Here is a 71,393-nt window from a genome sequence, read left to right on the forward strand (position 1 = left end):
TACTTAGAACAAGAAATTCATGCTTCTTTCTAAATACTTGAGTTAATATTTCATGGTGTGAACCTCACACTTTTGGAATATTTGGCATGTTCTGAATCATGGTGATGCTAGTTGCTAATTAATACTTGATAGTGTGCTTGTAATATCACATATCTATAACTATTTTGCTTGTATTGACGTGTCTGGAATGTTGATGGTTCACATAAAATACACAGTAATTAAGTACCACAAGATACTTGATTTTGATTTTGACATTTTCTGAGTAAATCAGTGGATCCATGACAAATTGAACAGTGAGACTTCATTTTCATCCGTTATCCATCTGTTTCATATAAAAGGTATTAATTTGTATTTTTTTCATTATTTTAACTAAGAGATACACAAGCTCCTACAATGTGGTTGAGATATTCGTGGCGGAACCATTGTAGATTCATCAGCTTGACTGAGGAACATCCGATATATTTTATTCATGATTGAAATTTTCAGCCTTTTCTCTATTATTTTGAATGTGATTGTGGAACTTTTCTTGTCCTATGTAATGAATTGAGATAATTCTTTGAAGCAATTCTCGAGCTCTATCATTATCATGAATAAAACTTTCATTTATATTAGTCAAGGGTGCATAACCTGGTTTAATAATGATTAATGTTTTAATATTAAATTAAGTTTAAGGTTTATTTTTTCATCATTTCTTAAAGAGGTACATGATGAATCACTTTCGTTTGGAGGTTGTCTTGTTAGCAATCCGTGCAAGATGGTTGAGATATTCATCGGGACATGATAGTTAGCCTACCAGTTTTATTGGGGAACATCAGCTATTTTTTATGATTGACATATACAACCATTTATCAATTATGTGACATGTTTGATGTCCTCATGGACATTTTTGTGTCCAATGCAGTGAGTTGAAACAAACCTTTGAATCAAATATCTAGCTCTGTCCTCCACATCTATAAAAAATCATAGCTATTTTTTAATGCGTAAGATAGGGAAATTTGTTGTATTTGATCCATTTTCATAATAGCGCTCTGAATCTGCATTGCTCCTCTGAATACGAGTGCGGCTTAGTTATTTTGAATCATAGGCCAGGGACCATGCACACAAGTTGAGACACAAAAACTTACTTTACCTTGGGAGATACTGTTTCTAGACTTAAGTCAAGAGTAAGAAAACCTTATGATTGAAATAATTTTCTATAGAATTGTCAATAAGCCAAACCCGTCAAGTTTTATAAAGGAATGTGTAAGTTTCTTATCTCAAATACTTTCATTTAGATGTAATCTAGTTTTTAACTCTAACCAAGAAGGATAGCACCAGAAGCGGTTATTAAAATGAGTTCAAGTCATAAAATCTCCATTCAATCATAAAACAGTAATTTTTTATCTTAATCAAGGTACATATGGAGATGAAAGAATAACGTATTGATTTCAAACCTAGAAGTCATTGCATGCCTTAAATAGTCTAACATAAAATATTGTAAATAATGGTATGATAAACCTTCAAGTTTGCTTAAGGAATCAAATAAAAAATAATTATAATTTTGATGTGAAATTCTTGTACAAGAGATTTACATGAGTATTAATTTTTGAAGTCTTGATGTGTTAAAATATTAGTGTTTATGAGAAAATAAATATAACTATTAAGTATATACAATTTCACTAGAGGTTGTGCGAAAGAATTGATCATACCTTTACAATCTGTAAGGATAGAAAAGTTAATTAACAATTATTAAAAAAAGATGTGGATAAGTTTCTAATATAAGTACTAGTTTAAGTTGGTTAAATATCATGTTGAGGATTTGAGCATAATGATGAGAAATTATGATACCAGTGTAAAAATATGAGATATGCACCAAATTGCTCATGTATCATTATAGATATTGATTTTTAGTTTAAAATAAGTTGTTTTTGAATTAATTGATGTATTAATTTATTTATAAAACATAATTTTAAATTTACTTGGATAAAAAATCATTTTCTTCAAGAATGAATCACATTTTATCAAGACATTGACGTCTGTGTCCGAGAGAATCATTGGATTTATAGGGGCCGTGATCTTAAATATATATGGTTGAACAATGATTTTTAGAGTCTGATACCTTCAAATTTATACATCCTTTGTATTTCCTCTATTTATTGAGCTGCCCTTCACATTTGAATGAATATGTAACTTTCAATTAACTATTGAAGATTTATTTGATTTTCAATTTAAAGATAAATTTATTGCTTTTTTTGCTAGGTTTGCAAGAATGCATTGTGTTATACCTAATTATAGTGGATTTTAGTAACAAGAAGGTTCATAACTTCCCCTAAAACATGTCATAAGATATTTCTGTAATCAAATCCATGGGATGAGAACATAAGGAATAGTATATTTAAACTCTTTTCCCCCCTCATTGTTGTGGGTTCTTTGTGCTTGATTGGCAATATGAAATGATGAATGTTCCAAATTAATGAAAAAATCAAGGCAAACTTATTCTTTAAAACATATGATGATCGAATCCCTTTTGTGAAAAAAATTTGACTCAATTGATTTCTTGGAAGCGTAGCTTCACACTGTTCGCATGCTTGGCCACAGGAACTATGAATCTACTCTTAAATCTCTACAACTCTTCTCCATATGTAGTTGATGAACCAAGAATAAGGCATAGAACATATTTTAAGGCCTTTTTTTGTTATCATTTTTCTTATATTATATTCATTTTGGCATGTGTTCTCATTTCAAGTATTAAATGGGCTATTTGACCAAAAAATACTCCTTAACATAATATTTTGCATAATTTACCAGCCCATTAATTCTCATGGAAAGTATGTTTAATAAATACTTTCATTCTTCTCTCTAGTATTTTATTTTTCTCTACAGGGATGATGTCTATATTTTAAGAAATAAAAATAAGGGAGAGAGGAACAAGAAATAAAAAATGGAGTTGTGCCAACAACTGAGCTATGACAAACCATGAACGCACGGTCGTGTTGGTTACTAATTAAGGTTAGTGCACGCGCTCACGTGTCAAAAAAATTGTAATTCTGACTCACGGAAATTAAGATTTCAGTATAACGGTGAGTACAGGTCGAATCCTCAGGGAATTAGTGTCGAAATCGGAAAATCTCGGATATCAGTATCGAATTTCTATGAGATTAGAGAGAGCAAATAGGTGAGATGATATTGAGGAATGTATATATAAAGATAGAAAATAGAGGAAACGAACGTTCCGACGAGCCCAAGATCGCGTGAATCGGACTAGAATCGACGGAGAAATCGTGGAATGAAGAGAAGATGCGCGATCGATAATATTGATGAAGACTATGGTCCTAATCCTATCTAAAACAAGAAATCAAATCTATCTAACGTGCTCCCGTCGGGTTTCTCGTCGATAACCCTCTGTCCAACAGATTCTTGACCCTATTCAACGCCGGATCAAGGCTGTAATCAAAGAAATCGCAAGGAGAGAAGGCAAAGACAATTTGTCCAATGAAATACATGTACACGGGGTTTGTGTGACTCGTCGGAGGAGTTTTTGTTCTTCGATCACGTCACGAAGGCCCCGAGGATCACCGCCAAGAGATGGAATCACAGATCTCTCAAGAAGTCTCAAGATTCTCCAAGAACAAGCTCAAAAAACAGGATAGTCTCAACCAAAATGAGGAACATAGTGTTAAGGGAGGTCCCGAGGGTTATCAGCCGTCGGATCTTCCTTCTGAGGAGCGCGACGGCTCAGATGTCGCCACATCAACCCTATTTTTTAAGGTTTAGGGGAGAAGAGAAAAAACAAAGTAGAAAAGAGCGGGAGAGTCGCTGGATGCGCACGCCGTCGGATCTGCGATCAGCGCAGATCGGGAGAAGAGCTGGCCGTTGGGTGGGCCATATCAGACAGTCACGCGCGAGCGCCGTCCATTCTGGTGACTGGCGACTGCTATCAGCGCATCTCCTTGCACCACATCACCCTATGCGGCGCCACGCGTGCGCCACCTGCGCACCACGTCAGACGGGCTGCTTGTTGGCTCCTTTTTACGGTTATGCCCCCCTGGAATTTTGAATATATCAGAAAAAGCCCTAAACCTTTAAAATATCATATCTCCTCAAATAGAAATGCGTTTTGAGTCATACTTTTTTCATTGGTTTCGAAATTTAATTTTCTCTATTTCTATGGCATTTAAAATAAATTTTAACAAAATAAAATAAAAAAATATTTACTTAAGATGCTTCCTAAGTCCTTAGACGCATGAACTCATTAAAAATTAAGAAAAACAGCTCTTTTAATGAAGTTTTAGGAACTCAGGTCTAAATGCCATGATTTTCTTAAAATGACCACAAAACATGATAACGTGCATCGATTTCATGATAAGAATGCCTTAAAATGGTCATCTTAGGCCTGCATTTCGAAGTAAGAATGCAAGTTATCAAGCTACTACTTGGTGCTGTAGCAGCGCACTAGCCATAGTTGGGTAATCATAGAGTCTTCAAGCCCATTGTAGCTACCGAGTGCTGACGCACAAGCAGCGGCAGCATGCACAGGTGTACACATCAAGAAGTCCCACAACTATCAGAGGTCTATATCACTTAGAGAGTGACCCGTTAGCATGCGCAAGAGGGGGTGTTTATTTATTTCATTCAATGACATCAAACATGATTTATATATCATTACTTATTTTAGAATGTTTCAAGATGGGATTAATGATGGTCTTTTAAGTTTCAGAATGGCACAGGCTGTGAGGAGAATTTTAACGATGTGACGAGAATTACAAAGAAAGTATGACTTGGCTTTGAGCCAAAACAGCCCGAAGCCCATGTCATAACAGAGCCAATTTAAGTGCAGGGATATAACCTCAACTGTTCAATCTACTTAAGAAGATTAGACGATGATATTTTAAATACATACTGTCTTTCTTATTTCTTTCTTTTCTAGGCCCCAAATTGGCTGCGGCGAATGACGAGGACAGAGGGACCCCTCGACGGATGAATCACAAGGGCACACGTTGACAAGCTAGGCTGATGAGGACGTTGATGCGGCAACAAGGGGGTATACCAAATGGGTCTGCTGCTGTGATTTCATTTCAGCCGTTGAACCCATCTGAGAGGGATTGTACGACTGGGTGCAAACCTGTCCTTCACCACACCCCCCTCCCCCAGTCACTCTCGTCGCCCCGGTGGAGGCCGACGCTGAGGGGAGACCGCAGACTGGTCCCACAGCTCATAGAGGGTCATTGGATCAAGTCTAACCAATGGGAGGGTCGAGAGAACTTCCCCTCGACCCTTTAATAGGTATTTTGGAGGCCATAACCATATCTCTCCCCACAAGAAAGAAGGGACAATAAAGATAATTTAGAGTTTAAAGCAGTCATGACAGCTCTACAATGACTCAAAGGAGTTTCAGGGAGAGGAGGAGTTGCACCAATAGGGAGAAGGACGAGGAAGAACGCACACCAATAGGGTGATGGCATCGATCAACGCCCCTACTCTCAATATGGTTTCTCCCCTTTGCTCAATCTGGATGAGAATGAGTAGTAAAAAAGATAGAGTAGATTATGTTCAATTCGATCATGTATTAAGATTGATTTTTATGATTTCATTGTGACATTTTATCGAGCACCTACCTATAACTATATGAATTACCACTAACTTTAGTACTGTATAAACACTAATATGTTCATCTTCTTCATCCTATTGAAGTTCGTTAGCCTATCCCTATATATATAATTAAATACATTCTTATAATGAGATAATCTCTATTCTCCAACTTACCTCTCTTACTCTTAAATTCTAATCATCCATATATATATACAACTATTTCTCTCTCCTCTTATTAAATTCCCTTCTACCTAAGTTCTTCTAAAATCAAACAAAAATTTAATCTCTTTATCTCTCTAGTTAATTTGACTATCTTAAATATTCTTCCTATGTATCTGCTTAGTTACCTTATAAATTAGATAATCCCTATACTTCTAAAGATCTTTCTTATTCTTAAAATCTAGGCATACATACATATATATATATTCCTCTAATACAATCCATCACACATTTCATAATACTTTCTTTCCCTATTACAAGTATTACTTTCTTCTTCTTCATTCTTTGTCTTACTTTTCTAAACTAAATATTTCTATCAATTAACTTCTTACACCTTATTAACATAATATCTTATTCACTATCTAATTAAATCTTAATATCCATCCTTATTATATCCATATCATATCTTGCACACAACTTACTACTAATTGAATAATTTACCTTCCTATCTCTTATTTTTAGTATTTTATTTTGTATCTCACTTAGCTTCTATATTTCTTCCACTTCCTGCATTATCATCATCGATAATTATAATAAAATTAATTCATTTCAAATATCACACTTCTTTATTATCTCTAGTGTCCATAATTAGGTATAAATAGTAGTAAGTTGTATTGTCCATATTATATTATCTCTCTCTAGGTCTCTCTCACACCATTTACTATTAAATACTATATTAATTTTTTCATTAGGTACTACCTCCCAACTACGAATTACTTGTCTTCTACTATTCCACTATCTTCACTACCATTATACCTTCTATTACTAAACTATAATTAACTTTTTTAACTACCAATATTATTATATTAAATTCTCCATCACCCTAACTCAACTATTAAATTCACATTAAAAGGCCAGTCCTTGTGGAGACAACCTCGCTCCTACTATAGATCTGAGAGAGTTTTATATATTTTAACAAATTTATTTGGTTGATGCAAATTAAAGTAAAACAACACCAAAATTATCATTGTAACTTTCCCTTGTCAATTTGGTGGAAACTTGTGTCCCTTAGAGTGATTTGATTTTGAGTTATTCATATTCTCTATATACTTTGAAATTACTTGTTATTTCTTGAGCTTAGCATATAATAAGTAAGTGATATTACTCTTGTTATTTTATTATATTTGTCAAGCTAACTTGAACAGGGAAAGTTGATAGTGAGGGAACAGGAGAAATGGTTAAGATTTTATTGGGTATAGGTAAATCATTCAACCCCTTATTTACTTTGAGTCTTATTTTTGTCCAATTGAGATGATTTCCCGAACTCTTTTCCCGAACTCTCTAATGTAGAAGGTAAATGAAAAGCCAACTGAATCGAAATTTTTATTTCTTCTTTTTCTTATTTTTTTATGAACTAATTTTACTTTCATACCACTATCTAATCTTGCAGATATAAAAATTCAACTATGCTCTTGAGCTCTTTCTGTCAATTCAGAGTTTATATGTTGAGTATATAAATTGCCTCTATTGTGGATGTGATTAAAAATGACAATGTGCTAGACATCTTTATCAAAATCTTTAACAAAACCATAGGTATATATTCTTGGGAATTAGTAGGTTATACTTGTACTGCAAGGTAACCAAATCAAGATAGTACCTTACTCAATTGCTTGATGCGAGGAAAACTACTACATACGGGGGTTTGTATCATATGAACAGGTGGAGATCATTACAACATCCACTAGTAGAACAATTTGACTTACCTTCGGATGATGTAGAGCTTTCATCCCGCGAATCAAATTCATCAACTTCGGATAGACTCCTCATGGATACAGGCAATCAAGTGAATGAGAGGATGAGGTTGAAGATCATTCAACCCCTCTTTAGTATACACCCATCATCACAGTGTGTGCTCCAATTGGTGAACGGATAAACTTTACGATAGACTCTCGTGCTGTTAGCCTACCACCTGTTTTCTTCAGAAAGACAACAGAGGACCCTGCATGTTGATAGAAGATCTCTCTAGAGTATGTGAGATGAAAAACTATCAACATGTTCCACTAGAGATAGCTAAGATGCAACTATTTCCACTCACCTTAAGAGATAGAGCAAAAGAGTGGTTTAGGAATTTAGCTTTGGAGTTGAACTCTTGGGATGAATTAGAGTTGGCCTTTCTGAAGAAATCCTACCCTATTTACAGGACGAAGATGATCAAAAAAGCTATTAGGGAATTTCACCAGGAAATAGGGGATCAATTCAACGAAGCATGTGAACATTTGCGGGAGCACACTAGGACTTGCCCTCATCACGGTGTACTAGAGCATGGTATCGTGGAATCTTATATGAAGGACTAAGTCATCACATAGAATAACACTTGATGTGACAAGTGGAGGAGCCTTTATGAGCAAATATGATGATGAAAGCCTTGGATCTAATATAACTAATAGAAAAACGTAGTGAGCATCACACTGCACTTGTCCAGACAATAGGGGATTGTACATTCAATATCCGTCCAATATCGGGTATCGGACATTCAATATCCAATATCCAGAAAAAAACTGGACGGTGTCTGAGGTCGGATATCGGACGATATCTGTCCGATAGGTGAAAATGGATATCAGAGATGGATATCGAATGGGTGAGAACAAGACGGTTGATAACACCCTGATTTCGGTCTTTATTTCATGTTATTAGCATGATTTCATGCATTTAAAGAGCTTAAAATTGGGCTGTTATCATATATTTGCATGAAAATAATGTTTGCAAGTAATTTCTGATTTTTCCCTAATTTTCTGTTAATTATATGAATTTTTAAGGATTTATTGAAGCTCGAAATAATTATTTTTGAATTAAAATGACATATTTAATATTTTTTTTCGAAATTTATCAGCATGGGAATGAATCAGGGAATTTTCTAGAATTTTCTAGAACTTTTTACGAATTTTTAGGAATTTTCTGGGATTTATTTCAAGAAGAAATGCATTTATTCTATTAAAAAGGGCATATGTATAAGAGAAAAAAATGTATTTATGCAATTTCTAGACTTTTCGGGGCCTTTTTGCAACGTTTCGTTGCAAAAAAACCCTGAAAACAGCACTCGGTCGCCACGGCAGGCGTAAAGATCCTATTTAAAATCATTCAGGGTTTTATTGCAATTCCATTTTTAATTGTTTTAATATTTTAGAGAAAATCGGAGGAGAGAGAAGGCGAAAACGATATATGTATAAATACATTTAAGCGGCGTTTATTTGCAAAAGAATGATTTGTAAGGGGTTTCGCGCAAAAAAAAAAGTCGGAAAGAAGCTTGGCAGGGGCGACATGGCGCATCGGTGGCCGTCGGATGCGGGTCGAATGGATTTTGAAGAAAGAGAGGGTGCGGACGGTAAGATCACCGCCCGTGCGGCGCATGCGAAGCGCTCGCACAGGGGGTGACGTGGCGACTTCTCAGTGGGTCTTCTTGCGACCAGACGCACGCAAAGGCGCACAGCAATACGTATGCATTTTTCGCACATTCGATTTTTCTTATGTTGTCTTTTTTTTCGCAGGGGGTACGTGGCGCCACGAGAGAGCATCCGCCAAAAAAGATTTTAAACGTCGCAGCCAATGGGCTGTCGACACGTCATGGCGTGTATTATTAAATAAATCAAACTTTAATCCAATGGCTAAAATTGGTTTAAATTGATTTATTAATAACTTTTGATCCTGAAGTCCGATTGAGATGATTTTTTTATGGATTTGCTCATCCTGATCCCCTCTTTCTATCTGTATGGTTGGATCATTCAGATCTAGCCTACATTGATATATAAAAATTAATTACTAAACGGGGGGTAAAATGGTGATTTTCACCATGTAACCTAGGTATAAAAGCTGAATTTCGAGAGGAGGGGCTCATTCTGGAGGGTGCTTCATCACAGCTGCAAGACAGAGAGGAGTCCCAGCCTGTATCAACAGTTTTGGTATTTTTTTCTTTCATTGTATTCAAACTTTTGTGCATTTTGAATGAAATAGGTTGAGTTGTTTGTTTCTTCATCTCCATTCTAGTCTGAACTTCTAAATCGCTTGGCTTGAGCGGCATGTACAAGCCCGGATTAGGATTGAGAGGAGAAATTGAGAAATTTTACCTGGGCATTCAACTGCATTACAAAAGAAAATTATAAAAAAATTTAGTTTTAATTCTTAGAATTCTCAATTTCCCCATTTTAGTTCTGAATTATCAATCTGCAAAAATCAACCCAACTCATTTTAAGAACCCTCTTTCAACCTCTCTAAATGATTTCTTGGATCCTTTAATTAGGATCAAAGAAGGAAATTTAGAGCCCTGAATTCTTCTAGTCCTCTCATCTCTTCTATCCCCCTCTCTAAATTCTCACCTAATTAGGGTGACTTGATCGTCATTGAAGATCAAATTCACTCTAATTAGGATCTAAAACACCAAAAATAAAATCAAATTGAAATTCCTACTTGCCTCCCTTGGACGACACTCATACTTATCACTATACATATTAAGTAGAGTTTTATAAATTTTATTGCATAAGCCAAAAATTCACAATGACAAGGGCTAAAAAATTTGCGTAATTTTCACCCCTATTTTCGGCTTATCAACGGTTATCAAATACTGGATATTGGATTTCGAGATCCGGATATCAGAACTGGTTTCCGCATATCGATATCTGGTATCAACAAAAAAAATCAGTTTTGATCATCATTTTGGATGATTTATGTGAATAATGCCATGTGTTTTTGATATGTATCGTACCTCATTTAATATATACTGCTCAAAAAATTTGTTTTCTTCCATATGGGATAACAAGATTTGGAGTTTAACATTAAACTCCAATCCTATTGTCCCATATGGAAGAAAACAGAAATTTTGAGCTGTATATATTTAATGAGGTAGATATATACTAAATGATTTAATAATATATTTAATAAATAATTAGTATATTATAACCTCATCGAATATGTAATATATTTAATAAATATATATTTAGTATATTAGTACCTCGTTTAATGTATACAACTCAATATTTTTGTTTTCTTCCATATGGGATAACCGGATTCGTAATTTAACATTAAGCTGCAAATCCTAATATACCATATGGAAGAAAACAAAATATTGGGCTGTCTATATTAAACAAGCTACTTCATAAATTGAAAAGCTCTCTGCTTACATGCTGGCCCACGTAATTCCTCTCTAAACCATTGCACAATGATGACTACGATGATTAAATTTTATTTTTAACAACCCTTATATGTTGGATATCAAAATCCGATATCCAACTTTGATGCCCGATATCGTCATCCTCCCTGAGAGACGGGGCGGATGACGACATCAAGATGGATACCGATATTGGATGTTGGTACTGTAGCGATGGTATCCGATATAGTTATCCGATATCCGGATATCAGAAAAACAGATGCCGAAAATTTGATTTTTGGTATCCAGTATAGATTCTGTCCCGATACCGTAATCTGATGTCGGATAGGGACGGGCAATCCCTACCAGACAGACATGATGATGTACATAATTGATAAGTTAGTGGAGTCTCAAAATGCATTGGTGGAAAGATTTACACCATATAGCATTGTTCAAGGGCCAGTAGGGAAAATTAGTCGAGAGATAGCCCTCCCTTACACGGTCAATTCCAACACAACGCATGAGGAATGCGATGCTAAAGTTGGAGAATAAATGATGATGGTACAAGAACATAATATCACAACCAATGCAATAGAAAAAGACAAGCAACATAGGCCTTCTTACAGTAGGTACAAATACAACAATAATTACCAAGGTAGTAAACACAATGGCCACCCTAGCACTAGTTATTCACTTGGATATAGGAGGAGACCTGGCTAGACATATGATGGAGGCTATACAGTTAAGAGTAAGGTCTTCTCCACAAAGAATGGCCTTTAGAAATGTTTTTGATGATTGAGTTGTTAGTTAATGAGCAATAATAATAATACTGAAGATAATGAGTATAAGAAGAAATAAAAAATAGTAAGTAGATAGAATGTTAGGTTAGTAACGGAACTAGAGAAGAGAGAATATCAGATATTATATGTATATATATTTTATATATGCTAAGAATAATAAAGAAGTGATATACCAGATATTATAGTTATGGATGATATTAATATCTTTAGTGAAGAAGTAGAAAGTTACTTTATGTAGAGTAATTTTTTTAGTAAGAGTGAAGAAGCAGAATAAAAAGAATGATAGAAGTGGAAATTTCATAGATAGGCAGTACTTAGTTATACTAAGAATTTAAGAATTTGATAGCTCGGGAGATAGTAAGTGATTATCTAGTTATAATATACTAAGTAAGTAGCTAGATAGACATAGAGATATTAAGAGAATAGATTTTATATAATGTTATAGAGGTTCAATTAGTTATTATATAGCTAATATATGCATGTTATATGTTTTTATATGTCAAACTCATCAGAGGTGTTCGACAAAATGCCTGAAAGAGGGTCTTAATCAGAGGGATTTATCTATTGTGTTTGATTTTTATATTAAATTTTATAGTATAAAATTGAGTGAAAGAGGTAGTTCTGTCGAACGCCTCTTGGGTGTTAGACAGAATGCCCTATTAGAAAGTAGGTGGTATGCCTTATTAGGCCCACTAGCCCCTCAGCCCACTAAGTGTTACCTCTCTTACTCTTAGTCCCACATGGGATAAATCACCCATCCTCTCTCTCTCTCACCTCTATTTAAGGGCATGTATCCCTTCCTTTCTAATCAACTAAATCAATCCCTCTTCTCCTTTCCACATGCTCGACAGAGGTTGGTTGCATATATTTTTTATTTTGATTAGAAAATAGAGAGGAGTACATGTAATTCTGTTGATACCCCAGAGGTGTTTGACAGAATGTCTATGAGAGGTCAGGATATGTCTTTTAATATTTTTTAAGATTTGTATAAGGTTGAGAAAAGGTAACTTCTTTAATTCGAGTAATGTTCATCAAACACACGAGGTTCTCAATGAAAGGAGGCCCAAACCAAATCGTGGTACAAATTTCAATCGTAATGGATCAAACACAATCGCAACAAGAAAAAACTATGAACTCACCAAATCCCTCCTGATTTGAAGAACGAGAGTGGCGGTGCCGATTGTTGCCATCTAACGTCAGTTTATGGGTTTCTCACTCTTCTACTTCATCCTGCTGCAGATCTAAGCACTGCTAGCTCTTCCCTGAAGCCTTCCTGAGTTGTTCATATCTGCCGGCGCTGTCACGATGGTACAGTCTACTTCTAAACGCGGAAGGGTTGTCCGCAGCCACTAAGGGGTTAAGGTCAAAAGATCCTGAATTAGGGGCCTTTGTGTCCCCTTTAACGGCTAGGGAGGGACCTCCCAGGCCATCCGATGGAGGGGGACGGCCATGGGGGTCCTCCCTGGCCATCAAATGGCCTTGCGGTCCCCCCTCACTGGCCAAAAGTTTCCCCCACAATGACGTCAATGGCCAAGGGCGAGGTTGGACCAAACTGCCTCTAACCATTTGATCACCCTCATATGGGTCCAACGTTTGTGATTAAATTGCAGCCATTTGATGACTCTCAAATATGTCATCAAATAATTAAACTTTTTAGTTTTCATTCATCAAAATTATAATGTTAATTCATGCTAATATCATGCATATGCATCATTTTATAAAATCACTAACCCCACTTGATCCTTTGAATCAAGTGGAATATATTTAACATTTTATGGTTAGTAAGCATTCAGAGACAGGTTAAGAAGATCAAGGAAAGAGACGAGGATCAAGAGGAGCGGGCAAAAATTCAAAGAAGCAGAAATTACGAAAATGCCCCTGGGCATGACTTAAGAGAAACCTATAAATACTCTCTTGAGAGTTGATTTTAGGTTGTCCAGAATTTCTCTCAAAGAAGCTAGGGCTTGGAGAGAAAGGATTTCTGCAGACCCTCCAAGGCTGATGAGCATTGGAGCTGGGAGAGAAGCAAGCCGAGGAGTAGCTGGAGCACGACGATCGTCGCCTTGCCTGGAAGGAGTGGCACAAGGAGGCGTGAGCGTTTCGGTTTTGGTACAATCTTCTTCTCCCTTCTAAGACAATCAGGGTTGGGCTGAAGATCACAAGCTGTGTCTTCAGCATTTCCAATTTCTGTTGTTCCTTTGGTTACGTTTGATTTCGAATCCCATAGTTGATTGAATCGTTTTCCATTCTGTCTAGCAAAAATTTCATTGTCCTCGCACCCGACCGTGAACCCCTTCCCTGCAGAACTTCCAACTGCTAGCAACCCAGGCCTCAGCCTAGGTTGCCAGCAATCCAAGCAACGAGCAAGCGCGAATCAGCACCGCGAGCAGGCTCGCCGCACGCCGCAGCGCCGCGCGCCGCGTAGGCTCACCCGTGCGCAGCAACGCCGCCCACAGGCTTGCCCGCGCGCACCTGCGCCGCGAGCAGGCTCGCCCGCGCGCAGCAGCGCCGCGCGCAGGTTAGCCCGCGCGCAGCAGCGCCGCGAGCAGGCTCACCCGCGCGCAGGCGTTCGCGCGTGCACAAACACCCGCAGGGTGTTTGCTCAATTGCCTCACAGGGCATAAGCGAACCGTCAACAAAGAAAATTTCTCTGCTGACGGTTCTGCTCAATTGAGTTTGCCAAGATATGTCCGTAAAACTTAACTGAAGATAATTTGACTGAAGAATTAGCTGAATCCATACTTTTAAGGAATTCTCTGCAACTTATTCTGAAGAAAATTTCTACAGAGATTAACACTTGGAATTAGAGAACTGAATAGACTGATTTAATAGAAAAGAATTTTCCGCTGTTTTCTTTGCTTCCTGTGGATCGACCCTTGCTTGCCAAAGGCTGTGAGGTTATAAATTTCGTTGCATAAGCTCAATCCTCACACGAATTCAACTGATAAATAACCAGTAAAAAACACCCTAAAATTGAGCTCATCACCATGTACCTGGATTAAGTTTGTGTACCTTGTCGCACCACGTCAGCCTTCCCCGTCAGCAGCCACGTTAGCTGCCCTATCACTGATCCATCCTCTTATTCGTCCACTGATGGGTCCTGCGTCTTTGTCATCTATGAAAACCCATAGGAGCCTGGAAACTAATATAAAAATAGATTAAATGAGACGGGGGGATCCCACATTTAAGAAGATCGGACGGATGTGATCATATCCCTCCTTTGAAATTTCACAAGATCACGGCCCAATGTGTTGTGATCGCTTTGTTACTTATCGGCCTAGCCCGCTACAAAAGTAAAATGGACTGCAGCATCTGAACCCATATTGGAGATATTTAAAATGCCACGCTATAAATATTTTTATATTTATCTCTTATTGAATTCAATTGGTTACCTCTTTGAGTGTGCGCAATCTCGTTCGTCTCTTTGGGACTAAGTGATTGATAATAGCATAATAAATATCTATAAGTATATCAAAAATGCTATTATATGTTACAATAGTCTCATAAATATTCCTCTAAGCTCATCATCTTTGCACTTTGGTAATATTATGGTATATTTCCATGAAAAGATGAACTTCTCTACATGATTCTGGAATTATTTGTTTCAGTGAGAATCACAAACCAACAAGCAAGGCCTCTTGGGAGTACATAAGAGAAGCAGTCAAAGGACTTCAGTTGAATGAAGTAAACATGCTTGGAGATGAAGAAGAAAAGCCCTAAAAGGAGGAAGGAGAAGAGATTCTCCAAAACTATAAAAGCTGTCTCTTTGTCTGCCCCCCCTCTCTTTCTTCTGCATTTCTCTCTCCTGTTCTTTCTTCTTGTTTTCTCCCGCTCTTCTTTTTCTTCTGCGTTCTTTCTCCCTGCTTGCTCTCGCTCTTCTTTTTCTTCTGCCTCTTTTCTCTCTCGATCTGTCTTTTTCTTTGCTCTTCGCTATTCTCCCTTTCCAGCGATTTTCTCTCTTATCATCTTTACTCTCCTCGCCTGGCTTCATTTTGCTCTCTCTCTATTCTCCGTTTCCCTCTCTCCTTGTTTTCTGATTTTTCCTCATTCCTCTCCTATCTATCTCTTTCTCTAGAGTCTCGCCCAGTTCTCTCTTTCTCTCTTCCTCTCTGCAACTTTCGTCCAGCTCTTCCCCCTTTTCTTCCAGTTCTCTCATTCTATCTTTCTCTCCCATCTATTTTTCTCCCCCTTCTTAATATGTTTTTCTCTCTCACCCCTGCACTTTCTTCTCTGCAATTTCATCACTGATCTGGTCGTATCTCTTCTCATACTGTTTTTCTCCTCTTTCGTCTCCATTTATCTTCTGTTATTCCTGGCCTTCTCATCTGAAACACTATTATTATAATTTCTCTTAATCTTGTGTCTCTTCTCTGAAACCTCTCTTCTCGCCTGCTCTAATTACTCTATTTTCTGTATTATTGCTTCTCTCCCTTATAGCTCTGAATCTTATCACTCCTCTCCTTCTGAAATCTCTTCTTTCTGCTCTATTCCAATCTCTTCTCCTCCCTGTGGTTGTGAAATCCAGTGGCTGCTAGTTGCCCTCAGCAGGTCGGTGAACAAGCCCTCTATCCTTCGCTGGTCACCGGTGGACTCCCGTGCTCATCAAACCTGTAATGTCATGGAACTTCTTTCGTTTGACTGTTGAGTATTTTTGTTGAAGGATTGATTTTGAAAGGACAATGAGTAATCAAAGTACAATGTGCATCTTCCATTGTTTGTGAACTTATCTCTCGATCTCTATCCTCGTCCAATTCATCACTTCCTCTCTTTTTTGTCTCTTCTATCGTCTAATTCATCTATCTCCCCACAGTAGTTGATATTACCACACTCTGAAATCCTTGAGGATCGACCTAGAAACCTATACAACAATACCCCTCACAAGAACAACAGTTTTCTAGATACAAATAACAATTTGTGGGTTCAAGCACACGATGACATTGGGCCTATCAGTGATCCTCTTTGTCTCGGCTGGCTGGGCTTGCTGCTGGGCACCAGCCCTTGTTGGCTGTGGGGAGAATTTGAGCGCGTGAGTTTGTCTGCCTACTGCCGGCTTGGGCTCTATTGCGCTTGGCCCGTCCTAGCTGGCCCAATTAAACCCAGTTTTTTTAGTTTAATTTTTTTCTTCTTTCTTTTTTTCTTCTTCAATAATTATTTCTTTTATTTCTTTCTTCAACTTCGACTTCTTCTCAGCAATAGCACAGATGACATACTAAATATATTTCTTTTATTTCTTTCTTTAACTCTAATTAAGAATATTTAGTTAGTGATGAGTATGGATAGTCTCCACAGGGAAGATGATTAAGGATTTAATTTTCTTACAATAGTGATTATCAATACGAGAAGAGATAAATGTGAGAATAGAATAGGCGAGATAGTGATACCAATAGAATATAAGTAAAATTACGTGAAGTGTTACGAGAATAAGGTAGAGGGTGTGACGGATTTGGTAGTGATCAAATGCACGAACGTTATGATGGTAAAGATATAGAAGAGATAATGGGGATGTAAGGAAGTGAAATGATAAATGAAAATATGATAATAGCTATAATTATGATAACGATGATGTCGGGAGAGAAACAACGTAAGGTGAGGACACTAACCTTAGATCCTTACGTTCTACCAGGATCACGGATTTGCGAGTGCTAGTAAGCTCCCCCTTTTCTCTAATACTTCTTCCCACGCACCCAAGACACCAAGAACATACTTGATGGATCTCAAACCTCTCTATCTTTCAATAAGCCCACATAAGTAGGAAGCAAGTTCTAGATGAATTCCAAAGTGATACACGCCTCTATTCATAGATCAAAGGGTATGGATGGTAAGAGGAGGGGAAGATGAAATAGTGCTAAAAATTTCATCTCAATCAGATTTGTAGATGTTAGACATCGCTGCTTGAAGTTGGAGCAGTCGTAGCCCTTGATTTTTCTCTCTCATCATCATCTCTGACGATTAATCTTTTTCGTTTTCGTTTAACAGTCAAATTCTTGAATTTCCATGTCTTCTCGTCTTTCTCATTCGAGCTTCTTGTCTTTCGCTCTCGAGCTTCTCGTCTTTTGCCACGTGTACCTGCATTCAGAAAAGGACAAAAATAAGTAATAACACTTTATTATTATATTAAATAAGGTTCTAACCCATAGCTGATGTGACGACATGTCATTATGTGCCACATCAACTTCTTTTTTACTCCAATCAGAAAGTGACATACAAGTGCCACGTGTACAAGCGTAGGCCACATGTACACATGGCGGTGTGTCGTGCAGCCACGTCAACCGTTGTTATTTCAAAAAAAGAGAAAATGAAAAGTTCATTTTTGTCATTTTCTTCCTCAGCCCACACACGCATTTAGTGCAAAAATGCCTCCTTTTTTATTCGTTCACGTCGCCCTTCCCCTGAAAAATCCAGAAATCAATTTTTTAGTCAAAAATAAAATCATAGCTTCGCAAATCACGAAGCCATGATTGCTCAGTTAAATGATTGGATGTCATCAATCATTAACTAAGTTAATCATTGGTTGTCGCCATTTGACGAATTGAACGACGACATGTGGCAGCATGAGATAAAATAGACTCTAAAAAGCTTCTAAATTCATATTAAATAAAATACAAGCCTAAAGAATACAAATAAATGTATATTTTGACTTAGAAAAATCAACCAAATTCAAGGAAAAATTTTCTATAAAAATCATATTATGTCTCAAAATATTATATTCTTTTGGAATCTATTATAATAAGAATCCCCAAAAATACATAAAATTCAGACCATCATTTGAAAATTAGATTTTATCATATTAAGCTTGATAACATGAAATATAAGTAATTTAATGCAAAGAAACATGTAAATATGATCATATTAAGGTACTAAAAATGTATGTTACTAAACAGCATTTGAATGTCATTTCACAATTCATAAGTGGAAAGACTTGCAAGAGGTGAAGATGGTCAGAGTTGGAAAAGTTGTTGATGAAAGCAAGGACCCAGAACCTCAAATCTACACTCCACACATTCTTTTCTGAACAATGCTCAATAAGCCACAAGTATGAAGCTCAGAAGCAACACAGAAGCTTCTTCAGAGCATTAAATAAGCTACAATAATGATACCAGTAGTGGATGCTCTCCAACACATCACGACATATGCGAAATTAGTTAAGGGATTATGAACCCCTCAATGCATTACTAGGAAGATTCAACTAAGTGAGAGCATCAATTAAATCCTATTAGTTCAATTGCTGGACAAAAGAAGAGATGGAGCACCTTTGATCAGATGCGACATTGGAGGCATGAATTTCACACTGTCTTTACTTCACACGAGATCACTAGTAACATTATTCCTAAAGCAGTGTAGGACCAATTCAATTTAGGGAGCTCTCACCACTCTTCATAGAGCTACACCTGATAGTTAAATACTACAATGTTGATACCCCTAGTGGATGCCCTCCAACACGTCACGGCATATGCAAAATTAGTTGAAGGGATTATGAACCCCTCAATGCAGGACTACCAAGATTCAACTAAGTGAGAGCATCAATTAAATCCTAGTAGTTCAAATGCTGGACAAAAGGAGAGATCTTGGAGAACCTTTGATCAGATGCGACATTGGAGGCATGAATTTTACACGGTCGTTACTTCACACAAGATCATTAGTTAACATTATGCCTAAAGTAGCACAGGATCAATTGAATTTAGGGAAGCTGTGAACACTCTTCATAGATCTACAGCTAATAAATGTCTTGATGCGAAACCACATACAATTCTTGAAGATGTCATTGTGAAGGTGGATCACTGCCAGTTTCCAATTTCACAATGGCCAACATGAACGCAACCCATGAGTTAAGTCAAGCTTTAATCGTTTTGGGATTGCTGCATTCTGGTGCCTTGGTTCAATCATGGAAAAAATGTTTACCATGAAGCAAAAGCTATTTGGATTCTAAATCAATCATTAAAATCAACACATCATATCTGCCTTGTGGGGAACTTGTTCATAATTGTGAGATTGTTATGAAGCCTTTCACATGCTTGTCCTCTAGTAGTATCCATGTGATCATGATGCTCTTGGATCCCCACTTCTTCTACAAATCTTCTTGAAAATCTTAAAGATATTTTCACCATGAAGACTCTCTCCTTGGTTGAGTAGAGAAGTTATGAGAATGGAGAAAAGGGGGAAGCAACCCTGATCGATGTTTTATGCTCGTGACCCTCTACGTCCATATATCATTTTGGGTCATAACACGGGCCAATAACATTTATTGACCAACGTTGTTAATTAATTATATCAACATATAGATTAATTAACTAAGGGTCGATTTAACCCAATCGATAGGTTAAATTTCTAGCCTCTAGGGTGCCAAGCTACACTTCGTGGTCTAGAAGACATCGAGTAGTGTTCAAACTCTCTCATAAAAACATTACTGTCATTGGGTTACTGTATATGTAAAAATCCTTCCTCTGCATGAGACTTCCATATGACTTAGGGTATGGTTAATTATTAAACCCTAATTAGTCTTTTAATTTTTACCGATGTGTAACAAGGATCATTGAATGATGCCTTCTCCAATATTGCAACTATGCAGGCCAGGAGTTTGCTACATTGCTTCCTTGAGTAAATATCCGTTGAGGGTGGATGATCCCATCTTGACCACTCAGTCCTCTCTGTGAGCTTCTTACAACATCCCAGCTATGACTTTTTCAAATCCCGTGGTTAGAGACTTGTAAGTTGTATCAAAATATTATTGTCCATTTACGATACGTCCTTAGTGTCTCAGGTCAATTCATCACTTATACAATAGTGAAATGAATCAACCTGAGGCATTAAAGTATAATACCATTCAGGGATATTTCATATTAATTTAGTGAACTCTTTGTCTAAACAAAACCCACTATCTATCCTTAGTTTTGTCACACCAATAGCCACAAGGTCCGCTGTACTAATTGTACATGTAGGATCATTTAGTGTTATTATATCTAGATAATTTTATGTCCATCTCAACTATTAATCCAATAGAAATATTTATGATACATTTTTAAAGACTAGCAATCACTGTATTATGATCTCATCATAATTCACTAGGTCATTACAACTATTCAAGACCTTCATTATAAACATCACATTGGAATAATAATGAATGTAGTATTTTATTCAATGAACTTAAATAAAATATTATGGTGTAATTTGTCTTGAAGGCCACATAATATCCGTCAAGGATGACCCTTCTTAGAAACTACTAAAGTCACGACAAACTAGGAGGAAGGCGTTGTTGAATGGATTGTGGAAAAAGAGAAAGTAAAGTTAAACATCGCATGGCTCATAAGGGCCCATCTAGATCTACGAAGGATCTAAGTTTAAGAGAGAGAGAGAGAGAGAGAGAGAGAGAGAGAATGATGATGATAGAAATATATGTGGTCGGCAAGCTAATCACACATTCCACATCTCATTCCATGTTCATTAAATAACATATTTATTATAGTGCATGTGCGATGCTTATAATGAAGTCCAAGAATACATGATTGGACTTAGTGAATTATGATGATATCATAATACAGAGATCACTAGTCCTATTCGAAAGATGCTTATAAAGATGTGTTCTAAATATTCCTATTCAAAGGATACTTGATACGGACATTGAAGTATCTGGATATAATAGAACTATCTAATCTCACTCATATGATGAGTCTAGACCTTCCCATAGTTTGGAACACATTTTTTTATGTACCTTGGTAATAAAACAACATAGGGATTCTTCGTCTAAGGAAGCATCCATGACTGCAAGTGGTCGATCACTGCTATCCATCATGGTATCATCATCTTCTGCCACAAATGCCTAATGTCCTATGACTACATATGTTGGATCCACATGTCATTTATCAACCCACAACCCTCCAGCCTTCCTACTTCCTGAAAATTGGCTCTAATTACCTGTGCCCACCTAACCTAACCCATTTGCCCGCACCCCTAATATGCTAACCTTGTAATTCCTGGAATATCATAAAATACCCAATATTTTTTAGGTAATGAGTTAAAAACTCCATAATAATATTTTACTCCATTTTATGTGTTATATTTTATACTTGATTTTAACATAAATTAATAAAAACTAAATCCTTTTGAATTATTTCAATGAGTTTATGTCATACGATGTTGATAAATGACATGTTAGTACACCATATTAATGATTTTTCATTAGCATTGAGAGAAATAGAACACAAAAATAGGGCCACCAAGTATCACATGGGTTTCTGGGAGATTAGAAGAATATCCAACCAAGGCAAGTTCCAGGGTCTATGTGAAGGACACTAAAGTGTGCTTGGAGTTCATGGCATAGAGGCCTTCTCCTGAGTTTATACTTAGGTCTAATTTTTAAGGCTAAAAATGCATTTGATGCTCTAAATTATAGTTTTATAAGTGCACTCGGTGTATAAAAATAATGCGCCTTAACTATAGCACAATTAATTATCTGCCTTCCATTATTAATAATGATGTAGGGCATAGAAAAAGTTTCACAAATTGAAAATCTCATAATATTTAGATTTTTTATTAGTTAATTAGATTTTTTCATACACAATTTCTTTGTTCTCTATTATTATTTTTTTAAACTTGGGAAATTGATTAAAATACATAGAATTTATGACCTTTAATTGGGACTTATACACTCCCCAATGTTGCCTGATTAAATAAACAGATTTTTCCTTCACTAGTCTGCCTCTCCGATACTTCTTGAAGATCACCTAATGTTCCCTAAATATTGTATTGTGTTGTGAGAAATATCACCTTTTGATGCAATAGTTTAGTCATTTGACCTCTATAAATGGTGAAGATGATAAAGTCTTTGGTCTTCAATAGATGATGACTGAACACGTCTTGTTTGGGATCCCACATAGGCTCACATCTACATTCAGATGAAGAATCATGTTACAAATTCAATTGAGATGGAGACGCATGTTATGAAATCTATTCAAATTAAGATGCAAGTTAAAATGGCAATTCAGATTAAGATGAAGAAGTTCTGCAAGGCGCGAGTTTATGAGCTATAAAGAAAAGAAAGAAAAGAACTGAAAGAAAGAAATGATCTAAAATAAAGAAGCCCTTGGCATTTCTTCTTGGAAAGCTCATATTCCACTACCAATTCTTGTATCTTCGTATTCCTCTACTTTGACGCAGTCCTACTTGGTTTCTAGCGCTTGCCCCAATCTGCTTTTCCAAGAGCAGGCTGTGGGGTAGTGCTTGCCCTCTGATACCTTTCTGGATATCTGTTATCGGACAGATACTGGATATCTGTGAAAAACAAGACGGTGTCAAATGACGATATCAGATACTGGGACATATGTCGGAGCAATAGCAGCTATCAGATATCGAAACAGATATCGCCATCAATTAGACGGTGGGAGATATTGGTACCAGATATCAGATTCCATATCCGATGTGGAATCCTGGAAGGTAGGAGAAACATAAAATTTTAAAGAACTCATTTATTGCTACGGAGAAACAAAGCTGGAAACAGAGAGATACAATGTGAGAAAAGAGAAATGGCGAGAGATATATCATATATACATAGCAAGAAACAGAAAGAGATACAGCTAGATAGATAGATAGATAAATAGATAGATAGATAGATGATAGATAGATAGAGAGAGAGAGAGAGAGAGTTGCAGAAAAACAAATCGGGATATAGGGAGATAGAATGAGAGAGAAAGAGAAATAGCGAGAGAAATATAGATAGCGAGAAACAGAGAGATTCAGGGAGAAGATACAGAGAGAGAGAGAGAAAAACAGCGAGCGATAGCCACAGAGAAACAAAGCGGGAAACAAAGAGGTAGAATGTGAGTGAGTGAGAGAGAAAGAGAGAGAGAGAGAGAGAGAGAGAGAGAGAGAGAGAGAGAGAGAGAGAGAGAGAGACAGAGAGACAGAGAGACAGAGGAGAGAGAGAGAGAGTTGCAGAGAAACAAAGCGGGAAATAGCGAGATAAAATGAGAGAGAGAATAGCAGAGAAACAAAGCGGGAAACGGCGAGAGAGATATGCATACAGAGAAACAGATAGAGACACTGGGAGAAGATAGGTAGATCATTGGAGAGAGATAACCAAATGCATCGGCTGTGAGAAGCGGCAAAATTGACCTTTAGGTTGGAAAGTGAGTGTGACGTAGAGTGATATTGGGGACTTTGGAATAAATCTCTTAATAAAAATAAAAAATACGTGAAAATCTGATATCCGATACAAGGATATCAGTTACTATATTACTAATAACTGACATTAAAATTGGCCAACGTTTGGAGGTTTGACGCCTATATCAGATGTAACACATCGTCCGATATCAGATTTTCTGATATCTAAGATTAATGTTTTTATATTAGTATTAACCACCCTCTTTCTCTCACAAGTGTGAGATATCAACAAACGTAGAAACATAGAAAGCCAGTTGGCGGTAGAAGCAGAGAGCGCAGCCCTGAGCTGCTGTGGCCTTCGCCAGGTCTGACTCTACGTCCGCTGCTGTGGCCTTCGGCAGTCCAATTCCTTCACGGCGGCTGCAAGGCGAAATGGGCAGACGTCTGCGTTGGCGTCAGAACCTTCAATTTTCTTCTCCTTCACTGAGATATTTTTCTTAGGCTTAGTGGGCCATTGAATCGAACAAATAATTTATTCAATCTGATCGACGATCCATCATCGAATGTCCCAATAGATCAGATCGAACAGTAGGCCTCATCAGGCTCTGACCTTAGAGATCGATCGATTCTCTTAATCTGATCGCCAGTTAGATTGACGGACTGCTTTGATAATAACGATCGTACTTTATCCGATCCAATCCAATCGCCGAACCATGGTTTGTACACCAGATCGATAGTATGAAGCTAGCTACATACATACTAGAAATGTATATATAGAAATGATACATACGGATATCCAGGAAGAAATATTTTTGCGTAATACATATTACTTATGAACGGACGTATATAACTGAATAACATTAGTTGATTCACATATTGGTAGATGCAGCGGCAGTCTGATGGATAGATGCACTGAGATATAAGATGATATTTTGGAAGTTTATGACATGCATTGGAAGGTTCACTGAAGTAATCCCAACTTTATCTCTTGTTTTGAGGGAAATCAGTAAATACTTCACTTCTCTTCGAAAACTACGACATAAGTAGGGTTGTGCTGTTTTGACGCTGTTTCCAGCAAATTCGTGACTAACATCTTCAATGAAGGAGATCTAATAAATCAGAACCCTCATTTCCTTCTTTATTATCTCTTGTTGGATACCTGCTGCGTCTAGTTCAGACTTCCAGACGGGAAGCTCAAGAAATCAAGAAAATCCAAAATTTAATGCGCATCTGTATTCTGTACTGTCGAAAACGTCTTATGTTTTTGGGTAAAGCATGAGAAGAAATCTAAACTTTCATGAGCCCAACGCGGGACCTTATGTTTTCATACTGAAAATGAGTGGTGGTCAACACGCAGAGAAGCCCTTCCTGTTGGGGAACTAAAACATCGTCTGCTACGCGTTGACTCTAGAATTGGCGTGATGCTATCTAGGTCAACACTCGGTAATTTCCCGATTTAACTCACTCCCGATAGAAGGCTATCCTGCTAAGTCCTGGCCCACTTAAGCGATCGCGGACTTGACATTACAGAGAGTCGCTCTCGCCTTCTCTAGCCCGCTCTAGCTCTCCATCCACTTACCATTGTTTTCCCAATCCTGCACGCACTACCATTGTCTTATTATATCTTTCTCTCTCTGCAGATCTTGTCCTCACTTGCTATTATCTCTCTTCCCTTATTTGCCATCTACGTCTCTCTTTTCCTTCTTTCCTTCCTGCAGTTACCTCGGGCTATTCATTTCTTTGCATATAATGGGTATTGAAAGCTTAAGGAAGGCAGACACTGCACGCGTTCCCTACGACTACGGTAGAGACTAACACGATAACAATGGCAAGGTTGAGTTCATCCAAACTCACAAGCGATCCCCCCTGCTGACTTGTATTTATGGACAATTTACTCCATTTTTCAACGAAATTATTTCGTTCTTAATGCCGACCTCTCCGTCCAATCTAGGTTTCTGGATTGCCTTATTTAACGACAATGAATCCTCGACGGCAACTCACTTGACCCGCGGCTTCCACCGTGCCAAGTGGTTCAATCTACAGACGTTGACCTAGACGCATGATGAATTAATAAATAGATTCGTCGAAGTCATTGACCGAGGCCTCATTCTCATGCAAAAAGGAGTTCCTACGCTGGAATGGAAGGACCAGAAGAACAGAGCAAAACAGCGACAACTCGGCGACGATAGCGAACACATTCAAAGTGGTGAATGCGAGCCACCAAACTGAAGTAAATTTCATAGCTGGCTGCTAAGGGCTGAACGAGTCTACAAGGCATGCATTCCCCTCTTCGTTGGTATTCTACATCTTTCCGTTGAGACCGACCGACGTGTGACAGGTACCTGCAGGACGAGCACGCAGGCGGCCATTGAATGAAGCGGATAAGAACTGGAACAAAGGGCGGGAATAAACGGCAGAACCCATGAAAATAATTCCAAGTACGGCGCCTCTCGCTGACGCCGCATGCACAAGGAAGAACTTCAGTTTTCCAAGTGTCGATATGTTGACATGCGTCGCGCATGGGGAATCGCCAGAAGAGCTACATATATAAGAACAGTGCTGTGTTTTCTATAGTAAAAATGTATAAGGTGAATCTCCCCGTCTCTACCGCATCTGGCGCATTAATTGGAGTTGATGCTCAAAAGAAGGCCTTTTCCACTCCCTTGACCCGCCTGAAAGAAGTGTTTGTTCTGGAATTCTTTTTGTGACGATTTATTAATTACGACGAGGAAAATCTGACTGAGGGAGGCGTGGCTGGCAGCCACGGAGCCGCCAAGCTTAGCAGGTCCTTGTTCAAACGCGTTGAACGGTCGAGATCATGTACAACGCATTTCAGCGAGTTTACGATTCCTCTCATGCCGAAATCGCTTCGACCAACAGTTTCAAACCTCAAGTCTCTTAACATCTTTCTTTCATGCAAAAACCCTAATCATATTAATCCATATTTGCGCAGATTGCTGTTCTTGGGTAATGGACAAGAGTTAATATTATTCGTCCTTATACGGTTCTACCTCGTCTCCAGTGAAGAGCAGATGAAAGAAGGCCCTTTCTCCTGGCGTGGGACACAGTTGCGGAAAACGCTTTGTCCCAAGGAGAGGGCCTACGCGTTGGCGAATACCGCGAGCGTAATAACGCAAGAGATAAACGATGAAAGCCCGCTTATTCGCCGCGAGTAGACGGTATTATTGCAGGCGGCAGTAATCACTCCGAATAAAAGATCGCAATGCACCTGGACCCACGACATAAGGTGGAGGCTGGAAGGTGCGGCCGCATTCATTGCCTACCAACTCCTAACAGTCCATATAAATGCGATAGGGCCTAGACATCAAATACAGAGAGAAGATTTAAAAAGAGTTTAGCGTAATCAGTGTTTAAGGAATAATAGTCGCCCGCCGTGGTTAAAAAGCTCAGTAAATGGAGAATCTGTGATCAACCTCACGCCGACTGCAAGGCCCCCAAAAACAGCGTCTTTCTTCATCATGCATTCCTTCTTGTTTCCCCCTGTGCTGACCCGGTCAAAAACTTGAGAGAGAGATTAACCCACGACGAAGTCGTCCTTCTTTAAGCCCGTTCTTTTCCTCTTCTTCTTCATCCTTCTTTATATCTCTCCCTCTGCAACCTCTTCTTCCTCAGAGCGTCTCTCTCTTTCTCTCTCTAAACAAGGATGGAGGAAAAGATGAGGCATACAGCAGGGCAGGTCATGGCGGAGATAGAGGCTCACAAGCCGGCAGGAAACGGGATCGTGGTGGGCGGGCTGAGTCCTCTTAGCGAGGCCTTATGGAAGGACCGTGCCAACACGGAGTTCATCGGCGATACCTCGGCCAGGCTAACCTGGAAGGACCTCACCGTCACCGTAACGCTTCCCAAAGGCGAGACTCAGCGCGTTCTCGAAGGTCTCACTGGCTACGCCGAGCCGGGCTCGCTTATGGCCTTAATGGGTCCATCAGGTTCCGGCAAGTCCACCTTGCTCGACGCCCTCTCTGGCCGCCTCGCCGCGAACGCGTTCCAGTCCGGCTCTATTCTCCTCAACGGCCGCAAGGCCAAACTCTCCTTCGGCACCGCCGTGAGAATCACTAATTTTCTTCTGTATATCACTCTAGATCTGATGGGCTTCTTCAGAAGTTGACTTGTTTCTGTATTGTTTTGATTTCCCAGGCCTATGTCACTCAGGACGATACCCTAATTGGGACGTTGACGGTGAGGGAGACGATCTTGTACTCGGCGGCGCTTCGGCTGCCGGATAAGATGCCGTGGAAGAATAAGAGAGATCTGGTTGATAGCACTATCAACGAGATGGGTCTTCAGGACTGTGCCGACACGGTCATTGGTAACTGGCATTTGCGAGGGGTCAGCGGTGGTGAGAAACGACGGGTGAGCATCGCCATCGAGATCCTCATGAGGCCCAGGCTTCTCTTCCTCGACGAGCCCACCAGTGGTCTCGACAGGTGACCCCAACCCCCCTCACTCTCTCTAAATTTTCTCCATTTTCAACTCCCTCGTCGTCCTCTCGTCTGCATCATAGGGTGGTAGACGCAGATTTCCTATCTAAGTTTGGCCTGTTCGACAACAACATCTTACCTAACTTCTGAGCAGCATCCTCTCTCTCTCTCTCTCGCTAAATTTGATCCTTCGACTCTCAAACCGCCCTCTCTTCTGCATATTTTAGCCAAAGACGCTGATTTCTTTTGTGGGTTTGGTCCGCTGGAGAAGAACATCTTATCGAACTTCAGAACAACGTCCTCTCTCTCTAAATCTGCTCCTTTTTAGACTCTTACCCCCCGCTCTTCTACATTTTTGGGCTGTCGGAGAAGAACATATTTGCAAAGTTAAGAAATAACACACTTCTGGCCTATTAGCTAATAAGCGGGGGGAAGTACCCCCTTGCTATTATATATAGGCTTCAGCACGGTGGTAGGGGCTTGAATCTTAACAAAATAGCTTCTGACTGACGATACTTTTCGATCACGTCCCTTGTTCGTATTCCCGTTGATGACGCCAGGTCTTGCTGTACAGTGCTTCGGCGTTTTTCGTAACCCAGACTCTGAGGGGGCTCTCAAGAGACGGGAGGACCGTCATCGCCTCGATTCATCAGCCGAGCAGTGAAGTCTTCGAGCTGTTCGACAAGCTCTATCTTCTCTCTGGCGGGAAGACCGTCTACTTCGGGAAAACCTCCGACGCATGCGATGTAAGAACAATTAAACCAAGCCTGATTACTTGGTCTAAGAACACTCATAATATTGTCGACGCATGCAGTTCTTCGCTCAGAGTGGGTTCCCTTGCCCGGCTCTAAGGAACCCCTCCGATCACTACCTGAGATGCGTAAACTCTGATTTCGACAAGGTGAAGGCCACGCTGAAGGGATCCATGAAGCTTCGAGTAAGACCAATTCTCTTTTAAATGGACAGTAATAATCCCGTAACTTCGTTAATCAGTCCCTAATAATTACCCTATAATAACTAGTTCGAGAGCCACGGAGATCCTCTGGAGAAAGTTACTGCAGCTGAAGCGACTCGTGCTCTGATCGGATCGTACTCTACCTCCCCATACTTCAGCGAGGCTTCTTCGCGGATCGAATATATCAACCAAGTGGCAAGTTCTCTCTCCGTTTTCTTACCTCTTTCTGCGGCTGCGCTATGTGAAATCGGGGTAATTGACCGGAGTAATTTCGGAATTTCTCAGAAAGGAACGGTGCTCGAGTCGGGAGGAAGCGAAGCTAGCTTCCTGATGCAAACCTTCACCCTAACGAAGCGTTCCTTCGTCAACATGTCGAGGGACTTTGGATATTACTGGTTGAGGCTTCTCATATACGTTGTCGTCACCATATGCATCGGAACTATCTATTTCAACGTGGGCACCAAGTACAGCTCCATCTTGGTAAGCAGATTTTGAGAAAGCCGTTGCTCTTGGAATTGGTAGCATTCTAGGCTTTGTCGTATTAAGGGCAAACCTTAATCTGTCGTCCGTTATTGTGTTGTAATATGAATAATCTGTCGGAGGTCTCTGAAAATTATCGCTCTTTTTGCTGAACAGGCACGGGGCGCCTGCGCTTCCTTCGTCTTCGGTTTTGTCACCTTCATGTCGATCGGAGGGTTCCCCTCTTTCGTTGAGGATATGAAGGTAAGAGCGCGATGAGCAAAGTGTCGACCTAAGATAAATATGCTTGCTCTTGAAAGAAGAAGAAAGAATCTCTGCTTGGTCTTTCCAGAGATTAACTAACGGCTGTAAGATACATTCTCGTTGGTGCAGGTTTTCCAAAGAGAACGGCTGAATGGGCACTACGGCGTCCTGGCCTTCGTCATTAGTAACACAATCTCGGCCATGCCGTTCTTGATTTTTATCTCTCTCGTCTCTGGTACCATCTGCTACTTCATGGTGAACCTCCACCCGGGGTTCTCGCACTATCTCTTCTTCGTCCTCGCCCTCTATGCCAGCGTCACCGTCGTAGAGAGTTTGATGATGGCCATCGCCAGCGTCGTCCCCAATTTCCTCATGGGAATCATCATCGGCGCCGGCATTCAAGTAAGTCAATTTCCGTCTTGCCTTCTGTTTTTTCCGTATCTTCTCTGTAGCTTCATGATGGGTCTTAAATCATGCATTTTATTTGGTTATTTCGTTGGGTTATTTATATTAGTATGCTCAACCTTCAACCTTCCATCTTTCTCTCATATGCGTATCCTCAGGGTTTATTCACCCTTATTTTCAAAATTTTAATCACCATAATATTTATGATGTGCCGTATCATGCATGTCTCCGCATTTCTCTTTTCTGAGTACCCTCATTAACTGAACTAAATTTAGGAAGTAAAACTGAGGATAAGGTCATTTATGTGGAAGTTTTTTCTTCGCATTGTCTCTTACTATTCTTGCTCCCATGCAAGTGATGATGATGGATGGGTCATGGTTCAGGGTATCTTCATGCTCGTTTCTGGGTATTTTCGTCTTCCCAACGACATCCCCAAACCCTTCTGGCGCTACCCAATGACATACATCAGCTTCCACTACTGGGCTCTTCAGGTAAAACATCAACTGATGATCTGATAACCCTTTTTCGCCGCTGCCATGGCTATCGCCTCTGAGTTCTTCATCTTCTCTTGATCCGCAGGGCCAATACCAGAACGACCTTGCAGGTCTGTTTTTCGAGAACACCTCGACAGACTTGCCCAGGATCCCCGGCGAGTACATCCTCCAGAAAGTCTTCCAAATCAACACCGATCGGTCGAAGTGGGTGAATCTGACCGTTCTCTTCTCCATGATCATCATCTACCGAATCATCTTTTTCATCATGATCAAGATTAGCGAGGACGTCACCCCTTGGATCAGAGGTTACATCGCGAGAAGGCGTTTCAGGAAGAAGAGCGAGAGTTCCTCTGCCTTGGAAATGCCGACGAACGGCGTTCATCGAACGCCATCTCTGCGGGATTACGCAGTCAGCAAGTGATTAATAAGCTTTTCAACAAGGCATACAGAGTGGTTGTGGAGCTGGTTTTTTTATTACATTACGGATACAGCAACAGTGGTGGAGCCGCAACAAGAGTCTGCGTTGTGAGAAACGGAATTAGATACTAGACATTATCCATAGGAAAGAAGGGATGTAAAAGGAAAATACTGTTCCTTTGTTGCCTGTGAGGGGAATGCTTACTCTGATTCTACCCTTGTCTCCGCCAGATGCCGCTATTGTCCTTCAACGTTGTAAAGTCCCCAAACCAGTCAAGAACGTACTTTATCTGCTTGACTGTCAGTATTTCTTAACTGTTCCGCCTTCTACATGTGCGCATGCTGCAGATATTTATTAACTTGAACGGACGGCGAGCGATGGTATCTCGCATCATCGACCTGTTGGATGAGTTAGTCATAGCCAATTTAGAACTAATTATAAACTTACAACTGCTCGTATTTATATGTATCATCTAGTAGCCAAGATCAAATGTAGCGGGTTGGATTTCATTTAAAAAGGAAAAAAACAAAAGCAGCTAGAATCGCATCTAAAAAGATATATTACGGTACTAATGTATTCTTAAAATATAAGGTACGTGAAACACGCTGGGTTATTTCAAGATAATGTATTACGGTACTAATTGCTCGGTTATTTCAACCGACCAATATGTATCTCTCTCTGTACATATCTCACCATTTCTCTCTCTTGCATGGGTTCTTTTATGATATCAGAGCCTTAGAAGTGTCTATGGCACGGAATCCTGCCACCGATGCTCTTGCCACCAATGCTCTTGCCGTCAACTCTTCAAACAATGCCCTTGTGACCACTGCCGGGCAAGTCCAGGTTAATGTTCCTACCAGAACAACTTTATTATTAAAGCTTACTGAATCTAATTATCAATATTGGAAAAGTTCAATCTTGCCTATTTTAAATGGCTATTATCCCATGAAGTATATCAAGGATGATCATATGCCTATTTTATTCTAGGATGATCAAGGAACTATGGTTGACAATGAGGAATTCGAGAATCGGCGGAAGATCGGTCAACAGATGGTTTCTTGCAGTATGCTATATCTGAGTCCATAATTTTATGCCTTGCTAGATCAAATTCGTCCAAAGAAACGAAGGAAACCATGGAGAAAATATTCTCCAACAGAGACCAGTCAAGGGTTAGGGGTCTGGATCGACAGTTTCACAACATGGATAAAGGTACCATTGCTGATGAATACATTAAAATTTTCCATCCAACAATCTAAGCTCGTGTATTAGTTGGTCAACGAGTATCTGATTCATATTTTTCTTAGAGGACTTGGAACCAAATACACTCGACTTGTGGTCAATATTAATGCTAATGTTAGTCATTTAAAGTTTAACGATATATTGACCAATATCAAGGTACACGATGCTCATGTGTCTTATCACCAAGGTTTGTGTGGAAACACTTCCCCAACTATGGCCAATAATGCTCAAATTCAATCATTCCAAGCATATTAAGTGGAGCAATCAGTATCGGGAGAATAACAACCAAAACATAGGATTTGATCGTGTCAGAAACCTACCTAGAGAATACATCTGAACCCTGAGTCACTGGATCCTGGTATCCAGACAATGGGCGGACAAATCACGTAATTAAATATCCAGTTCTTATCAACTTTCCAAAAACTTATCAAGAGAATGAAAATTCACATCAAGGTGATAGAACTGGTATGAAAATTTTATCACTTGGTTCATCAAATATTACATCTTATAATTGTACCTTGCATCTAAATATTGTTTTATCTGATCCTGAAATAAATAAAAATTTGTCAACAATTAACATTACAACCATCGATTTTTATAATTGTGTGGAAGCATTCCATTAAACTTTTAGTATGAGTTGCCTGGTGGTGATAAGACAATTAAAAACCGTCCTCGAAGGAAAAAATAAGGATAACCTTTCAAATCCTTGGAGAATACCCGTCATGAATCACATGGCATAATTTTCTTAGACAAAATATCTTTGAGTTTCCCATCATGCACTAAAGTAGTATGGCCAAGATGTCCAACATCTGATTGGACACCATATGTCTGAGTCAAAGAGTACCACATCTCATACAAAAAATATTGATACAAATCATTATCAATAATACAACCATGTGATGATTTTAATGAAGTAAAAAAAAATATATGCAATGATATGTGAATTTATGATGAGATCATTATATGAAGATTCTTATTCCTATGATAATGGGGAAGAAAGGAGATGCTGAAATCTAGAAAGAATAACACTATCCATCCGTGCTCATATGATGAGCATGCCTGATCTTATAATCATTTGTGTGGAGACAGTAAGAGTAGATAGTGGGTGCTCTTTAGGGAAATACTTCACCAGATAAATCTGAAGGAATACCTAAATGATTATGTATCTAAATTTCATCTAGGTTAATTCAAGTCATGGTTGTGTAAGTGGCGATTGTATTTTGCTTATGGCCTAAGAGACCCTAATGATAGGATTTGAAGTGTTTATAGCTTGGATGAAACAACAAGTCCATGAAATTGTATTTAGGGATGAAGATGGGTTTTTCCTGCCTACTTGTAATAATAGAAGGCTCAAGGAATATGATGCAAAGGACTCCTTGGGAAAGGTAGTACAAATCAGAACAAAGTTCAATTATCATTTCCCAAACTCATTATCTCTAACTACGATGATTATTTATGTTTTGATAATTGATCATACCCTAAGTGTCTCCCCAGTGATTTATTATAAGTACAAAGTAACTGATGACAAAAAATTTCCATGAAAGAGTAGACAAGCTCTTTTGTACATTGTAGAACACAAGAGGTAACTTGGCACCTCATGTGTTGGCAAATCGATTTTTATATTGGATTAGATTAATTTGTGATTAATTTATATTTATGTTTGATATAGTTAATTAATTAGGTTATCCAATGAATGTCTATTGTGCTTATGTAGTCTTAAGTTATAATGGTGCATGAGCATATAGAGTCACACACAACATTTACTGGATGCCAGAAATACAATTAAAGCAAAAAATATTTTTTTATGAAAAAGCCCATTAGAAATAATAGGATATAGAGCCCAAAGTGAAAAATATCCATGTGAGTTCTTCTTGGGATATCATCTTCTTCTTTCCTTAAGCACCCTCCTCTCTTGGTGCAAATGGAATGGGGTGAAGATCATTCATTTTTTTATCCTCTACAGACGATCCATTTCTGTATGGATCTTCATTGGAATTTTTTTTGATCATATCTCCCTGAGAAAAATGTAAAATATTATCAAATTGAATTGCATAGAGATATTTGAATTTGGGTTAATAGCACGGTACGTCCCAAACTTTTTCAAAAATCTGAGATATATCCCAAACTTTTTTTTTGGCACGGTACATCCCAAACTCTCTAGGCGGACGACAACATATCCCAGTTATGATGTGGAATCCACTGTGGCTGCCAGGTGGATTTCCGGCGGAATCCACCAGGCAGACGCGGTGGATTCCATGTCATAAATGGGATAGAGAGAGAGAAATACGTTCTATTAACCCGACTGAATCGAATCGCCCGGGAGAGAGAGGAGGCACAGAACCGAGACATAGACAGAGAGAGAGGGGAAATGGAGAGAGAGAAGGAGAGTGAGAGGGGGAGGGAGAGAGAGAAAGGCCGTCGGATTGGTGCTGTTTGCGGTCAAATCCTTGGCGGTTTCTTCTTCGCTGCGGGAGTTTCACGATCTAGGGTTTGTTATGGTCTACAGGGGCTTCCTTTTGGATCTTGTTTATCAGAGAGGCTTGCTCATCTGGGGCATCTGATTATGTCGTAGTGGACTTGGTTAGATCTAAATTTCTCTTTTTCTCTGCCCCACTCTCTTTCTCTCTGTCCCTCTAAATCTTCTTATTCTGCACCTCAATTTTGTTTTATTCTGTCTTTTGTATGTAATTCTTTAGATCTAAATTTCTCTAAATCTGGCTTATCCATGGCCCGAATGCCTGAGATTTGGGTAAAACGATGATGAACTCTTTCATGAGGGTCCTGCAGGGCATCAGATCAGTGCCATGACAAGGGTAAAACGGTCGATCGAAGCTCTCTTCACCTATCAAAATTTTTTTTTAAAAAAAAACTAATGTCAGACCCGTTCGTCGTCTCAGGTCGCCGGCGAGATTGAGACCCATCGAAGGGCGGAGATTCTTCTACGTGGGCCGAGACCAGGTGCAGCACTTCCGGCGCCGGCGGTTCGAGAGCCCTCGGACCGTGGTCCTAGCCGTGGCCGTGGGCGGCGCGGCCACGGCGACCGTGTACTACGGCAACGTGGAGGCCGTGCCATACACGAAGCACACCCACGTGGTCTTGCTCTCGCCGAGGCTGGAGAGGCAGCTGGGAGAGAGCCAGTTCGAGCAGCTCAAGGCCGGTCTGAAAGACCAGCTTCTCCCCCCCACCCACCCCGACAGCGTCCGAGTCCGGCTGATTGCCAGACAGGTGGTCAACGCGCTGCAGCGCGGGCTCGCCACGGACGAGCCGGTGGTACGTGGCGGATGATGATTGGAAGGGGGAGGGGGAGGAGGTGCTGGACGAAGGGTGGGTGCGGCGGAGCCGGTGGGAGGGGAAGGCGAGGGGGGTGCGGTCGGCGACGGAGCATCTGCAGGGGTTGAAGTGGGAGGTGGTCGTGGCGAGGAATTCGGTGACTAATGCTATGTGCCTTCTCGGGGGGAAGATCGTTGTTTTCACCGGCCTTCTCGACCACTTCCGATCCGACGCGGAGATTGCCAAAGGGAGAGCGAGAGGGGAAGACGGAGACAGAGAGAGAGCGAGAGAGGAAGAAAGATAGAGAGTGAGAGTGGAAGAGAGAGATAGAGAGTGAGAGTGGAAGAGAGAGACAGAGAGAGAAGGAGAGGGGAAGAGATACAAAGAGAGAGCGAGAGGGGAAGACGGAGACAGAGATAGCGAGAGAGGAAGAAAGAAAGAGAGTGAGAGTGGAAGAGAGAGACGAAGAGAATGAGAGGGTAAGAGAGACAAAGAGCGAGCGAGAGGGGAAGACAGAGAGAGAGAGCGAGAGAGGAAGACGTGGAATCCCGGTTATTCGATTCGGTCGGGTTAATAGAACGTCTTTCTCTCGCTCTATCCCGGTTATGACGTGGAAGCCACCGTGGCTGCCTGGTGGATTCCGCCAGAAATCCACCTTGCAGCCATATCTCAGATTTTTGAAAAAGTTTGGGATGTACCGTGCTATTAACCCTTTGAATTTTGAGGGAAAGAATTGATTTGTTATCTCATGTCTGCATTCATGGAAAACACCAATTGAAGGGCAGGGTTTTTTCAAACATTAAGGAGATGAGAAAACTATTTAATCAAATGGTATTCATAATATCGCCCATCTCTTTTTCTTATCAAGATACAACTCAATTTGTTTAGAAAAGTGTGCTCAATTTCATGTATGGCAATGCCGCACAGATCTCTTTGTTAGTAAAGGGAGTTTATCTGCTGGCTTACATGTGCAGATTTCAAAAAAAGATCTATGAATCTACCCTCATGTGATTATTTTTTAATCATATACTCTAGGCCGACCATGTCAAAACAGACTCCTCATTCATCAGATAGGAATATTTGATATGATTTCATGATATGCTGCCAAATATATTCAGATCTTAACATCTCAGATTGTGGGGATCAACAGAATACTTTGTATCAACACAGATACTAAGTATTTCAATACTGATACATCCGAGATGGTCCGTCTGTAAAAGGAAAATTTACCAAATATTTCTAGTTAATTTGTCCTAGTCATAAAATGTTGATGTTAAAATAGATTCTTAATTAAAACGGGTAATTAAAAATATAATAGATAATAAGAAAATTATAAATAATTTTTGATAAAATGGTTTGACCTGCAAAAATTTTGAACCTATAAAAATTCATTTTTCATGGCATAGAAAGTCATTAGGAAACCAGGCCTGGGGGTCCTCCTCAACACATCCCCCGCCACCCTTTCTTTTCTCCCTCTCAAAATTCTCTCCTTGTATTGTGACTTGATGATGTGAAGATCTACTAGATTTTCATGAGGTATTGAAGAGATTCAAGAGGATATCCAACATTCAAGTGAGTGTGAGGACAAATCTAGAATGCGAACATGTGAATGTCTTAAAGGAGCTCTTCTAACGAACCATGTGGTAGTAGAATGTGTTCCAGATGAGGTGATATGACCATCCTTTTATTTATGGTTTAGATAAAATTCTTTTTTTTTCTGCAAAATAATCATTTTGGATAGTTAATCAATATTATCACTCTATTCAAGCTAAATGTGAATCCTTTCTCATAATTCAAATATTTGAATTTTATCTGCAAACTTTCACAACTTAGAACCTGTACTAGTCTTTCTCACTATTCCAGTCTGTTAATTAAATAGAAATACCACCTCCAATTTATAGATACGTTTTTTTTCAATGCAATTCAAACCTTTACAACTCTCTGTCTCCTTCAAACTATAGATAAAATTTTAAACATCTATTAAAATCAAGGATAATTAAATTATCTCAAAGCTTCTACAATTATTTCACAAAATTTCTTCTAAAGTATTACGCTTATATATCTTCTACGTACTGTAAGTTTTTATTCACTTTATTTGTTTATGTATTTTATTCAACCTCTAATATTTTTACATTGATGTATGTAATTTGAAGTTCAATGGTGAATTCAGATGTGTGGTTCAAAGTAATTAATATATAACTTAATATGAATTTTCTCAAATCTATATCGACCTTTTGTTTTCTTTCCCAAATTGTCTCTAAACTTCCACAATTATATCATATGTTTTCTTTATCTTCCCTATAATCAAAAGTTATTTTCATTTTATTCGCTCTCATATTTAATTTTAACTAATGTGTTAGTAAGCTCAAGTTCAATTGTGGTCTCAGATACATGGTTCTAAGGTAATTAACATCTAACTTGGTGTGAATGTCCCAAAACTTCCAACAACCTTTTCTTTCTATAACACTTAATTTTATGAGTGAACTGTATCAGATTTCCTCTTCAGGTTCTACTGGTGAATCCCTAAGAGCTAAAAAAAATCGGGAACAATTTTATAAGATCCAGTCAGATTCAGAAGAGGGGCGAATTTTATGAACAAAATGGGTTTATTGAAGCCTCAACTTTGTACAGTTCTTTAAAAGTAGGCCTAAACTGGATCGTCCGGATGTGAATGATGACAGGATGGGACGAAGATCGCCCCATCTGACGTCCAAAATCAGTGCAGGGACACAGACAAGACAATTTTTTCATCCCAGGGCAAAAAAATAGTCCCGTCTGCGTCCCGACTTTGCCAGTGTCGTTCTGTCCGGGGAAACACCGCCGCGTCCTTCGTCCCAGATGAAATACCCAAGAAAAATAGTTCCAAGGTCTGATTGAATTAATATGGATTTTTCTAAGTTTTTTAGGGGAATATGGAGGAGAGAGAAAGCAGAGGGACATCTGCACAAATTAGCCGGGATTTTGGTGCAAAATGTCAAGGAATTAATATAGCGATGCCACGTTGCAAAATCTCATCCGTGGGAAGCAAATCTGATGAATTTTCGTCCATCCCTTACCGTCCATCGTCCTAGACCTCCAGACCGTCCCGTCCGTTCGTCCTGAGACGAATTTCCGTCCCGTCCGCATTCCTGCAATATATTTGTCAATTCTTAGACTTCCAACAGTTCTAAAAAAAAGAGCAGCGAAGAGGAGACTACCCTCCGCTTCCGATTCTACTCCCCAGGTTTGAAACAAAGCTCGGAACTTTCGGCGGCCAAGAGCTTCATCGGGATGAGGGTGAAGAAGCAGAAGCGCAATAGGAGGACGGTGAAGTTCTTCTCGGCGTGTTTCGGTTTCAGGGAGCCCTTCAAGGTTATTTGCGACGGAACATTCATCCATCACCTCCTCGCCCATCGTCTTCTTCCCGCCGACGACGCGCTCGCTAAACTTCTTGGCGCCCGTGTCACTCTATTCTCGTCCAGGTTCTTCCCCCGCTACTGTTTGCCGTGATCTTAGTTAAATTATTCATCTTTTCGTCGCATTTAGGTGCATCACTGCGGAGCTCAAGAGTCTCGGCCAATCTCACTCGGAATCGCTTGAAGCGTCGCTACAGCTCATTCCCGCGAGGTCATCTGGGTTTTTTTTATTTATTCAGTTTTATGTGTGGAAAATTCATTTCCTTGAGTCTTAATTAGGATAATTTGAACCAAATTGTACTTGGTAGATCTACAGCTGATTCCCGCAAGTTTATCTGGGTTTTTTATTTATGCAGTTTTATGTGAGGAAAAGTCATTTCCTTGGGTCTTAATTAGGAGAATTTGAACCAAAATTGTACTTGGTAGATCTCCAAACTCATACACTTAGTGTTTATCTAGTTATGTTAACTTTTTTAGTCGTGAAATTAAAATAATATCTTTCATTTGGATTTATGAAGCGTTCTTCACTGTCAGATTCATCTGAATCCATTCTACATTTTATTGCAGCTGTGACCATGAAAAGAGAGTGAACGCAGCCGCTTGCATTGAATCAATTATTGCGGAGGGCAACGGTAAACATTTTTTCGTCGCAACCCAGGACATAGAGCTACGCAGAAGGCTCAGAGAGGTACTGTTATTTGTCCATCCCCTTTCTTTCTCTTTCGATTGTTAGTTAACGCGTGTTTTTCACTTAAATCTTACTTGTGCGATCATATCTCTCACTGTACATTTTTTATTAGAATTCCATTTTATGTAATTTTGGTGTTGACACCATCTTTGTTCCTCACCTGGACCAAATTCATAATAAGAATTTGCTCATCGTCAAAAAAAATGGTTACTTCAAATTCGGGGTCATGCAGTTTTAAAATGAGCGAACTATTTCCTAGTGAAGGTAACATGATAAAACTGTACTTGAGTTTTCAAAATTCTTCGTTTGTTGCTTCTCGTAAATGTGCGTTTAATTTCTTGGGATTAAATCGAAAGTACAGTCGGTGAACAGAAGATGGATTTGTATATCTTGTTATTTTACTTTTATTAACCTGAAAAAATTTTTTGTTAGGTACCCAGTGTTCCTGTTATTTACGGATTAAAAAACTCTCTGCTCATCGAGCAACCATCTACGGCACAACGCGAATTTGTTAAATGTTCTGAAGAGAAACGGCTGCATGCGAGTGTATCAGAAATACAGATCTTAAGGAAAGAAGTCAATGAGACAGATCAAGGGCGAGATTCATTTGATCCTGATCAGTCTTCCAGAACTAGGACGCTGAAGAGGAGCCTGGATTCAACAGAGAAGAGCAAGTTTAAGAGAAAGAGAGCAAAGGTTTCTTCTAAATAGTTTTTATGCTCGTTTGCTGCTTTAAGAATTTTCTTCCTGCTGAGTGTTGAACTACATGTCACTGGAGGGAAATTTGCAGCGACTCAGCCATCAAACTCAATTGAGGGAAAATCTTCCTAATATAGTTTTCTACGCAGGGGCCTAATCCTCTTTCATGCAAAAAGAAGAAATCTAAAGAAGTTAGCATACCCAGCCCCAATAAGGTAAAATTTCCTTGCATAAATTTGATATCCCTCTCTATTGGTGAGCATACGCAAATTTGATTTTTTTTTGTAATTTCAAATCAGGAGGGCTCCGTTCCTGCAAAAAAAAGAAAGAGAACCAGAAAGAAGAAGGATTCGGGGCTGGAACAAGGCTCTGGGAGCTAGACAAATATTATATCACAATTTTGTTATGTTTCATATCATGTGCTCAGATATTATTTCAAAAATATTATTTTAACTATCTAATTAACGCTCAATTTTCATATTCAAGTGCAACGATTCTCGTGGCCTCTTGGCCGAGGGCACCTGGAGTTATTTTTTATTTTAATGTCCTCTACTCAAGGCCGTGCTGACAGCTAAGGGCATTTGTATCTTAGAGTTTCGGAGTTCTGAATTTTGAAAAGTAAACTCAAGGCAGCGGCAATGGTGCAGTGTCAATGGCTGGGAGCATCAAGACAAGCAAAGTGATTCATGAGGTCGTGCAACAAACCTTACTGGAGTCATGCAACAAAGCGATCATGGATGCCTCCTGGCCATGGCCACAGAATGGCTGGCGGAGGATTTTGTTGAGTGATAAACTCAAATTTAGGGAGTTAATTTGTCAGTTATATTTGAGTTAATAATTTTATAAACTATACTCATAAAATAAGTTGACTAGTTGGTGATGAGCAAGGGCCGTCTACTCAAGGAATGGATACTAGGGTTTAAATACTCTTTAAATGATGACTCAAAAGGGTTGAAAGGAGATAACTATAAAATATAGGATTGTGATATGATGAATCGAGGAGGTGATAGGTAGATAATAATAATTTAATAAGGACGATATGAATAAACATATGAGGAATAAGGAGGAAGTGTATATAAGAAATGGGAATGATAGAATAAGATAGATGAAGGCGTGAAGTGATGATGAGAGTAGAAGATGAATAGGAAGATAGGATGATGAGGCGGGTGAATGGATGTGGATGGATGATAGTAAAATAGAATAGTGTGAGAAGAAATGATAATGATATAACCAATGGATGTGACGGAAGAATGGATAGGTAGTTATGAGATGGGTAAGAGGATGATGGATTAGATGATTTAAGAGTTTTTATATGAGATGAAGGTGATGTGATTGAGATGAAAGATGGATGTTTTCGGGTGAGATGATGGAAGATGGTGATGAGAATGAGGTTGTACATCTAACAAAATGGATGCAAAGGAGAGTAACCAATGTAAGGCGCATGACTAACCTTAGATCCCTATGTTCCTCCAGCATCAAACCACTTTTTTCATGCAAATCAGCCTCTCTACTTTATAGATCTTCCCCACTCACTCAAAAGACCAAGAACACCTTGATGGATCTTCAAAACCCTCACTCTCTTTCAATCAACCTCTCTAGGAGGAAGCGGTTTCAAAGATAGTTTTTCCAAAAATTCGAGGCTCTATTTGTAGATCCAACCATATGGATGCAAAGAGGTGGGAAAAAGGAAGCTCAGCCCAAAAATCCTTGTCGATAGTTAGATATAACAATTCAAATTTGCATTGTTATCAGCCCTCCGATTTTGGAAAATTCAAACAGACATTAAATAATTCTAAAAATAGATGTTAATACATAAAAATGTTACAAATATATTTTTTTGTCATCAGGCATCGCCTCAATGATGGAACCGGTAGGGTCCATAAATATCATTCTCGTGGATTTGGTTTTGATGAAAATAATGTCAAGAATATAACCTAGAGTTCATGGAAACTTGCAAAAAAAAAGAGTTAAGATTTCAAAGAAAACGCCAAAAGATGTAATGGTTCAATTGGGGGGATAAAGATGCATAAGAAAATTCAAATAAAATTAAATAATATGAATATAGACATCTGGTTCAGTCTTATTCACTGTTTCTAAAAGGTTTGCTTGTTAAGAAAAGACAACCAGTTCTGGGGAAACAATGGGAGAATTTCTGGGTTCTGGCACCTTGATTCAATCATAGAACACATGTTTTTCTATGAAGCGGAAGCGATTATCGATTCAGAATCGATCTTTAAAATAAACACATCATATGTACATTGCAGGGAACTTGTTCCACCCTTGATTTTCTCACTTTGAGATTGTTATAAAGCCGTTCCATGCCTGGCCGCTTGAAACATCCACTTATTCTTCTACAACTGTGAAGACTATCTTCTCAATATGAAGACTATCTTCTTGGATGAGTGGAGAAAATCTCAGAAGGAAGATGGGGGGGCACCTAGCTCTGGCTGGCTTGGGTTCCTAAAATGGGTGCTCCTTCCCCTATTTATATTTTACTTAATATTTTTTATAAAAACTAATTAAATATTTGTATAATCCTTCATCCGCGTGAGACACCCAAACGACTTAGGGTATGGTTGATCGTCAAACACTAATCCATCCTTTAATTAGGTCTGATGCGTAATGGGGATCATTGAAGAATGTCTTCTCTAATATCCTCACTACCCTAGGAAGGGATTTAGCTGCATTGTATTCCTTCAATCAATCTCATCTTATATTGAGAGTGGATGATCCCGTCTTGACCACTCAATCATCTCTATGGGCTTCTTCCTACATCTGAGCTATGACTTGTTTGCATCTCATGGTTTGAGACTCGTAAGTCTTAGTCAAAATATAGTTGTCCATCCATGAGCTGCCCATGGTGTCTCAGGTCAATGGATCACTTGTACAATCGTGATATGAATCAACTTGATTGATGTTTATGTTTAATATCATTCAGGGATTTTTTGGATCAATTCAGTGAACTTTTTATCTAAAGAGCAACCAATCTGTCCTTAGTGTTGCCACACTAATAGCCATAGGATCAGCTATACTTATCGTATAAGTAGGATCAGTTAGTGTTATTCTATTCGGATAATTCGATGTCCATCTCGACTATTCATCGAAGAGTAATGTTTAGAAAATATGTTTAAAGACTAGTGATCACCATATTATGACATCATCATTATTCACTGTGTCATTGCATGTGGATGATATTATTTTTATAAACTGTTTTGCTTATTTCTTAACCTAAAGCCTTTTGTTGCAACTTCCACACCTTTGGCAGAAGTGACTAAGCTGTTTCTTATTTCATAACGTGTTTTAAACTAAAGATAATGTTTCATGTGACATCATTATTTTCTCAGCTCTCACTCATAAACTCGTACCTCAGCTCTGATTAATTCTTCTAAATCGTAAGTGCTACATGCCTAAATGAATAACGCTGGAAAACTTTTGGTTACACGCTCCTAAGGTCGCACCATGGCTTACTATTTCTGAGTTGGATCTAACCTTATTAGCAAAAGCTACATCTTTAGAAAGCACATACCTAACACTCATAAACTCGTAAAGATAATGTTTCTTATTTCATAACACGTTGTAAACTAAAGGTAATGTTTCATTGTAACATCATTCTTCTTTTCTCAGCTCCCACTCATAAACTCGTACTTCAACTCTGAATAATTCTTGTAAACCAGAAGCGTTACATGCCTTAATGAATAATATTGGAGAACGTTTTGTTACATGCTCCAAAGGTTGCACCTTGGCTTACCATTTCTGAGCTGGCTCCATCTTTATTAGCAAAAGCAATATCTTCAGCTAGCACATATCTAACACTCCTTGACTCGTAAAGCAGTGCATCTAAACTGGAGTAAGAAAGATATGAATTAAGACGGGAAACAATGGATTGCCCTGAGGGGTCCCTTTTAGACAATGGCTATATGACAATTACATCTTTTCCCCATCTCTTAGACAAAAGGAGGTACAATTCTTCTGCTCTCACTAATGTTTTGACATCCCATATCCATCAGATATCTGACATCAGACTGATACCTAGATGAAATGGGGTGGTTTCAGATGCTGGATAACAGATGTTGGACAGTTATCAAATATCCATCCAATACGGATATCAGGATGGAAATCATAGGGCTGCAGATGTGGCAGATGCTAGAATCGGATTTTAAGTTTGATATCAGATATCGAAATCCATACCAAAAATTGATATCCAAATATTGATATCTGATAATCGGATACATGTTTTAAAATAGAGCACTCATTGTCCCATATGGAAAAAAGAAAGTCAAAAACAGTATCAGTACTTCTGAAGTGATACAAAGTTAAAAAAAAGCACTGCTCTCTACCCTGCCTGAAATGGATGCATTTGGTAGACATATGGGGCCCCCTGATTGTCCTACTGGTCTTATTTTGGGCCTGGTTGGACTTTGTACGAACTATTTATTAAACGTTGATAAAATCCTTTAAAAAATATAATCAGTGCTCAAACATAGTAAATATGATTATCTATAGCTTAGTAAGGTATTTGCTTCTCTAAGTAAAAAATATATTATTTCTATTTATACATCAGATAACAAAAATCTGGATGAATAATGGTGTCAGATTTGCTACTGAAGCAACCGATATCTGATATCACCATCCAATATCCGGATATCAATAAAGACGAGTATCAGATTAGCCATTTCTGGTATCCAGTTCAACATCCATCCTGAAACTGTCATCCGATGGGGCTTGAGATGGGCAAACACTAGCTCTCAGCATCTAAACAAACTCTTCTATTTATTTATAAGAGATCAAAGTTCTCAAAACAACCAATGATGTCTGCTTTGGATAAATCAATCTACGGTCCCCCTCAACATGCACGAAGAACCAGATAAATTCAGTGCACCTTCATTAAAAATTAGCAATGTATGATCATGAATAGAGAAGCTGATAGACGTGTGATTCTAATCCAAGGGACCCTATCAATTCCTTTCAGTTAACCAGACCTTGGCACAGTGATGAATGTACAGTGCCTGCCACGTCAGCAATCCAAGTCAGCACACCAGCCACATCAGCTCATGTCACGTCATGAAGAGCGAGATTTAGCTCTTGGGCAGACTTGGCAATCGATGCTCCTCTTCTGATTAAAAAACATATAAAATTTATAATAGTTTTGAAAAAATTACTCATCTGAATTATTATTTTCTACTCATCTTGCTGACCTTGTCAAGGAGGGTAACTTGTGCTTAACCTTCTGAAGTTCAGCGAAGCAAAGACTGCACCATTCAAGTCTGTACGCGAAGGAAATTCATGAGAAGAGTTCTTCATTTTAATTTAATGATGTCATAAAAGAAGTCAAACCTCTGTTCTGCCTGAAGGTCAACGCCGATTGGTGCCGACGACGATACAGTTGACTGAATCACTGAGCCAAAAACTCTGACAAGCTTCAAAAGCATCTCCAGACAAACAGCTACGTGCCTGAATATACATGTGGTTTCTATTATCTACCTGATAGTTTGGATTTACTAATTATTTTTGAAAAACAAAATCTGAATTTTAATGTGTTTCTGGCTCTGGGTACCTGTCCATCTTGCTGTCCAGCAGATTAGCCAGCAGTGGTAGCAAGCAAGTGCAAATTTCTAGAGTGACGGCATCAGCTTTACCTGACAATACGCTAATTATATCCGCAGAAACCTGAAATATAAATAATAATGAGATGAATAAAAACTGTTGTTGGAGTTAAGAAAGAACAATGAGGAATGCCGGCTTATCCCACCGCATTGTCTGACATCCTACACATTGCAGTGGCAACGCCTTTCATATCATGCCGCGTCCAAAGTCGCTGCACTACCTATAAATCGATGAAAGATATATTTTCCAATTGAAAATACAATCAATAAACAGGCTAATATTCAAAGAGGAAATTTAGTCTAAGGCCATTGGAATGTGAAATACTAGTAAATAACGAAAATATCTTTGCTATCTTATAAAAATTGCCCACCTTTTTTTCATTTTTTGAAATTTTTCTGGGTTTTCTAAAGATAACGATTGCTTACCTGCAGCTTGGCTAAACGTGAGTGCGTGGATGACAAGAACTCCTCATGTGGTGCCAATAAATTATCAACGACATCTTCATCACTGGCGACAACTGTCGGTTTTTCAGCTGTGGTGTGAGATCTCTGAAAACCAAAGAAGGAGAATCATAGATAAGTGATTGTCGAGATAAATAATTAAAAAACTTGTAATTTCAAGTACGAACAGAGCAAGGAATCACACCGAGAAGGAACGATCGCCACTGCTCAAAGAATCCAAGTTACTGGACATCGGAGCTTCAAAGCCCGGAGACGGTCCTCTCTTCTCTGTGTTTGCTACGAGATAGTCCCTCCCAATTTTAGTTCCAAAGAAACATAAATTGCAAATAAACGAAAACATCTTAAACAATTATGTAAGAGGTGATGGAACATACCCCTTTTAGGAAGTGCAACGGAAAATGTATCTCGAGTTTTCGGCACTCTAACATCATCTGCAAGTAAGACGACAAAAATAAAAAAATAGATTTTGATTAAAAACATATATTTTTTTTGAAACAAGATTTTGATTAAAAATATTGAACTACTGCTATGGTATGAACATACAAGAATCTTCGCACTGATGGTTGGAATTTGACTCCGTTTCTGTGCTGAATCTACCCACTACCAGTGATTTACTCTCATTAGGGTTCCTCGTTGGAGGGAGAACAACAGAATGAATAACACCGTTGACACCCACTGCAGACAAATTCTTTGTTGTGGCATCCTCTCCATTTATCCCGTCTGAATCATTCCTACTGCTAGCAAGCTTCCGGAAATCTGATAACCTTGGTTGAGCACTGCACAGCATTGTTCTTCCTATTCCAGAATCTTTCCTTGACTCAGGGGGAGCGTCAATTCGAGGGCTACTTCTCGGGACAATCACCGGAACAACATCAGATTTGCTAAAGATTTGAATAGTTGGCTGACTTGCCTTTACCGAAGACCGTTTCGGTGCTATAAGTGAACTTGGCGTTGTCTTTGTGCCAGCGTTCAATCCCACTCTCTGAGGAGTTCCAGGAATACTTGCAGTTGCTGGTTGTTCAATCAAAATGGCAAGAAAATGAAGAAAAATATAAACAGAAGACTGATCCATGAAATGTGGACTAAATTAACCTACGTGGCTGAATTTTGTTTTCTTTTGCTGCAGTATCTGCAGTTTGCGAAAGAGATAATCTCCCAATTCCAGTCTTCACGCTGTTTTCCACTGGCATTGAGAGGCTTCCGCCAGAAAGAGACTTTGTCTCAGAAATATCGTTCGATCTCGGAGGAGCAGCGTAAGGCTCCACTCTCTGCCCAGGGGATGATACAAAGAATTTAAATGTATTAACAAAAGAATGGGAGATTTCTCTAAAAACAGTAACAAATTCAAAAAAGTAATGGCTACCGTCTCAAATTCTAAAACTAGAGATTAACCACAAAAAAAGGTGCATAGTTCGAAAGAATTACCGAGATGTCAACAACCCATATTCCAACACAACTGTGGTTGTAAGAGCATCCGAGAAGTTTACCCTCGTGAACATTAAGATCTGACAATCTGGACCACCCCACTTCAACAGTATCATGGCATCTCACTGGTTCCCAAGAAAGGACCTAGTATATACAATTGTCCAGAATTTTTCAGATGAAACCTATGAAGATAATATCGCAACGTGGAGACCAAATGTGTGTTTTTCCGGAGGATCTGACCTTCAAACTTTCATGCAATCCACCAAAAATAGTTTTCCCGTCCGAGTTGAAGGTCATAGAACGCACTGGGCTCGCCTGCAAAGAATTTTATGTTTGAATGCTACCAAAATTTTGTTAAGCAGAAATTCATAAATTAAATGATTTCCACGAGAGAAATACAGGACATTCCTACGTTTCTTTACTGTATCATATAAAGAAGACAAGTTAAAAAATAACGGAGGCAAAGAAACTAATGATTGTCAAAAAGATACGTAGGAAACCAAAATTGAAATCTTTTTTAAGAAATAACCAATATTAAAATTTCATCAAGAAATTAAGAGCTAATGGGACCAAAAAATGAGAAAAACAAAAGTGATGACATCTAGGCTAAACAGGATAGAGAAAAAAATTATGATTTTCGAACTCTTAGGTATTTAAATCAAAAACATCGAACGAGAAGTTTAGAAGACTGGAATCGCCAAAAGTTCCAAGTAGTGAACAAAACATTACATCACCTCAGGACTAGATGATCCAATCATCTCAAATGTCTCCAAGTCCCAGAATTTAATTGTTCGATCGGATGAACCTGCATAGTTGAGTTTACATAGAACGTAAAACACATTTGACAATAACTTCAACAATAGAGTGAAAGGAATTTGAAGGAAAAAAAGTTCAGAAAGGATTGCAAAACTATTTTTCCCTAAAACTTAAATTAAAAAGTTCTTCTCACATCCGACTACTTCTCATCTCTAATCTTTTAATACTCGGAAAAATACATATCAACTCAACATTTTCGTGATATATCCACGCAACTCAAACTCTACCAAAACACAAATAGTGCCTTACTTACCCGTAGCCAGAAGAAATTCGTGTGGATGAAAATCAATGCATTGTATCTGTCCATCATGACTCTTGAAGTCATGTAAAAGCTTTCCAGCCGTCAGATCCCATAGCTGAAAACCCAATAGAGATGGATAATGAAAACACTAAAACATGAAAATCAAACGATGATTTCAACCGCCCCCACAATAAGCATACCTTCACCACATTATCCTCTCCACCCGAGACGACCCACCGGCCATCAGGGGTGAATCTAATCGCATTAACACCTCTGGTATGACCTTTGTATGTATGAATGCACCCCTTCCTTCTAATATCCCATATCTTGAGATTGGTGTCCAGGGAACCAGAGGCAAAGAACTCTCCAAATGGATGAAAGTCGAGGGAAATGCAGTTTGATCGATGGCCCGTAAGAGTGCGGACAACTGAGACAAAGTAAAAAATATATTAAAAAAAGAGGATTGATACCATCGTCAGAACGAAAGAAAATTGTTTTTCAAAGTATTGAAGAACATTACTCTTTGCCTCTTCCAAATCCCATAGTTTGACAGTCCCACTTGCTGCTCCAGCGGCGACAAGAACTTCGGAAGAGTCGAAACTCACAGATTCAACGGCACTTGAGTGACCTGAAAGGCTCTGCGCATCTCATAAAACGTGTCAATAAAAAATCTTAATAATGACCAAAACGACGAAATTGGCAGAACAAGGCGGAATCCGAAGAATTTGCTTACCAGTATGGCATTTGGCTTGCCGATAGCCCAGAGATTGACCTTATGATCTTCCCCTCCGGTAACAAGAACTCTAGAAGTCTTCCTCCCGATCTTCAGGCAGTTGACATTCGAAGCATGAGCTACAAACTCCTCTGATTTCAAATCTCGTCAAGGGAAAACATACATTGCGCATCAGTTCCCTAGCAACGATACATCAACCACAGATATGAGCAAAATGAGATTCCGTCCTTGGACGACAAGATTTTTACAGCCGATAGCCTTTGGAAAACATACAGGAAGGAGGTGAAAACGAGAAAAAGAAGAATTTCCAAGGATACGTAGCTTGTATGCCCGCTTGGTAGTCATCTTGACGCAATTGTAAGGCGAAATGGAGCGTTGAAGACGGCGATCCACCGGGGAAAAACCCTAACTTGCAGAGAAACGGAGGCGCTCTCATCTGAGATCAGGCTCCGGCAAACCACAGCATTTCCAACGAATGCGGGATCGACCCATTGCCCATCTCCAAGCGCGGAAAAAACTACCCAGAAAAGATCTTCACACCGTCGACAATGGCGATACCTTCTTCAACCCTTCCCCGCGGACACCCGCTTAAAACATTGGTCTAATGCGAGAGGGAGAGAGATCAGATCAATAGCACCGGAGATGGGTACGCCGCTCCGGAGAAGACGGAAGCAGCAATAGCTCCCCCCTTTGGTAAAATTCCTCAAGGGTTAAAATTAAAAAGAGAAGAAGAAGAACACCCTACCTTGGAGAGATGGGGGAAGCGAGACTGGTTTGAAAAATCCCAATGTCGCGCCTTCTCCTCGCTAAGTTCCCTCTGAAGCAGAGATCTGAGGATTGACTGCGGTCGGTCAACTGGCCTCTCCAAACAGGGGAAACGGAGGGATTTTTGCGATCGCCCTAATCGCGTTTTCTGCGGAGATCGACGAGATTGGGATTTGTTTAATAGAAACTCCTCCTCATTTCTTTAAGTTGATGAAGAAACGTCGTCGCGGTGTGGTTGACCCGTCTCTCTCTCTCTCTCTCGCGCGCGCTCTCTCTACGGTCAATGTCTCCGCCATGGTAGAAGAAGCCATGGAAAATGATGGCATTGCTGAAAAACTACGCTCCACCAACCAGGAGAAGAGGAGATCCGGGTCATCGGCGACGGAGTAAAGATCGATTCTTTACTGGAATTTTCGATCTGGGTCGGATGAATTCAAGCGTAAAACTATGAAAATCTCATCTGGGTCATGCAACTCTCGTCGACTGCTTCGCGCTGGCCGTGTTTGGAGTTATGAGGGAAGGGGGGATTCGATCAAATGCGCTCACGACGTCGACGCGCCGCTGGCTCGTGCCTCCTGCCGACGTCCTTTTCACTGTCAATTTCTCTCTGAATCGATCGATTTTGGGCACGGAGAAGAGGAATTTCCATTTCTGAGATGGGTTTTCTTGCAGGAAAATTGATGGAATCTGCAGAAACCCAAAAGTTGATGGCTTTCTTCAGCCTCCTACCCTTTCTATGTTTGCTCGATTTCCCCCTTTTACAATCATTCGAATGCAGAGAGGGAAGGGGAGGATGAGAAGGGTTTGGGGTCTGAAGAATTGAAGACACCATCTATTCTATGTCAAATTTTTTATATGATTTTGATTCAATTTCTTTAACTTCTTGTCAGGAGAGGTTTGCGGTCCCCCAACCTGCTGCAACGCAGTGTGACAGTCTTGCCAAATGGATATCGGACTTGACTTGCATTAACATTAGATCTGGACTGTGGGGGGGGATATGGGACATTGCTTAGTTTATGCTTAGAGAATTGCAATTGGATGACTTGCCTTGGTAATGTGTCATTCACAGCCTTATGTGGGGGGATTCAGCCATTACAATAGCATTTTGGGTGAACTACACCTAAGTGCTGGGCAATAGATCCTCTAAGAAAGTTTCAACCTATAAACAAGTTGGGCCACAACCTGAAATGGCCCGTCATATGATCGACTCGAATGGCTCATCACATCTTACTTTCTAGTACATCCCTAGGCTGAGACTTACTATTCAAATTGTTTTACATCAAACTCTTTGTAGTGCCAATTTAGGTCAACACCATCCCTTTTTTGTTCCATTGTGTGCATCATTGGCCATTACGATTCACAAAATTTGCTATTCTTACTTTCTGTGTGTTTTGACCATGTGGTACAAGAGGTTACCATACCCTAGTTGTTTGAAACAACAAGTGACTTGTCCCCAAAACTCAAGTTGGTGTTGTGGGAGAAATAAAAGTCTAACAACTCAATGTAGTTCTTCTGTCTGGCTGTGGTAGGGTGAGATGAGGGAAGATGGTGATGAGAAGGAGATGATGAAAATAATGATGTAGATCTAATTAAAGGGAGGTGAAGGATAGAAACCAATGTAGGGCAAGTGACTAACCTTAGCTCCCTATGTTCTGTCAGGATCATGACATTTTTCTGATGTAGATCAGCATCTCCACTTTTCTGTTAATCTTCCCCAAGCACTCAAGAACCCAAGAACACTCTTGATGGACCTTCAAAACTTTACTTTATTTCAATATACCTACATACGGTGAAATGAGCTTAAATATAACTTTTATAAAAATGTGAGTCTCTATTTATAGAACAACCATATGGATGGGAAGAGGTGTGGAAAAGGAAGCATTTCTCAAAGTTTCTGCTCGAAACTCATGGATCGTCAGATTTCGTCATTTGAATTTGGATCATTCTCAGTCCTTTGATTTTGGAAGTCTGCAAAATGTCAAAGAGCCATTTAATAATTCCAGAAAAGATATCAATTCATAAAAATGTTAGAAATATGTTTTATAAATTTTAAAAAATATTTCTCTTCGAATATAATGCCAAAACATTCTGAAAAATATATTTTGACTCAAAATTTTATGTTCTGCCAGCATTTGACAACATAAAAATTATTAAAAATATTTCAAAATTCATAAAATTCAAAACATTATCCTAAAAATAAATGTATTCATTTAAGGCTTGATAGCATCGATATATAATCAATTTGATGTGAATAAACATATAAATACGGTCATATGAACCTATCAATATGTGTGTTATCAATAGGTTGCACTTTATTTGCTTGGTTGTTATGTTTGACCTATTACACCATGGTTTTTAGAAATGGATATTAATTACTAATCATGGTAAAACCTTTTGAATTATCTGATCATGTTTAGCCAATTTTGCTAACACTTTTGCCATTTTTCTTTCTCCAAATAACTATTAGCTACAGATTTTATTTTATATTTATTTTTTGAGGCTTAAGTTATCATTCTAATGTCATCCTTTGATTTTAGACTTATATAAAATTTATCATATATCTTTATTTTTAAGGATATTGATATTGTGACCTATTTTTGGCTAACATGGTTTAGAAGACCTACGAAGTAGTAGTTGGTCAACTTGTGGCGTGTTAAAAATTTTGACTTTAAGTTCCGAAAAATCTCATTTATGATTTTTTATTTTGAAATTTATGGATATAGATTCATGGGCACAAGATGAAACAATATAGATGATATAACTATAAATGCATGTGGCAGAATATGATCATCATGCAAATTTTTTGAACGTTGATTCCTTTCTCATCAAAGATAGCTTAATGTTTTTTGATAAAATCTGATTTTTACCTAGAGAAGTCATATTTAGAATTTTTTAATCTAAAATATGTATTTCCCTTGTATAAACATGTTAACTGTGATAATTAAAGGATGATTCAATCAAATATTAAATGTGGTACAGGTGTAACTCAATCAATATTTTAAGGATGGTGGATAGATGGGGTAACTGCATATCCACACTAAATTGCATCACCCAACTATTAGAGGAGAAAACCTAAATTTTCCAAACATGTTTGAAAAGTTGGGAAATTAATTAAGTTGGATCAGACTAGAGAGGGATTACAAACCTGAAATGTTTACTGACCAAAGGTTCCTTTTCTATAACAAGGCATTGATATTTTCTATGCGTGGTTACCTTTGTTTAACTGTCTAAGTTCTTTCCCACTTTTATTTTTCACTATGTCACTTGTTTTATATTTTATTACTTATTTTTTATCTTCTCATGGAAATATTTTTTAAAGTGTCCATTTCCCCCTTGTTATCTTTAGATTATTATACTGGTTCAGTCAAAAGGTACTGCCTCTTTAGCTCAACTAAAGGCTTCTTTAGAAATGTAAATTTCTAGAACTATTGTTTTATTTTTTCTCAGAATTAATATCTATATCTTTATTATTTTATAGTCTGTTGCATGACACATCCAATTTTTGAAATGAAATAAAGCTAGAGTAGAGCAAAAAAACTTATAAAAGTGGATTTTGCATTTATAGAATTGTATCAATATCAAAATATAAATATTTAATTAATAAGTATATCAGAAGCAGAAACGTTTCATTCAAATTCTACTAAAGGAGGATTTTATAATATGTAACCATAAATAAAAACTTGTATTCTCTATACTAAGTAATAAACAAGTGAAGTTTAAGAATCCCCTTTCTACGTTTCTATTTACCTCTCTCAGAGTGTGTTCTAGAATAATAAGTATGATAAGGAATCATAAATTATGTAAATACTGTGTTTGACTTTGTGTAGATGGTGTTGAGCGAGCCTAGGAGACTAGGAGTTCCTGATGCATCAAATAGTGTTGGTGCATCCCCTAGTGGTCTGTCTCATGGCATAAGGTCCCTTAAAATCTAGCCCCTGGTGTTCTGGCATTGTTAGAGAAGGCATCTAATGTTGTACAAATCAATCTCAAGGACTCAACAACTGGAACAAAGACCTACGAACCAAGTTCAAAAGTGATGGAGTATTTCTCTAAAATGGTACCTTATGAGTATGCACGTTACATGTCTTATGTTTAATCCAGAATACAAGGTCATCATAAAGATATACAAACAAAGCACTAACATCAACATGTGGAGGCATTGTGAGATGTCTTACTGAATGAAGCACAAAGAGTTGAGCAAGACTTCAAAAAAGAGAACAATTCAGTTATCAACATGATATGGAAAGCCTCAATCATAATTAAAAACCCTCGATAAACCAAAACACCCATGAGGCAACTAAAATGGAGCTTGATTGTCTCATATGCATTAAGGGCCTGTCGTGGAGTATTGCAGACAGAGAGGGAATGATGTGATACGACGACGGCCGGGATCGATCGGCGCATTTCACGTCACAGGGTTATGATGCGAATGTATGGGATGTAAGCCGAATGATGAGAAAATACGAATGAGCAGATAAGGACTTGACGGATAGCGACGTCGGCCGTACCGATCAATGAGAGACGAGTGAACCTAAGATCAAACTCCCAATGACCCGCTGGACCTACTAGACGTCTACTAAGTGAGGGGCATCTAACAGCCCTGGAGCGTTCGGCGTCCAAGTCGGATGACAGTCCGTCTACCACAAGAATCCCTATGCTCGACAAGGTGGCTAGTCCTATCCGATGATGTTCGAGAATATCACGTAGCGACGCGATAGGGAAAACGAGACTGTCGAAGATAATAATACTGGAGTTTATAGAGGGGAAGCGAGACTGACCTTTGTATCGCTTAGTCCAAGGCGTCCAAGTAAATCGGCGGATGCTTAGTGTCGGGTCGTGCGGACGAGTGTCGTTGGCGAGACAAAACCGGTGCGGACGGTGCGGTCGTAACTACCAGCAGAGAGCTGAGTCCACGGGTGGCGTGCAACAAAAGTCGGAGCAGAGGGCGCACAAGGCGCGCGCTTGGCTGGCGCACGGCGTAGTCGTGTGGGCGGGCAAGACAGCGAACCAAGTATCGTGGGAATAGTCGTGGGGGTGGGGCAGAAAACCAAGTAATCGGTTATGGCGTAGAGGGTGGGAATCAAGAAATCAAGAAAGATGAGGGCGAAGGGGAGAACGAAGGGGAATCAAGGAGATATGGTGAGATCAAGAAATCAAGAAATCAAGAAATCATGAAATCAAGAAATCAAGGGGAAAGAAAGTGGGCGATCAAGAAAGACAAGAGGATGCGGTTGGGGATCAAGAAACGATGGGGAAAGGAGGGTGGGCGATCAAGAAAGGCAAGACGAGGCGGTTGGGAATCAAGAAACGATGGGAGAAAGGAGGGTAGGCGATCAAGAAAGGCAAGACGAGGCGGTTGGGAATCAAGAAACGATGGGGAAAGGGGGGTGGGCGATCAAGAAAGGCAAGACGAGGCGGTTGGGAATCAAGCGATGGGGAAAGGAGGGTGGGCGATCAAGAAAGGCAAGGCAGGCGGTTGGGAATCAAGAAACGATGGGGAAAGGGGCGATCAAGAAAGGCAAGACGAGGCGGTTGGGAATCAAGAAACGATGGGGAAGGGAGGGGGGGAGATCAAGAAAGGCAAGAGGAGGGGGTTGGGAACAAAGAAACGAGGGGGAAAGGGGGGTGGGCGATCAAGAAATGGTGGAAGGGTGGAAAAAGGTACCAAGAAATGGCTTTCTTGAACTGTAACAACCAAGAACCCTCCAAGAAAGAGGAGTTCTTGATGGATCTGGGGTGTGCTCCCTCGGCGGAGCAGATTTCCCAGGTTGATGGCGTGTCGCGATGCTTCTTGAATCTCCCAAGACCCCGGAGTAATCTCGTGAAGGCCTCTTTCGATTCTTGATGGCGGCGACTTCTTGAAACTCTTTCCTCGCACCGGAGTGATCTCGACGGTGCGCTTTAACACGTCTCCTCGGGTGATCTCGACGGGAGAGGCGTGGGCTCTACCACGGAGTGATCTCGGCGTGGGGTGGGGCTAGCCAAACCCCTACACTACTCTCTACGATAGGGGAATTGTGAATAAACTTTTCAACAATGACTCCAAGGTGTTCCTTGGGCATGCCATCCCCTTATATAGTGAGGATGGGTGCCAAGTGAACGTAGGAGAGGACGAACCGTCGCGAGACGTGGTTCGGCCTCCCTTACAAATTCAAAATACAAACATAAAAAGTAAAAATGACGAGGACGGGGCCCAACAACATTGGCCCAGTCCACGAATCCAAAAATACAAACACACATGAAAATGAGCATAAGTAAAAAGATAAAAGTTCTTACGCGGGGTACTTAAACCCCGGGTGGCGAGCGTCGGCGCGAGCTGCTCGGCGTGGCTGACGACATCTTGTCGCGTCATCCTCGAGATGGTTCTTCGTCATCGTGGCGTCGTCCTCGAGATGGTCCTCCATCAGGGAATCATGAGGTAGCCTCAATTTTGTCCATAGTTTCAGCTGAAAGTTTAAGTTCTAAGTACCAGGAGAAGTTTGAATTTGTTATTGCAACGCTGTGAATATTGAGTTAGCAAAACATATACAAAATATTGAATGCAGCATTAAAAGCAGACAATGAGATTAAACTCTTAGGAATCATTATGAAGTGGATTGGCATCGAATGGAAATTCCAATACATGGTTATGACCATTGGAGATCTCCTAATTGAAGCTCAGATGGGAGTATGTGCTATGTTGTGATGAAATATCTTGATAAGTTTGGGCTGAAATCAAAGGTATGGTTTAGAGTAATTTCATTTTTACTTCATATTTATTAGAATTTATATATTTGTTACTAGATGTTTGTGAGTAAATAATAAGTGGAAATAAAAGGAGTCATAATTAGTTTTCCCTTTTCTGTATGGGTAGCTGGGAAATCAAACCCACAGCCACTTGCATGAATATAAAAGTTTTCCTATGTTTGCATCTAAAATTTATATTAGATCCTAAAAAATGTCCCTACCCGAAATCCTGCAGTTTTCATTTCACATTAATTTTCCTATGTATGCATCCAAAATTTATACTAGATCCCAATAAGAATGTATGAGAAACCCATGAACTGAGTTGATTCAACAGTAATATATAATTATTTCAATATAAAGGTGAGATTTTAATGTTTATGTTAGAACTTATTTGGTTCTATTTGATTTTGCAGTGCTTTAGAACTACTGAATTTTAAATGATTCACCAACTCATTGATGCAAAAAATATCCAAGTACCATAAGGGTTCTATGTATAAACAATGTGAAGATAAGAATTTCTAGATGACATAAACGTCAAAAGTCACCTTTATACTGAAATATTCATATTGTAGTGGTTGTATCAACTGAGTTCCCAGGTTTCTTAAACTTTCTTTTTGGGATGTAATATTTTTAGATGTTTATGTAGGGAAATTCATGTGAAATGAAAACTTCAAGAACATTTTGGGAGGGAACTTTATTCTATTAAGGAAGACATTTTTTACTCCATCCAACTTTTTATCTTCACATTGGCTCTACAAGGAATGCTTTTGGTACTTGGATATTTTTTGCATCGATGACTTGGTGAATCATTTAAAATTAAGTCCTGTGAAACTCATACAGATTACAGGAAATCATTTCAATTTTCATTTTTTTGTCTATTTGTTGATATTATGATTGAGATTCTGTCATAAAAAAGGAGGATTTGGATCCTTTATTTAGTGTTACTATTCATGCTTGCTTATAAAAAAATTATTCATCCAAAATTGGGCTGGTGTAGACACGTACCCAAAAGATCACTTTGATTGAGGTTATTGATGCTGAGTTAGGAAAAGAGAGTGGGTCAATTACAGAGCTAGAGTGCTCCCAAAATGAATCTTTCTCCTTGGGGCCTGATCTGGCATGACTCATGTACTTAATTTCCTTTTTATAATTTAATAAAACATGTCAAAAAGGTTGGGAAATGTATGAGTTGTTGGGAGCTTCCAACTACAACAAGCTGCTGCCAGACATAGAAATAAAATGGAATTAAGCCCATGACATGTTGGTCATTGGATTAGAAAACAGAAAGGTCTTGTTCTACATGGTTCACATCCTCAATTCTAAAAGGAAGTCTCAACGTCACCTCAAAGAAGTGGAACATTGTGGGTTTCCCCAATTGAGGAGCCATGAGGTTGGGTTATAGGCCTGGCGAGTGTTTTTCTTTGTCATGTGCATGACTAAGAGAGGTTCAGTTCAGACTAGGTTGAGGCTTCTCATTGAGTTTCCAACACATTTCCTTTGTATGGTGTTTGCCACTATGGCTAGGAAAGATACGGTCAAATTGGACCAGAGGGGACCATCGGTCAGCCTTTTTAGGAATAACTGAACCTTCCAGTCTGGGTCCGGTTCACACATCAAACGGGGCAGAAGAACGTACTTTTCCCTCCCACCGCTCCCTCTCCCCCTCTCTCCCTCTGGTTCAGTCTCCACTCTCACTCTCTTCATCTAGCCATCTCTCAATCTCTTCCTCTTTTCCTCTTGTTCTCTCTCCCTTTCTCTCTTATCCTCTCTCACTCTCATCCTCTTTGTCTCTCGTTCTCTCTCCCTGTCTCCCGCTCCTTCTCTCTCCCTCACTCAGTCTCTTCCTCTTCCCCCCCTCTCTTTCTCTCGCTCATTCTCTCCCACTCTCTCTCACCTTCTCTTCCACTCTCACTCTCTCCCTCTTCCCATCTCCCTTTCTTTTAGGCCAATCTCACTCTCTACTTCTTTCCCTCCCAATCTCTCTCACTCTTTTCCTCTTGTTCTCTCTCCCTCTCTCCCACTTGTTCTCTCCTTCTCTCTCACACCGTCTTTCCCTCTCATTCTCTTCCCTTCTATGTTTCTCGTTCTCTCTCTCTCCCCCCCTTTCTCCCTGTGTTCCGTTTGTTGACGACTGTCGAAAACTGTCGAAGAGAGAAGGGTGTAGATAGAGAAGGAAGAGACGAGAATAATCAAACTAGAATATTGATCAAGAAGAGTTTATATGACAGTGCTCAATAACTAAGGTGCTATATCATGTTTATAGCCGCTGGAGGTGCATCGGGGACCGATGCGTGTCTGGGGACCCGACACTTAATGGTGGTGTGTGTCTGGGGACCCTTCGCTGATGATGGCGGTAATGGCGTGTTGTAAGAATCTGTGGCGGCTGGAGGTGATGGTGGAGTGTCGTTAGGTGGCTTGGATGACATGGCATTAATGGGTGTCTTGACATCCCCCAGCAAGCTCAGCCGAGGTGTAAGGTTGAGATTGGATCGAAGATGGAGAAATTGTTGCTTGGGAAGACTCTTGGTCAAGAGGTCAGCAAATTGGGTTTGACTTGAGGTAAATTTGATCTGTAGTTGATTGGCCGTGACCCATTCATGAACAAAGTGGGAATCGATTTCCACGTGCTTGGTGTGTGCATGAAAAACTGGATTTCGAGCTAGGTAGGTGGTGCCAAGGTTGTTGCACCAGAGAATGGTGGTGTAGCCGGATGAAGGTGCAGTTCTTGCATGAGGGACTGAATCCAGATGAGTTCCGAAGTTACATTAGCTAATGCTTTGTATTCGGCTTTGGTGCTGGAGCATGAGATGGTGGCTTGTTTCTTGGAGTTCCAAGAGATCAGGTTGGTGCCAAGGTAAATGAGGTAACCGCTGGTGTAGCAGCGATCGTGAGTGTCCCTCACCCAATCAACATCACTGAAAATGCTTAATTGGGAATGCGTGTTAGAATACAAGGTGAGAGAGTGATTAGGGGTGCCTTTGAGGTAGTGAAGAAGATGCTTGATGGCTTTCCAGTGGACAGTTTGCGAGTCATGCATATGCTGGAAGGCTTTGTTGACGGCATAGCAGATGTCAGAACGCGTGATGGTAACATACTGAAGAGAGCCCACAATCTGGCTGTAGAGAGTTGCATTGCAGGGTTTGTAGGCCACGGTAGGGGGTGCATACTTGCATCAGTGCGGAACCGTAGGAGGACCAAACCGGTAGCTTGATCCTTCACAAGACAATGATTTGGAAAAAATTCTATGGAAACATTGTTATCGTTAGTAAATTATCTTATGGATATAAGATTATGAGTGATCTTGGGGACGTGTAAAATGTTCTTAAGTTGAAGAGGACGGGAAAGAGAGGAAAGTCCAGATGATCCAGAGGAGTTGATTTACACCCTTGTGCCGTCACTCATGACAAGTTTGTTGGACCTGGAGTAGAGTTGTGGATCAAGGATGACATTTGGATTCGGAGTAACATGACGCGTAGTGCCACTGTCGGGGTACCAATAGGAAGAAGGTGTATTTGATGATGCCACACTATACGCATGGGGTGACCGTATTGTCTGACCGAAGGGAGATGGAGGCTGAGAGTACGTGCTTTGTGTATCTGCTTGGTTGCGTGGATCTTGGGGTATGTTGGTGCAGTTAAAATGTTTGCAGCACTCAAGAGCATGATGTCCATTCCTAGAGCATATTTGGCAACAAGGTGGAGGTCTCCCATTCTTATTGCAGCGAGTATTTTCTCAGTCATTTCCTTTGTCAAAACCACCCCTGCTGTGATTGCTGCTATCAAATTTTTCGTAGTTATGAGTGCTTTTGTTGGCTGGAGCTGCTTGCGCTTGATTTGTTGTGGCTGGGAAGTCGGTCAAGGTTTCCTTGCTGCCTTGATGTCGTATGAGCATTGCATTGTGGTCGTGCAGGTGGGAGAGAATTGTTTCCAAAGTCATGGGGAAGGTTGCGACATGTACCATTGTGATAACTGGGGCATATTAAGGTACAAGTCCTCGAAGTAAAGCTCGGATAAGGGAGTGCTGATCTACACGCGCTCCAAAGGCTGCCGGGGCAATTCCAGTATTCCAAAAAATGGAGATGTATTCTTCAAGGGTCTGGTTGCCTCTGTTGAGGTTATGGAGCTTGTTGAGAAACTCGTGGACACGGGATTCTGCCGATGATGCCAAATCCTCTTCGAGGATATCCCATGGAATTTTAGTTGTTACTGCTTCAGTAACACATCCTATGACAGATTCTGTCATGGATGATAACAGGAATGCAAGAACATGTTGATCAAAGTATCACCAGTCGTTGTCCAGATCGGAAACTTCATCTTGGGGATCATCTGTAATATGCGTTAGTAAATGGTGAGATTTCAGTGTGGTTGGTACCTTGGTTTTCCGCACGACGTAGTTTTCTTTCGTGAGTTTGACAAAGGGAACCATCGCGGATGAAATCCGCATCTTGGCTCTTGCCGGTAGAGATTTCCTTGGGCAACACAGAAGGAGCTGTGTGAAGATGAATCAAAAAGTGCTTTATCTTCTGTCATTTCTTCCGCGAGATCTCTGATCTTTGGCTCTGATACCATGTTGAAGACTGTCAAAGATTGTTGAAGAGAGAAGGATGTAGATAGAGAAGGAAGAGACGAGAATAATCAAACTAGAATATTGATCAAGAAGAGTTTAGATGACAGTGCTCAATAACTAAGGCGCTATGTCGTGTTTATAGCCGCTGGAGGCGCCTCGAGGATCGATGCATGTCTGGGGACCCGATACTTAATGGTGGCGCATGTCTAGGGATCCTTCTCTAATGATGGCAGTAATGGCGTGTTGTAAGAATCTGTGGCGGTTGGAGGTGATGGTGGAGTGTCGTTAGGTGGCTTGGATGACATGGCATTAATGGGTGTCTTGACATCGTTCTCACTCTCCCTATGGTTTGTTCTCCCTCCCTCCCTCTCGTCCTCTCTCCTGTCTCTCTCTCATTCTCATTTTATTTTTTTCTCTCTCTCTCCCTCTCCCTCTCCTTCTCTCTGTCACCCTATCTCCCTCTCTCTCTCGCTCACCCTCTCACCCTCTCTCCCTCTTTTTGTCACCCTCTATCTCTCTCTCGCCCTCTCTATGCCACCCTCTCTCCCTCTTTCTGTCACCCTCTATCTCTCTCTCGCCCTCTCTATGTCACCCTCTCTCCCTCCTCTCTCACTCTCCCTCTCTCTCTGTTAAAGACACCTGTCTTCTCAACCTCAACAAGGCGGCACTTTACACGTCTGCACATTACATCAGGCATCATGAACCTTAACCTGACCTAGCGTCAGTATAGATTATTTCAAAGACTGCTTTGGACATCATTTTAACTCCTTCAATATGTTTCATTAAGTTGGACACATACACCCCTCTAAATAATCTAAAGTGAAACTTTTTCAATATGCAGAAGAATATTCTCTGATGTGTCGTCTCTACTTTTATACTCCCTTTGTTTCAATTTCAAACACACTCTCTCTCTTGGTCTCTCTGTTAACCTCTCTCCCTCTCTCTCTTTCCTGCTCTCCCTCTCTCTCTGCCCCCCCTCTCTCTCTCACCTGTTCTCCCTCTCCTCCTCTCTCCCTCTCTCTCTCTCTCACCCACTCTCCCTCCTTCTCTGGCCCTCTCTCTCTCACCCGCTCTCCCTCTCCTCCTCTCTCCCTCTCTCTCACCTGTTCTCCCACTCTCTCTCTCTCTCTCCCCTGTTCTCCCACTCTCTCTCTCTCTCTCTCTCTCTCTCTCTCTCTCTCTCTCTCTTTCCCTCTCTCTCTCCCCCTCTCTCCCTCTCCTCCTCTCTCTCTCTCACCCTCTCCCTCTCCTACTCTCTCTCTGGCCCTCTCATTCCCTCTCCATCTCACTATCACCCTCTCTCCCAGTCTCACTCTCCTCCTTCTCTCACCCTCTCATTTTCTCTCTGTCACGCTCTCTCCCACTCTCTCTCCCTCACTCGTGCACTCTTTTGCTCTCCCTCTCATTCTCTCTCACACACTCTCTCCCTCTTGCTTGCTCCCTCTCCCTATCTCCCTGTCGCATGCTCCCTCCCTCTCTCCCTTTCACTTTCCCCTCCCTCTCCCTCTCTCACTCTCTTCCTCTCTCCCTCTTGTACTCTCCTTCTTACCTGCTCCCCTCTCTCCCTCTTGTACTCTCATTCTTACCTGCTCCCTCTCTCCCTCTCACACACAATCTCTCTCAATATCACCCTCTAACCCTCTCACTCTCTCACACTCTCCCTCCATTCTCTTAGTCTTGCACTATCTCATTCTCACTCTCTCGCTCTCTCCCTCTCTCATTCTCACACTTTTTCATTCTTTAATTAGATTACTCTCTTTCTCTCAACCTCTTTCACTCTCTCATTATCCAACACTACTTTGGCACCAGAGGCGACATTTAGATGCAGTGAGACGGCTCAGTCAACTTAACATTAACTTTCACATTGAGCGGTCAACATAACTGACCAAAGATCAGATTGGACCAAGACTAGATGGAGACCGTGACCAAACCAAACTTCAGGTCTAGGTTTAGGTTTTTGGTAAAACTAGACCGAGACCGGACAATGGTCTTCCCTAACTATGGCTACACAAGGTGTGCTTAAGGATCATCTTCAATGATAGTCATCTAAACTCTTTGAGTGATGTTTCTACCACTAGGTGGTTTCTTTGTGAATGATTTGAACACAAAAGTAGAGGTATCCTGGATAGTCTATTATCATCTCTTGTAGGAGACTTCTCAAATATCAAGACTGACATCTTCTTCAAGTGTAAGATTTTTCTTTATGTTAATAAGTAAGGTCTTAAGCGTGTCAAAATGTGCGTTCAGTCCTGATATAAACTTGTGAACACAGTCTTCTAGAACATAATATCCTTCATCTGAATCTGGATTTTTCAAAGGACGATAGTGGTCTACCTTGTTCCAGACCATTTCCAGTGCGGAAACATACTCAAGCACTATCATATTCCCTTGAGTGAGGGTGATTGATATTTGGACAAACACTGCTATGTAGGCTTTATCATTTTGTTTGGTGTGGGTCTTTTGGGTTTAAGTAGCAAGGTGTGGTAGATTCTTCCATCCTTGAAAAATCATATTTACATATTTCGACCACTCTTGTAAGTTTGGTGCCTTTAGATTTAACACTTCAGAAGCATTAGGCAAGTCCTAACATGGCTTGGCATAATCAATGCAAGATTAAAAAAGAACATGTCAGATTTGAACTTTCATACATTCATCCATAATCTGGTCAAAACTAATCAGGTATTATCAAACAAGAGTCGAGATCAGAATGAATGTCTTTTCTCCAAGTTCTAGTGGCAGTCAACAAAGAGGAGTTCTCTTAGGTGTAGGATTTGTGCTCAACAATAAAAAAATAAAGTCACTACGTGCTATGTTACACTGCTATTTTTTCATCGAAGTGATTAGAATAATGAGCTGTCCCTTGAAATGGCCAATGGCTCAACCAACAAAGGAGACAAGGTGTGCTCTAAACACAGCTGTTTTCCAGTTAAGGGACTATAAAAATGAGGTTTCCCTTCTGATGGGGCTTCAATCAAACACATGAAAGGCACTCTCTACTAAAGAGGGTAATGGTCACTAATAAAAATGAGATCATCTCTCTTTTGGGACTTTGATTAAACATATAATATGCACTCCGTAGTAAAGATGGTTACGCCCATAAGACCAGGGCTCATGGCTTATCCTTATTGTAGACGTGGAGAGAAGATTGCCAAAACACAGGAAAATCAAAGCTCTACCCCAGATTAAGAAAAAATACGGCAAGATCTCAAGGAGAGAACGGTAGGCGCATAGGGTTAGAGCAACCATGCCTGAGTGTTCTACTCTCATACCATGATGGGAAATGTTGTTTTAGATAGATGTGATAGAGAGAGACGGCGGTACTATGTGTAGGACTCGAGAAAAGGCACTTTAATAGAACAAGGAAGCAGCTTTAATAAGTTTTATGGTGCAGAAAGGGGAAGCAAAATTCAAGTCTTACAATGGATGGAGCCCTAATCTTTCTACAGAAAGATAGCTCCACTATCCATTAGAGACACCATAATGGTAGAAGAATAAAAATGATATAAACACAAATAAACAAACATTGGAGGTAAAATAAAAAAAATATGGAAAATGGCTCAACCAACAGCAACTAAGCATTTGAATTTATAAATGCAAATGGTTTAACAACCCTTTAAAACCTTGTAATTACATTTCACATGTCATCTTCTCAGCTTTTCATGATTCGACTTAGAACAAAGATTACATGTAGAATGGAAATACTCAAAATAATGTAAATTATCAACCACATAATATCATCAATAAGTAATTAATATCATTCTAACCATAACCTATCTCAAGAAAATTGATGTCCAACGGAAACAAATGAAAATATCAGAATTCACCAAGAAGCGCTCAAAAGTAACCATGCCGCCCTTAATTATACAAGGAGGGCTAATCCCTGTCCCTGACTTTTCTGTGCTTTCCTAACTCATGTCCTCCATCTTGATATGAATCCCAGTGTCTTGGAGCCTCTTTAGAGTTTCCCTAACTCAAGTCTCCACAAAGTCATCACCACCTTTTGTTAGCTTTTAAACTTCCAAAAGTGGCATTTTTCTGATTTTGGAGTTCCAAACAAAATAAGAGCTAAAATGGCATAAATTTCAAATTTTAGAGTCCAGGAAGGGGTATTGTGTGTCGTAGATCTCATGGGACATCTTTAGAGGTTCTCCAAGTGTTGGCATATCAGATCTGATTGATCACCTTAATAATGTCTTCTGTCCAGAAGAAATGACAGCGACAAATGAGATCAATAGTTCTCCCATGGTCGTCTGATTTTCATAAGGATAGGATAGAATTGCCACAATTTATTTTCAAGCATGAACACCTTTTATTGACAAGTGAACCACATAGTCCATGTCATCATCCATCGCGTAATCACCTCAATAGAACATGTGGACCCCTCAACCCGCATCAGTTGCCACCTCCAAAATACAATCTTGAAAAATGAAAAATGGAAAATATTATGTCTTTCAATCTTGGTGTCAAATATCCTTTAAGAAGATTGAGCGGTTGAGGTTATATTGTTGTCTTTTCAAGATATGGTGGATTATGAAAGGGGCTTTTGGCCACTTCAGCTTGAAGCCATATCATTCTTCATATTTTATTTCATTAATGGGCTGCGATCATATCTACTTGTGTTCCTTAGCCTATCCCATGCTTTAGATTAAAAGATGAACAGTTTGATCAATTATATGAAATAAATAGCTAATTTTGGCCATTAAATAAGTTTCCCCCCATTATAGTATGTTGAATTAATAGCTTCTTGTCGTCACACAAAGATGAACAGCTTGACCAATTATATGAAATAAATAGCTAATTTTGGCCATTAAATAAGTTTCCCTACCGATAAGGCTTATACAGAAACATAGATAGGTCGGCTGTAGGACACGTCCTACATCAACTCTCAAGGTATACATAAAGCTTAACTCTGTTTGAAACTGCATTGTTTTTAATAACAAATGAACAGTGGGTACCTCGCAGGGAAACTAATCAATAAGCCATCCATTATTATTGCCCTCTGAAAATGGGGGTCGTGGTCGGCGATTGGTAGAATGGGGTGGGGAGTCACGAATAACACACTTATTAGATAATCTCCTTGAAAAATTTGTTGGCTGCCCAAAATAAAGGATCACAAAAATAATCAGAGGATACCTCATGGCGACCATTGGTTGGAAGTATGAATGGTTGGAGAGGAGCGAGGAGACGCGCTTGACTTTTATTAATCAACCGTTGCTGGGGACCAATCTAAGGGGGTGCTGGTGATGTAGACTGAGGGCCATGATCTTGGATTCTGAATCACAGTTGACGATGATAACATTAGTCACGTGATGATAGGCGAGGTGTTGGAGAAGCAAGCAAACACTATGACAAGGAATGCGGAAAACATGTCGGGGGCTTCTTCATCAACTCCCAAGTGAGTTCATGGAAGGGTACTGTCATTGAGTTGCGGTATGGTGAGCCGTGGAAGGGCGTGACGAGTTCACGGTGGGGTTCAGTTGCTCCATTGTACCTGAAAAATACTCATCCCACAAGTATGGGGCGACAGTTACAATATATGTTAGCCAAATCCATGTGGCTTTTGATGTGGGTAGGTCACTCCATTTGATAAAGACATCAGCGGGTGGCAAATTATCCGGTTTGGGTCTTGTGGCTAAGATTTTCTCCGGATTAGGATGCTCCATAGCTTGACTAAACAGTGAATCAGGCAACAGAGGGGTTGTAGGAAGGGACCCTCCTCCAAACTACCATACGGAACTATCTGGTCACCATGATAACTGGTGATGTACGACACATTAAAAGTAGAAATGATTCTACAATGTGATGGAATGTCCAAAGTATACACATAAGGACCCAACTTCTTGAGAACTTTGGACCCGCACTCCACTTCTATAGTTTGTTGTGCAGTTGAGAAAGTCAGGCAGGATGTGTGTGCATCATTACTAAATCGCCTTCATTAAACTCCATGGGGCGACGATGAGTGTGAGAGAGGTCTTTCTGCATTTTATTAGTTGGAATGGCCAAGGAATAACCTAAGGCAGGGGGGAGGGGTGAATTAGGTTCTCTATCTATATTATATTTTATTTTTTAATTAATTTAGGATTTTTCTATGTAAGAAATGAGGTAGAGGAAATGGGAGACACAATCATTTTTTTAGACTGCTTAGTCTAATCCTTAATGTTGTTCGTGGGATCCGTCCCGAGTTGATGATGTGCCCTAACTGTGTTTGTGTTAATGACCCCCAAGCAAATCATTTAGAAATAAGGCTGAACAAGGATGCCCAAGAAAAAGAAAATGTCAATGACGCTTTGTCGTCCTCAACCCCCAGAGGATTTCACGGAACGATGTTGCTTGATCTTCTTCAACTTGGCCCCCAAAGACTGAACCTGACTGAACACAAAGATCTAGTAAGAAGAATATATTTCTGAATAATATCTTCTCCTCAACAATACTTAGTATGATAACTTCTTAAATAGTATTCAAGACAAGGACCCACTTCATGTATTTCAACCAGAATATTTCATATCATAAATTTATTAAATCAGTAATCAAAATTCATAAATGTAAATATGACTTCCCTTCAATAATACCTCCATGTTTTTCTTTGGATAAAATTCTTTATTCGTGTTTGACCTTTGGTGTTTAAAGCTCAAATATCTTTTTCATTCGTACACCAAATTTGATGATTCCACCTGGAATAGTTTTTCAACCCAATTTCACACTGCTATCTCACACTAGGGGTTCAAAATCAAATCCGATAAATCTCCAAAGATCAATCTTTCCATGTTCTAAGTTTACTGTCTGATTCCTCGATTTCCAACTTCAAACCCCTGTAACTCTTTCAAAACTCAACCAAATGATCTAATTCGAAGTTCTTTGGTTTTGTGTGGATGTAAACTATTCATATGTTGAAAAAAATCTGAAAATATATATAAAACTCATCACAAGGTCTAGGATGTGTGAAGTTTGGAGGCCAAACTTCTTTCCTTTGAATCTTGAAACACCCAGCACCAAAAACCATGATTATAACTTCTATGGATTTGAATTGATGGTAACAACAAATCATCTCTTCAAAGAAGTCTAAAAAATTGCATGAAAATGGCTCCAGGGATCAAGAGATCTCTTTAGATTTTGGAGTGCAATTTTCAAAGGGCAATGAGATGGGGAGGTTTAAAATTAGGGCTCAAAATTGTATATGTGGACTTAGAAATCTGAAAGGGTATATTTATTTATCATAAGTCCAACAGTCATATTTATTGATTATAATGAAACAATATAAAATAATAATCATTTTAATTGTGAATTATTTATATTTACAATTTTTCCATAAGTTTAGAATACCTGTCAAGACGTTATGCCAAGGATTTCAGCTTTAAAATAATCTTAAACTTATAGGTATGTTTAGTACATTATTTTAATCAAGATACCACCATTGGGTAGTAATATCTTCAAGTAATTATTGTCATTAAATCATTAGTAAATTCATAATTAAATACTTGAAGGTAGTAATTAGGAAGTTAAATAAGTTAGTAGACAAATCAAATGGAGTCAAATTCAGAAAAATATTTTAATAGAGTTGGAAAATATGTGTATCTTCGTGTGTCATGTGGTCAAATACTGAGCTATGTCAATCGCTCAAATCTGGCGCGTGCGGGCCTCAGTGCTTTGGAGCAGAACACTGAGTAGCCATGATCTCTTGCAGCAGAATTCTTTTGAAATAGCTTAAGATAGCATAGAAGGGGTTAGAGGAAAGGGTAGGGATGTAGCCCCATCGAGGACTAGTGTCATTGCATTGGTATCATAAAGGTTACATTGTAGTCATGATCAAGGATGATACCGAAGTAATGAGATGAGGCACCTTGCACCAACGTAGTGTCGCTCCTGCACCTCAGGGCCTGCCGCTCCGCGTGTGCATGCTTGCCAACCCTGCCGCTACACATGTGCTCCCGGATCAGGCACCGCGCGCCTGCGGGCATGGCAATCACACACGCCCCCCCTGCCTTGATGATCACACACGCCACCAGCTCCCGCACTGGCACCTATCGCGTGTAGACTGCGCAATGCCACCGGATTTGGTGCCCCAAGCCCGACGCAGCGCACCCGGCACTACTCGCAGGGGCGTCATGCCCCTGTGCCGCCTAGGCGCCCTTGTGCCCCATGTGCCTTAGTCTCCTAGCGAGATGTCACCCGTCCCATGCCCCGCACACGCGGGGCCCGCGGGGCCCGCGTGACCACTGCATGGATCCCCACACAACTCCATGCGCTGCCCTGCAGCACTACCACCCGACCTGCGCATCCTGCACTCGTGCAAAGCATTTGGCGCTCTTGTTTGACGCTTGGCGCCCATGTGTGGCACTTGGCATTGGCACGCTCACGTCCTTGTTAGCCCGCGCGCCCAGCACGTGCAGACTTCACCTGATTTGTCCCGCCTAAGCACGAACGGGCACGCGCACCATCCGTAGTGTATCACCACTATAGAGGTGATGGCCTAAAAGATAAGGTTTGGGTATCACTACCTGATGGCGCACGCCATCGAAGATCGTCTCTGGCATCGTCCGCGCCGCCTGCCACCGTCGCCAAAGATTGGGTGAAAATTGATCAATTTACCACGTTTTGTTTTTTCGTCGTTCTCTCTCGTGTTTTATGTTTTCTCGTCTCATTGTGTTTTTGTCGCATTCGCGACACAGGCCGCACTTCCTTCGTCATCATCATGGGAAGGGATCCTTAGTCATTTTTGGATCCCCCTCCCTCATGCCATCCTCCCTTGTTTCTCTTCTTTCTTTTATTTTAATTTCCCCTCTTTTACCTTGTAATGAGGGGGCCCAATTCATAAGGGCCCCCTGAATGGACCTAATTCGCCTTTTGTTGGCCCACTTAAGGGCCCATCCCCTCCCCCTTTATAAGGGAAGAGAGGGCACCCTAGAGAAGACAGACCAGGAATTGACATTGGAGTTTTTTTGTTATCGTCTTGGTCTCCCCCCTCCTCCATTGAGAGAGAATCCACAAAGGGGGGGAGGAGAGGAGCTCGTTGACGCCGCCAAGAAGGAAGAATCCATCGGAAAGAGGCAGGGGAAACAATCGATTGACCCTCCCCCAAGCCCTCTTCCTATTCTCCCTACCCAGCCCCTCTACCATGAGAATTTCTCTCGTCCATGAAATCTTGACCATCGCGGCCGACTCCGCTACAACCGCCAGTCAACGATTGTCACACCGCAGCCTCCACCTTGCCACAATGCACGAATCGCGACCGGAGTGCTACACCGCGATATGCGATCTTCCTTTTGAGGATTCCCATTTGATTTTGGGATCCCTAAAACACGACTGTGGCTGCCATTCTCCTGCCCTGCCAGTTGAAGATTGCGATCTCCGCAGTCACCTCCTTGCCGTGATGCTCAGAGGTCTTCAGAGGTCTACATGGCAATTTCTGAAGTTGTAGCGCGGTGATTTGGGACTTTAGAGGTCTTCTCCCATGCCCTAAGGGACTACGATCATTCTGACGTTGGATGCTTCCGCGAAGAAGATCGACTCCAAGGTCTGCTATCGTTCTGGATTTTCTGACGATTGGTCTGGTCGTTGGTTAGCCGACTGAAAAATT

General features: G+C 40.0%; 4 protein-coding genes, 1 long non-coding RNA gene and 1 other non-coding gene across 8 annotated transcripts; 4 read left to right on the top strand and 2 right to left on the bottom strand.

The window, feature by feature from the left end:
* Nucleotides 1-7,934: 7,934 nt before the first annotated feature.
* Nucleotides 7,935-8,041, bottom strand: LOC144700367 (small nucleolar RNA R71). The gene has a single exon (XR_013580737.1). It is a non-coding gene; the product is annotated as a small nucleolar RNA R71 (small nucleolar RNA).
* A 17,914-nt stretch (nucleotides 8,042-25,955) lies between these two features.
* On the top strand, nucleotides 25,956-26,699 carry LOC144699930 (uncharacterized). The gene is made up of 2 exons (XR_013580645.1): nucleotides 25,956-25,987; nucleotides 26,096-26,699. It is a non-coding gene; the product is annotated as an uncharacterized LOC144699930 (long non-coding RNA).
* Nucleotides 26,700-27,140: 441 nt separating this feature from the next.
* ABCG11 (white-brown complex-like protein) lies at nucleotides 27,141-31,518 on the top strand. Its single transcript, XM_078571271.1, has 10 exons — nucleotides 27,141-27,820; nucleotides 27,913-28,202; nucleotides 28,771-28,942; nucleotides 29,011-29,133; nucleotides 29,218-29,350; nucleotides 29,441-29,631; nucleotides 29,788-29,874; nucleotides 30,004-30,276; nucleotides 30,663-30,770; nucleotides 30,859-31,518. Exons 1-10 carry the CDS (start codon nucleotides 27,422-27,424, stop codon nucleotides 31,192-31,194), a joined length of 2,112 nt encoding a protein of 703 aa, XP_078427397.1. The 5' UTR covers nucleotides 27,141-27,421; the 3' UTR covers nucleotides 31,195-31,518.
* A 2,213-nt stretch (nucleotides 31,519-33,731) lies between these two features.
* On the top strand, nucleotides 33,732-35,903 carry LOC144699931 (mitochondrial metalloendopeptidase OMA1-like). Of its 2 annotated transcripts, none has more exons than XR_013580646.1 (2): nucleotides 33,732-35,243; nucleotides 35,328-35,903. XR_013580646.1 is itself a non-coding variant. In XM_078571272.1 (2 exons), exons 1-2 carry the CDS (start codon nucleotides 35,235-35,237, stop codon nucleotides 35,713-35,715), a joined length of 405 nt encoding a protein of 134 aa, XP_078427398.1. In that variant the 5' UTR covers nucleotides 33,739-35,234; the 3' UTR covers nucleotides 35,716-35,903. The 2 variants fall into 2 exon arrangements, 1 of the variants encoding a protein (XP_078427398.1); XM_078571272.1 differs by having other exon boundaries at nucleotides 33,739-35,251.
* A 2,952-nt stretch (nucleotides 35,904-38,855) lies between these two features.
* MEE21 (PIN domain-like family protein) lies at nucleotides 38,856-40,960 on the top strand. The gene is made up of 6 exons (XM_078571273.1): nucleotides 38,856-39,161; nucleotides 39,226-39,306; nucleotides 39,663-39,783; nucleotides 40,216-40,479; nucleotides 40,632-40,697; nucleotides 40,782-40,960. Exons 1-6 carry the CDS (start codon nucleotides 38,971-38,973, stop codon nucleotides 40,860-40,862), a joined length of 804 nt encoding a protein of 267 aa, XP_078427399.1. The 5' UTR covers nucleotides 38,856-38,970; the 3' UTR covers nucleotides 40,863-40,960.
* A 4,379-nt stretch (nucleotides 40,961-45,339) lies between these two features.
* Nucleotides 45,340-50,779, bottom strand: LOC144699933 (katanin p80 WD40 repeat-containing subunit B1 homolog KTN80.4-like). 2 transcript variants are annotated; one of them, XM_078571276.1, is made up of 19 exons: nucleotides 50,508-50,779; nucleotides 50,080-50,363; nucleotides 49,763-49,893; nucleotides 49,550-49,667; nucleotides 49,230-49,456; nucleotides 49,042-49,144; nucleotides 48,707-48,777; nucleotides 48,213-48,287; nucleotides 47,973-48,116; nucleotides 47,644-47,815; nucleotides 47,091-47,558; nucleotides 46,922-46,978; nucleotides 46,732-46,814; nucleotides 46,512-46,634; nucleotides 46,232-46,306; nucleotides 46,037-46,149; nucleotides 45,817-45,933; nucleotides 45,678-45,746; nucleotides 45,340-45,595 (listed from the first exon to the last, which is right to left on the bottom strand). In XM_078571276.1, the coding sequence occupies exons 2-19, from the start codon at nucleotides 50,105-50,107 to the stop codon at nucleotides 45,532-45,534; spliced, it is 2,238 nt and encodes a 745-aa protein (XP_078427402.1). In that variant the 5' UTR covers nucleotides 50,108-50,363; nucleotides 50,508-50,779; the 3' UTR covers nucleotides 45,340-45,531. The 2 variants fall into 2 exon arrangements, with proteins under 2 accessions (XP_078427402.1, XP_078427401.1); XM_078571275.1 differs by having other exon boundaries at nucleotides 46,732-46,823.
* Between the last annotated feature and the right edge of the window lie 20,614 nt (nucleotides 50,780-71,393).

This window comes from Wolffia australiana, chromosome 2 (assembly GCF_029677425.1).
Source record: "Wolffia australiana isolate 7733 chromosome 2, ASM2967742v1".
Classification (NCBI taxonomy): Eukaryota; Viridiplantae; Streptophyta; class Magnoliopsida; order Alismatales; family Araceae; genus Wolffia; species Wolffia australiana.

Excerpts from the sequence above, each read along its gene's own strand:
- LOC144699933 (XM_078571275.1), bottom strand. The coding sequence starts at position 50,107 with ATGACTACCAAGCGGGCATACAAGCTAC. Across the intron at positions 49,894-50,079 it reads CAAGCGGGCATACAAGCTAC|AGGAGTTTGTAGCTCATGCT; the intron begins GTATCCTTGGAA and ends ATTTGAAATCAG. Across the intron at positions 49,145-49,229 it reads GAGAGGATAATGTGGTGAAG|CTATGGGATCTGACGGCTGG; the intron begins GTATGCTTATTG and ends TTGGGTTTTCAG.
- MEE21 (XM_078571273.1), top strand. The coding sequence starts at position 38,971 with ATGAGGGTGAAGAAGCAGAAGCGCAATAGGAGGACGGTGAAGTTCTTC. Across the intron at positions 39,162-39,225 it reads GTCACTCTATTCTCGTCCAG|GTGCATCACTGCGGAGCTCA; the intron begins GTTCTTCCCCCG and ends CGTCGCATTTAG. Across the intron at positions 39,784-40,215 it reads TACGCAGAAGGCTCAGAGAG|GTACCCAGTGTTCCTGTTAT; the intron begins GTACTGTTATTT and ends ATTTTTTGTTAG.
- ABCG11 (XM_078571271.1), top strand. The coding sequence starts at position 27,422 with ATGGAGGAAAAGATGAGGCATACAGCAGGGCAGGTCATGGCGGAGATA. Across the intron at positions 28,943-29,010 it reads AAACCTCCGACGCATGCGAT|TTCTTCGCTCAGAGTGGGTT; the intron begins GTAAGAACAATT and ends CGACGCATGCAG. Across the intron at positions 29,134-29,217 it reads AGGGATCCATGAAGCTTCGA|TTCGAGAGCCACGGAGATCC; the intron begins GTAAGACCAATT and ends TATAATAACTAG.